This window comes from Schistocerca gregaria, chromosome 1, assembly GCF_023897955.1.
Source record: "Schistocerca gregaria isolate iqSchGreg1 chromosome 1, iqSchGreg1.2, whole genome shotgun sequence".
NCBI lineage: Eukaryota > Metazoa > Arthropoda > Insecta > Orthoptera > Acrididae > Schistocerca > Schistocerca gregaria.
The window spans coordinates 1,042,793,992-1,042,866,080 of record NC_064920.1 but is presented as its reverse complement, the minus strand read 5'-3'; the positions used below and the strand labels follow the sequence as shown (position 1 = coordinate 1,042,866,080).

The following is a 72,089-nucleotide window of genomic DNA, read 5'->3' as shown; positions in this document are numbered from 1 at the left end:
ACGCGTCTTACGACCTGACCGACCAATAGGGAGGCTTGGAAGTGGTCAAGTGGAGGTGGAACCGCGGCCAGCTGCCGGGAGCGGACACGCCTTTCGCTCTCTTCTGCTGGCAGCTTCCAAACCGATCATACGCCCTCCTCACCTGCTCTCTTGGGGTGCCTACTGCTTTCCCTTCCTGGCCAGAGTCTGGAGAAACAGTGAAGGGGAACGGCTGGGTCAACCAGTCAAAATTGATCTAATGGAGCTTCTGAACTGCGATTCTGGATTGTTTAGAAATGGCACATTCAGTATTCAGACTTTAAACGTGAAACAGACTCTAATTTCGAGCATAAATCTCTTGACTTATTTTGCGTTATGGGATACGCTTCATTAAATTAGGCAGACAATATGTGAGTTACAGTTTTGCGCTTAAGAAATTCACTATCTGGTCAAAAGTATTCGTATACCCCTATGTATTGTGGGATTAGCGACTAAAAGTCATGAGAGGTTGACACTCGCCATGGTAGCCAAGAGCGCTAACATGCTTTTTCTTTCTTTTTTTTTTTGACTCGGTTGGGTGCGCTGGCCCCAGATCGAATGCGCCCGGCGGATTAACGACGAGGGCCGGTGTGCCGGCCAGACTGGATGTGATTTTTAGGCGGTTTCCACACCCCGCTAGGTGAATACCGGTCTGTTCCCTCACCTTCTGCTTCACTTACACGCGTTGCAGACATATGAGACACGTCCGCACTATTTCACGCTTTACACCCGATGCAGACAGTTGGAGTACACTAATTCCGTCCTGGGCGGTGCAGGGTGGCAGCAGGAAGGGAATCCGGCCATCCCTAACACTAACATTGCAAAATCCGCTGTATCCACGCCGACCCTGCGATCGCTGCAGGACTGTGGCGTAAGCGAAAGAAAGAAAGAAAGTCATGAGAGGTTGACTTGCTAGTAAAAAAAAGAGGCGGTGAGTATTGCGTAGCCTGTGGAGAAAAAGTAATATGAGAATGGGCCGGTCACGAGACTTCAGTCAGTTCGATGTGGACTACTCATTACACGTCCGTCAAGTAACAAATCCATCACGGACTTTTCAGCCCTTCGAAAGCTGGCCATATCGACTGTGGAGTATGTGACCGTGAAGTGGAAAAGCGAATTAACGACGACAGCTAAACCAAGACCAGGAAGATCTCATGTGCTGACGGACTAGGGCCACCGAATATACACTCCTGGAAATGGAAAAAAGAACACATCGACACCGGTGTGTCAAACCCAACATACTTGTTCCGGACACTGCGAGGGGGCTGTACAAGCAATGATCACACGCACGGCACAGCGGACACACCAGGAAGCGCGGTGTTGGCCGTCGAATGGCGCTAGCTGCGTAGCATTTGTGCACCGCCGCCGTCAGTGTCAGCCAGTTTGCCGTGGCATACGGAGCTCCATCGCAGTCTTTAACACTGGTAGCATGCCGCGACAGCGTGGACGTGAACCGTATGTGCAGTTGACGGACTTTGAGCGAGGGCGTATAGTGGGCATGCGGGAGGCCGGGTGGACGTACCGCCGAATTGCTCAACACGTGGGGCGTGAGGTCTCCACAGTACATCGATGTTGTCGCCAGTGGTCGGCGGAAGGTGTACGTGCCCGTCGACCTGGGACCGGACCGCAGCGACGCACGGATGCACGCCAAGACCGTAGGATCCTACGCAGTGCCGTAGGGGACCGCACCGCCACTTCCCAGCAAATTAGGGACACTGTTGCTCCTGGGGTATCGGCGAGGACCATTCGCAACCGTCTCCATGAAGCTGGGCTACGGTCCCGCACACCGTTAGGCCGTCTTCCGCTCACGCCCCAACATGGTGCAGCCCGTCTCCAGTGGTGTCGCGATAGGCGTGAATGGGGGGACGAATGGAGACGTGTCGTCTTCAACGATGAGAGTCGCTTCTGCCTTGGTGCCAATGATGGTCGTATGCGTGTTTGGCGCCGTGCAGGTGAGCGCCACAATCAGGACTGCATACGACCGAGGCACACAGGGCCAACACCCGGCATCATGGTGTGGGGAGCGATCTCCTACACTGGCCGTACACCTCTGGTGATCGTCGAGGGGACACTGAATAGTGCACGGTACATACAAACCGTCATCGAACACATCGTTCTACCATTCCTAGACCGGCAAGGGAACTTGCTGTTCCAACAGGACAATGCACGTCCGCATGTATCCCGTGCCACCCAACGTGCTCTAGAAGGTGTAAGTCAACTACCCTGGCCAGCAAGATCTCTGTCCCCCATTGAGCATGTTTGGGACTGGATGAAGCGTCGTCTCACGCGGTCTGCACGTCCAGCACGAACGCTGGTCCAACTGAGGCGCCAGGTGGAAATGGCATGGCAAGCCGTTCCACAGGACTACATCCAGCATCTCTACGATCGTCTCCATGGGAGAATAGCAGCCTGTATTGCTGCGAAAGGTGGATATACACTGTACTAGTGCCGACATTGTGCATGCTCTGTTGCCTGTGTCTATGTGCCTGTGGTTCTGTCAGTGTGATCATGTGATGTATCTGACCCCAGGAATGTGTCAATAAAGTTTCCCCTTCCTGGGACAATGAATTCACGGTGTTCTTATTTCAATTTCCAGGAGTGTATCTGAGGGTGGCTGAAAAAAATGGAATGAAATCCGTGGAAGTAATCACTCGTGAGTTCTTTTAGCACAATGACTGTGCGTGTGGAGTTAAAAGGAATGGGGTACAAAGCTCTAGCAGCTCCGCACAAGAAACACATTTCTGTAGTGTTACGCGACGCTTGAGGTACAGAGAGCAAGGCCTTCGGACTGTGGCTGACGGGAAACAAATGATTTGAAGTGAAGGATCACGCTGTGCCCTATGGCAATCCGATAGTAGGGTTTTGGTTTCGAGAATGCCTGGAAAACTTTGCTCGCCATCATGCATAATGCCAACACTGAAGCACGGAGAAAGTGCTGTTAAGGTAGGGGAAGTTTTTCGTGGGTAGGATGTGGTGGCCTTGTAGCGCTTCAGGAGACGGTAAATGTCTGCTTACAGCAAAGGAACACTTCGGAGACGATAATTATCTCCATCAGGATGACCATACACCCTGTCACAAAGCACCATTTGTGGACAGGAAAATTTCTGAAATGAACTGGCTTGCACGCAGATCCGATCGAAACCCAATGGAACGCCTTTTGAGGTGAGTTAGGACGTCGAAATTGCTCAAGATCCCAATAGCCAACATCACTACCTTCTCTGGTTTCAGCTCTTGAGGAAGAAGAGAGCTCATTGGACGCTGACGCATTCCTAAAGGCCAAAGGTGGACATAGCGCACATTAATGTCCACTAATAGGTGTCCATGTAAATACTTTTATTTGTCTCGCCTACTCCGATGTTTTTTATTTCATCATATTTCTGTAAGGGGAAAACGACGAGTTCAGTAAGGGCGAGATTGTTTGTAAAGACAAGACTCGCTGGATTATTTTCCTATGTCCGTATTACCCTCATTATAATTGGAGCTGTCACTATTCGAAAAAAGTAACACCTTCATCGACTGCCGATTCGCAGACAAATTTCGTTATAAGGAGGTCATTAGTTCACTGCTACTGGGCGTCATACTATCGGTCACGGAGGAACAAAGCAGTATTGTGGAGAAAGCATAACATGGCAGCCGACAGCCAACCTCTCAGTCCGTTTTCCGTTCCCATTGTTGTGCTCCATATCCTATAAACGGTCAGCTGCTTCTGTACACCTCTCCTATACGTACAGTTTAGTCCAGTGTTAACTTTCCGCTATTAGTCTCCTTCTAGAAGTATGCACAGCTGCGTGTGGCACTGACTTGGTGTACTATTTGCTGATGGACAGCAAGGACTATTTCTAACGCGTCATTCAACATACTGCTGCACAGTGAGTCAAGAGTGCATTGCTATACAGTGATGTGAACAATATAATTTCTAAGGCAACCATTTTATGACCGAGATATCTACGATCATTCAGCTGTAGAATTTCTCCTAAAGCATTGATGCTTCTTGCTTACTAGGACATAAGTGCACTATTTACATGCCAACAAATACACACCTGGAAATTGAAATAAGAACACCGTGAATTCATTGTCCCAGGAAGGGGAAACTTTATTGACACATTCTTGTTGTCAGATACATCACAAATGCTGTGCAGCTAGCGCCATTCAACGGCCAACACCGCGGTTCCTGGTGTGTCCGCTGTGCCGTGCGTGTGATCATTGCTTGTACAGCCCTCTCGCAGTGTCCGGAGCAAGTATGGTGGGTCTGACACACCGGTGTCAATGTGTTCTTTTTTCCATTTCCAGGAGTGTATGTCCACTAAGAGTGACTAAAGGTGGACATTAGACGTCTGCATTAACACACCCTCATCGTAGTCCCGCTAGGAATGTATAAATCAAGTGTGAGGTTTACAGTGGTGTTTAACTTTATAAGAATTTCGGATGTTGAATTTTTGCTGAAAAATGAAAGTGAAGTTACTACAGAACAGATTTTTTCCATGAGCCAAACCAAGGTACATCGACGAATTCTTGCGCTACCGAACTCCACTCGAAAGGAAGGAACAGTAGTTTTACTGTACCGAGAGCACAGAGGTCAGTAGAAACGGATCACTGCTCCTTCTTCTCACTGCTTCCACTGATATCCAGATAAGAGATCCGAATTTGCCGCGTGAAAACAATCGAAAATGTATAAATATAAACGATTCAGTTTTATCTGCAGTGGCCATTTCAATCTGTTACAGCCTTGAGAGTTGCGGCAGGAGGCTCAGTGGTTAGCACACTGGACCCCCATTCTGGAGGACGACGGTTCAAACCCACGTCCGGCCATCCTGATTTAGCTTTTTCGTGATTTCGACAAATCGCTTCAGGTAAATGCCGGGATGGTTCCTTTGAAATGGCTTTCTTCTCCATCCTTCTCTAATGTGACGGGACCGATGATCACGCTGTTTGGTCCCCTCCTCCAAATCAACCAACAAGATTTCAATTTTTTATACAAACTGTAGACAGAGAAGGAAATGAGTTCAGCGTAGTACGCCGCACATACCCATTCGATTTTTAAACGAAGGAACTGCAGATTTCAGTTTAAGAATATTATAACACACTCATTTTCAAACAAAACAGTTATTTTTCGGTTAGTGTTCTGTAAACGTCTAACGCTGACAAAAAGATTCTCCTTGTAATGGTTGAAATTCATTAATTGTACCAGCTATAATCAGTAGTACCCGTAGTTACTTCTCAGAATAAGTTCAAAATGCAACGTAATTTTTCAGCAATTTTGTGACATGATGAAGAACCTGTAAGGAAAAGGACCGTGCAATTTTTATTCGCTTTCACACTTCAGCGACGTTATCACAAGTTGTTCTGTGAAGCACGGTCAACTTTGAACACGTTTCGAAACTTCAAGATCGAGTTCGAGGTACCATATGATACAGATGAAAATGAACCATTATGAAGAATGAGTGCGTAATTTGAAACACGCCAGCTTTCTTCTGACACACAATTATTTTTCAGTTTCAGACATTTGCATTACTTACAAAAGACTCAATAAATCCGGGAACGTATTCCTTGTATTTTCAACGACAGCTTCCGTCATTTCAGCATGAGTCATTTCTTTTTGTCAATACAAATTCTCTCCTCTTCCTAGATCCAAGTCTACGAGATTCCGTGCAACAAGTAACCCAACTGCTGAATTTTCGATATCTATGTCGTTGTCAACATCTAAAGTCCAAAAACGTCGGACCATATCGGTAACACAAAACAATGAAGTGCTGGTTGAGGGAAAAATGCGGTAAATTTATGTAGGGTATATCTCAGTATTTCATTGACAGTTGTACTCAGCTCTGCCACAGAGCGAACTTATTGTCGTCGAGTAAATCGACTAAATGGTTTCGGAACAGGGTATATGGAAGTTTGTGTACGATAGACAGGCTTCTAGTGCCTCCAGCTGTATGCAATAATCGGGAGAGCATGTACCCAGTGAAAGCGCTATGTACTGAAGTCGGCAGAGGACATATACTAGGGCAACTATTTATTCACAACCGATACAAAAGAGTTACATGCTTGCACCTGTTACTGTCCTTCAAAGCAGTCACCAGTGTTGTGTAGAAACCGTTACCAGCGTTGTGGAAGGCATAATATAACGTTATCAGAGCCTGTTTTGTCGATGGTGCGAATGGAGCGGTCTACTGCCTGTCGAATCTCTGGAACAGTTCTGAAGCGAATGCCACGAAGCCAAAACTGAAACGTAAATCCAACAAATGACGTCATTATAGGTCGCCGCGAAAGTCGAAAGTGCGTCAGAGCCCCAGTATTGTGAAAATTACGGTGATTCTCGCGTACGACTGCGATGATATTATCCTAACGCATTACGTTCCTCCACGGAAGACCGTCAATGCACAGTATTACTGTTCGTTTTTGGAGCATCACCTGGCACCAGCTTCGCGAAAGAAGCGGCGACAGTTCCTGCGCAGTCCACCCATCATTTTGCACGACAATGCGTGGGAGCATACAGCGCAAGCTGTGGCTGCTCTGTTCGGTCGATGGGACTGGGAAGTTACAGTACCATCCACCATACTCCCCGGATTTCAGTCCTTGTGCCTTTGCTTTGATTCCGATGATGAAGGAACCATTTCCTGGCATTCGCCTCAGAACTGTTCCAGAGATCTGACAGGCAGTAGGCCGCTCCATTCGCACCATCAACAGAACAGGCTCTGCTAACGGTATACTACGCCTTCCACATCGCTGGCAACGGGTTCTAAACAACACCGGTGACCACATCGAAGGACAGTAACAGATGCAAACATGTAACTCTTTTGTATCGGTTGTGAATAAATAGTTGCAACTATTTAAGTTCCAACCCTCGTACTACTTTTACTTCATTACCAACCAGTCATTCTCGATCCCAACTGACTCATCCGATGATTAGAACACGACGAAATTTAAAAAAAGGAAAACCCTACAAGAAGCCCAACCGATTGCGTTAAAATTGTACATTTGACAGGATAATGAGGAGCTGTTTCTCCAGCCGACACAGAGAGGAACAATCTTGGCCACGGTCGAAAAACGAGTCGAAGTTGCAGGTAAAAAGAGTGTGAATATTTCAAAACTACCGATCCAGCATAACAAATTAGAGACCACCAAACAATTAAATACTCACGTTATGTGTTGCGAAAGCAATTTTTTCGAATGGAGTTGATTAATGAGAATAGTAATATCCTACATCAGTATGCGGATATCAGCGGAGGCTCGTTTGCACGTTAACTTTTACGGCAAATAATAAATTTTCCGTTACTGGCCGATGGTAAACACCTGAGAAATTCACGCTCGGCGATTATGTAATATAAGAAATTGTCAGGAGTGGCTGCGGGCAGTAAATTGAAGGTTACGCGTTGACGTCCCGACGCTTTTGCATCGTTGTAATATGCGTGCTACGCAGTTGTACCTAAGTATGACGATTTAATATGAAAAGATGCATTGAAACAGGAAGCTTCATCGATGCGCAGCTTGCAGCCATGTAGAATATATTCTTACAGCGCTGTAAGCGAAACAGGCCGGCATGCACAAACAATGTTCGATGGAAGTCCAAAACCGTCGAAGTTGAACAGAAGTATGTTTTTATTTAAATGTCTACCAGTTTCGGAGCTTAATGCATTATGAAGCCACCTACGTAAGTCCCACCATAACACGACAGAGTGTACACACTCGCCACATTGCTTGCGATAGTGGCAAGTACAAGGTGCTATTTCCATACGACAGTCCAGTGCCGAATGCAGAACGGAAAATATTTTAGCTATATTCATCATTTTGATTTGCAGCTCCTTAGTTGGCCGTGTTCACAGTTAAAATTGTTAGATGTGAGGTCCGCCAGTTAAGCAAAATACCGTTTTTTCTCAGTACCCAAACATGTTTCGGCACCACTGTGCCATCATCAGTGGCTTTTCGTTTTTATTTATTCTGTAATGTGAAGATTTTTGTCAAATCATTATACAATTATATGCATCTTTAGTTCAAACACTAGATCGTTTCCTTTTGTAAATACCTTTACATTTGGTGTGCATGAATTTTCTGGATCACTTGTGTGTTAATTACTACAGGTAGCTTGTCATCTGCAAACAAACGATGTTGATGGGAAAGTTTTTTGCTGGGAGTAACCTATCCTGTAGAATGTAATTTAGTTTGTTGCTATGCTTTCGCGCCTATATTCGTTTCTCCTTACGTTTTCATGTGGCAAGCACTTACATTCTCTTCATCGTGCTGAGGTGTCGTGATTCACACGTAACTATAACAAGTATTTTCACCAAATGACCTAGTAAAACACTCTTCACCTCACCAAAACAGTGTGATTGTGGTTTGTTGTGTGTCCCAGCCCAGGCAGTGTTCATTTGTTCACCAGAGAGTTCGGCGCAAAATTTGAATTTTGTTTGCATTTTGTCTGAGTGTGTGTGTGTGTGTGTGTGTGTGTGTGTGTGTGTGTGTGTGTGTGTGTGCGTGTATGTGTGTGTATTCTGTGCACATCTAAGCTCTGTGTTTTGCCTTTTATATGGCATTCCTTTTGTGTGTAAATGGTGCGTCTTTGCAGATTTTAGTGTATCTATTTTTCGTGTCTGTTGACTTAATCTGTTTGTGCTCATTTCATCTGTTAAGATCCTTTAATGTGTTAAATAGTGTGCCCTTGCAGTGTAGTTTACTCGTTTAAGGCCTGTTTTCCTTCTGCTATTGCAGGTCTTAAACTCCCAGCAAAATCTTTCCCATCAACATAGTTTGTTTGCAGATGACAAGCTATCTGTAGTAATTAACACACAAGTGATCCAGAAAAATCATGCACACCAAATGTAAAGGTATTTACAAAAAGAAACGATCTAGTGTTTGAACTATAGATGCACATAATTTTATAACCATTTGACAAAAATGTTCACATTACAGAATAAATAAAAACGAAAAGCCACTGATGATGGCACAGTTGTGCCGAAACATGTTTGGGTACCGAAAAAAAAACGGTGTTTTGAATAACTGCCGGACCTCACATTCAACTATTTTAGCTGTCGTAGAAATTAAAGCGCAGACGAGCCTGTTTTGCTCCACAAGACTCTCGTATGCAAGTAGTACCTTGCACTAAGCTACTCATACAAGCTATGCGGTGAGGGTACACGCATTGTGAAGTTATGGAAGACTTATGTGGATAGCTTGATAATGAACCAAAGTCGGACCCAGGTCACCACTTACATTTTACTAAATCATAGTAAATTGCATCCTATTGCCATACAGCATTCTGGAAGTAAGTAAACGAAGTTCGCTCTGTCACTGACATTAAAATGAGATAAAAATGGCACAAACGAGTACGTTAACATGTTGCTGAGGCTTCACGAATACCGAAAGGATGACACGACCTTTTCGTGACCTTCTCTAATGAATCGTGTTTATGACACCGAGCTCACAATCAAAGACGACAGTGCATCGCTGAAACTTGTCGCCCCGTGGCACCAGCGGCTTTATATCTCGTCTAAAGGTCTTTCACAGGGCGCACTGAGTCGTGCAGTCAGAAAAAGGGGCACTCGTTTAAGCACCTCAATTAAATGAACATCCCGCCACCAGTACATCCATCTCAGTGCAGACAATTGTGTAAATCAAATTACATCCAAGGCTAAAACTTGAAACATTACTTAGCTCCATTTCTAAAACTGACAGAAATTGTGTTCTCTTTAAAAGAACTATAGCTCGTAGTTTTAACTCTCTGATAAATTATACTAAATAAACTATGTTCATTTTTTCGGAGAATGATACACGAAAGATCCACCATGTGTGGTGGCAGCGAAGCGTCAGCAAGGTTGGAGCCCCTAAGCGAGGGCTGGGATTATTGGCGACCACCTGTTCAGTGTGGAGTAAAAGACGAACAGAACATTTCCACTTGTCTGGTGTGTGTTCTCATGTGCGATTTCAACCTTTGCAGCGTATACTATCAAAGATCACTTATTAGCAAAGTATGTGAACCTCCCTTGGAATGCAATTCCTGCCAAATGTCCAGAGAGCTTCTTTGTTCCTTATGTTCCGAGGAGTTGTTTCCTACGTTTTGTCAGCATTTAGCAAAATAGATTTATTACATGACAAACAAAAGTGAAGCTCCCAGAAGGGAAGAAGGAAATGAAACTTCACTGGTTGAGAGGATATATGATATTGATTAGTGATTACAAATTTACAAAAAGATTGGGCCGTATGAGACGACTTTGCATGCCTCTGGTCTGGATGTATGTGCTGATTCTGTTGAGATAGGTGTTATAAAGCCTCGTATCCTCTCCTGAGGCAAGCTGGCCCAGAACTGTTGTAATTGGTCCCTGATGTAATGGATGATACTACTGGGTGGAGTCGACGTTCCAGATTATCCCGAAAATGTCGTGTCGAGGACAAACGTGGGATCCTGCTAAAAACATGACGAATGGGATCTCCTTCCACGTTGCTGCTCTACTTCGTGGTCACGGCACCACTTCAAAAACGACCTTTTGTGTTGTCATGTTAACGGGATGGTAGGAGCTGGGGATGGTAGGCGCTGGGGACAGTAGGCGCTGGGGACGGTAGGCACAGGAGACAGTAGATGCAGGGGATGGTAGGCGCAGGGTACAGTAGGCACAGGGGACGGTAGGTCCCTAGTAAAACTGATACTAATTTCCAACTAACAGTGTGGGATGACAAAGGACGTTGCAGGGAGTCCATTGATTGTTCTCTGATGACAGGTCCATATTGCACTTGCTTTGGGTTTCTTCATCAATCGTCATATTTGTTTTAAAGTTCAAGTTGTGTCATTGTGCTTGAGTTCAGCTGATTGTCAAGGCCATTTGTTGCTCAATTCTATTGTCTGGGTTCAATGTCACACTTATTCACAAATGTTAACTATGCTGATGTGGTATTTGCGTACGAGTTTTGAAATCGAGACGCTACTGGTAGTTTTCTAAACGCAGAATACCAGATTTAACACCGTTAACTCGCATTTTCGGTAATTCATGTGTGTGTGGTGAGTCAGCGGGCACGTTTCATCCGAACGTGCAGATGAACTGCGTGTGGATGAAGTAAAAGACGTTATTCAGTAGGTAAAGAGTAGTCTCTCAGCAACCATATGCAGAATTCCTAGACGTATCAGTGGTTCCACACAAAAAGACAGTTATGTCAGACATTACGTATGCACGACCTCCAGCGTTTTCAATTACAGTAAAGTCATCATCTCAATTACTTCGAGAAGAAGACAATGGTAAACGACAGAAATCTTTTCATTGGTCGATTTCAAATTATCGATTAACCTCTTAATGTTTACTGATGAAAATAGATAGTTTTCGGAGGAGACACAACTTCAAGAATGGTTATCCGTAAATGTGAGGTGTAGTATGATAGACAGTTATGGAAAATCAGTTGATTGGGCCTGTTGTGTTACAGCATCTTCTTACAAGACCATGCCATCGAGACTAGAAAACGAATTTAAAGTACTATCGGAAGACGTTCCTTTGAGTAGAAGGAAGGATATACTCTTCCAGGAAGCCGGAATCTGTGCACATTTTAGTCGTCACGTGGCACATCATCAAAACCAAACATGCCCACCAAAAACAAATTGGCAGAAATGATCATGTTTCATAGTCACCAAAGTACCCAGACCTTAATAATTTAGATTTTTGCCCCGTAGGGTAGGACAAAAGACGAATGGATCTCTCGGACTGCAATACTGACCTGAAACACAAAAAAAGAAAGAAAGGAAACACCAAAACGATCTCGGAACAGTAATGCTGTCAAGAAAATTTGCAAGTGCTTTGAAGTTTGGAGTGGAAATTGGGAAAATAATTCACTTTTGCGTGTAGAAAATGTATGAGATGTCTACATAGTTGGACCCAAAAGCCAATTACATTTAGATTGGGAGTGTGAGAAATTGCGGAGAAATTGCGAAATATTACGACAGGATGACTCGTTGTCTCGAGTTGTGGCCTTACAATCCCTGGCAGACCAGTGTGATTCATAGTTTACCAAATTTTCGCAAATTATTTCACATACTACAAAACTCGCTTCTACGGCGCGACAACTGAATGATCACTGATCTCTCCCACTGTACTATAATGATGTCGATATCAATAGGGTGTTAAATACTGAAACTACCCATTATCATTACCATTTGTGTTGAGACTTACTAGCGGCAGCAAAATCATCGTATTTAATTGGCCCAGTGGAAACTAACCAAGACATCTGTCTTGGAGGGACGGCTGAAAAGATACAGGTGGTAAACCTATCAGATAGCCTGTAAATACACCATAAAGATAACTCGCAAAGTCACTTTCCGACAGATTAGACCTGTGCAATGGTCCAAAGTGAAGCTGCTTTGGACTTTCCATAATTTGTTACTTATCCACTCAGTTAACCAGAAGTGCCTCATGCATAGTTCCAGAACTTCAACTATAGGTGCAGCTGAATATCTTAGATTAGATTACATTAGTTTTTCGTTCCATAAGTCCGTGCTGAGGAGATCCTGATGGATGAGGAACATGTCAATATTTTTTTAAGCTGAAATAAAAATACTAATAGTATGAATATATACAATACATCATTTGTTTCTATTAAAAAATTCGTCAATGAAGTAGAAGGAGTTGGCCACTAGTAAGTCTTTAAGGCTCCTTTTAAACTGATCTTTATTTATAACTAAATATTTTATTGTTGTTGATAATTCTTCCGGGTTATATGGCCGTGGTCCATGGAATTTTTCTATTCCTAACGTTTCGTCCAATACCACGTTGGACATCCTCAGAGGTATGGCTGGTCCTGCTGAGTCCTGCCAGCCATACCTCTGAGGATGTCCAACGTGGTATTGGACGAAACGTTAGGAATAGAAAAATTCCATGGACCACTGCCATATAACCCGGACGAATTATCAACAACAGTATCATTCGGTCGTGAAAGCCTTCATTGTATGATTAAATTTTTTTATGTTTGCTGGTAAACTGTTGAAGATAAGTGTTCGTTAATAGTGGACCCCTTTTTGAACTATAGTAAGTGCTTTTAAGTCCTTGTTCAGATCATTTTTGTTCCTGGTATTGAATGCATGAACTGATAAGTGTTCGTTAGTAGTGGACCCCTTTTTGAACTATAGTAAGTCCTTTTAAGTCCTTGTTCAGATCATTTTTGTTCCTGGTATTGAATGCATGAACTGAGCTGTTTGTTGGAGAAAGAGATACATTATTTAGGACGAATTTCATTAAGGAGTAAATATACTGAGAGGCAGTAGTTAGTATACCCAGTTCTTTGAAGAGGTTTCACAAGGCCGTCAGTAGATTTACTCCATAAATGATACGTATTACGCCGGCCGTAGTGGCCGAGCGGTTGTAGGTGCTACAGTCTGGAACTGCGCGACAGCTACGGTCGCAGTATCGAATCCTGCCTCGGGCATGGATGTGTGGGATGTCCTAAGGTTAGGTTTAAGTGGTTCTAAGTTCTAGGGGACTGATGACCTGAGAAGTTAAATCCCGTAGTGCTCAGAACCATTTTTTTATACGTATTACACGATTTTGGACTCTGAAAACCTTTGTTTGACTTGAAGAGTTACCCCAAAATATTATACCATATGACATTATGGAATGAAAGTAGGCAAACTATACAAGCTTTTTCATTTTTTTGTCGCCTATGTCAACTCGAATTGTTAAGGCGTTTTTGCAGTTCTGAGGTGTGCTCCTCCCAATCTCAGTTGCACGGCAAGGTAACGTATTCAGGCTGCTGTTGATCACAAACTCTTATTTGCTACTAACTTTAATTACTGCGGACGCTCCATGACCAAGGTTTAATTCCGCGATTCTCGAAGGCTGTAATGATGGTGAAGACGATATAGAGGTGGAAGCAGGGCAGCGAGGTCTGCGGCGCCTATGAACTGCTGTCCTGTAGCAGTCGCCTGGGCGCCATGACGTGGCGGGCGCGGCACGGCGTCGCTATAAAACACGGCGTGGCGGACGGTATGACCCGCGCTTGCACAACGCAGGCAGGCAGGCCGGCCGCACTCTCCGTCCGTCACCGAGCAGGGATGGCGGCCGCCTTGGGCGCCCTCTCTTGTCTGTCGGCGCTGTGTCTGGCCGCCGCCGCTCCAGCAGGTCAGTGGCTGCTCGATTAATGGCGCTGGAAACATTTCCACCCGGCTCTCCCATCTCACTCAGGAGGAGGTCATCTTTTACACAGGGTGTTAGCGGTATAAGTGCTGATAAATTTGTTGGAGACTGAGGACAGTGTACATCAGTATTCAGTACATTTGCAGACTAATAATTGTAGCCGTTAGGAGTGACATGTTTTTGGGTTGGTTAATACCTATACGTACATGTGACAAGAACAATAGTTTTTTTTCCGGGGCAGCAGCTCAAGTGTTGAGTTGTGGACGCAGAATAGTTGATCTATACTGACTGGTATGATCCACTCAGCGGTTAAGTTACAACGGTGCAGGAAACATTGCGTACTAAATTATATGACCTGTTTGCAGGACGACTGTCATATACAGAGAAAAACAACCAACACATTGACGTGGGTACATATTAAGGTACCAATGATCAAAATATATCTACATGGACCCGTGACACCCTGCGTATTTGAAACTGTCAGATTAAATCTATTTATATTTTTACCCCATAAGATGATTACCATGGGACTATATGTTATCCACATAATTACTACTATTATAACAAAAATTAAACTAAACAACAGCATATAATTGTGTTAATAGTAATGACTAATAGAAAGATAGTCACTGCGGCTTTTCGTAGATGATGTTGTTGTTCATGTGTAAGTCACAGAGGTAGAAAAACTGTAGCGAAATGCAGGAGTACCTCCCAGGGATCGATACGCGGTGCAAAGATTGACAGTTGACCTTCAACATAAACACCTGCTACGTATTCTGCAGAAATAGACGGAAAGACGCATTATTGTTTCTTTACAGGGCTGCCGAACAATTACTGGACGCAATTACGTCCATTAAATATCTGAGAGCGATTTAAAGTGGAACGACCACTTAAAATTAATCGGATGTCAGACTGAAATTCATTGAAAGATTCCTTAGAGGGTATTGTTCATCTGCGAAGGAGGTAGCTTACAAAACACTAGTTTGACCAATACTTCAGTGGTAGTCGGTCAATTTGGGATGCTTACAAGATAGCACTGATTGCAAAAAAAGAAAAGTGCGTTTCGTCACATGTTCGTTTAGTAAAAATGGTTCAAATGGACCTGAGAACTATGAGACTTAACATCTGAGGTCATTCATCAGTCCCATAGAACTTTGAACTACTTAAACCTAACTATCCTAAGGACATCGCACAGATCCATGCCCGAGGCAGGATTCAAATCTGCGACAGCAGCGGTCGCGTGGTTCCAGACTGAAGCGCCTAGAACCGCTCGGCCACACCAGCCGGCAGCGAATTGTATCGCGATGTCGTTTACTATTAAAATTCCAAGAGTATAGTTTCCTGATATATTCCTGAGATATTACTTTCTTCTGCTTATACATCGCGAGAATACCATGAAGGTACAATTCAAGATATTAAGGAACACCCAGAAGTTTCCTAGCCATCGTTCTTCCCATGCAACGTTCGCAATCAAGACTAAAGAGAGGAATGGACTGCGGTACACAACAGATGCCTTGCGTAGACATAGAAGAAGGCAACAAATAATAATAATAATAATAATAATAATAATAATAATAATAATAATAATAATAATCAGTAATAATAATGGAAACAGTATGAAGCAGATTCAGGCAACAAGTAGCTGTATCTTAGAGACCAGAGATAATGGTTGTAATAAGTAAGGCCTATTTGGATAGTTGACTGTGGCAGCAATGAATCCCTGAGGGGAGGAAAATATACGGGCAGATTAACAGGATACAAAGTACCTTTTCAAGTAAGTGACAATTTAGGAGAGTTTCCGGCATGTACATTATGTATGTTATTAAGGACTGGAAATGCTTAGCAGTACGAGGATTATATTGTGCATATACTCGGAAAGACGAAATGATCGTGCCTTTTTTCGATATACAATATGTCCAAGTTAAATTAGACAGTACTGATATTTCAATACAGCGGAAGAAGGATTTCAAGCAGTGGTAGTACGTCAACGGCCACGGTATGGTTAAGGCGGAGTCGTCAAAATAAAACTAGACTAGACAATATTTGTTAGTTTGATACAAAATAAACATTTCATCTCCAGGTAATGAGTCTTTCGTGTGTTTTGATGCTGTCCTCCAATTTTTCCCAACTTCTCCTATCCTTTTAATTTCTACGTAAGCATTACACCATGCTTCTTCTATAATCTATTTTTCATGTCCAAATGGAGAGAACTGATGCTTGGTGTCGATACAGCGCTGTACATGATTTGTCAAACGGTTTCATTGTCCGATGACTGCTCTCTCCTCTTCTCACGGAAAATCTCATGAAATTGTGACAGTGTCGCACGAACACTGTCTTGTTACCCTATCTCACTCAAAACTCCGTCTGCCGCTTAATAGCAAGTATTCTACCGTTTCATTTGTGCCATTCTTAACCCGTAACTTTTTTCATCTGTCAATACATGACTTCTTTAAATGCTTTCGTAATAGAATTCGAGGTCATTAGAAGAGGCATGCTTGGAGATAACATATGCCGCTGTTTATAGAAGTCTTTCGCAAAAAAAGGTACGCAGCGCTGTTCCACATCCACTGCTACTAAATTAGAAGATAACCAGCAGTAACTGTTTTGTGCAGGCAGACATCCCTTTCTTACCCAGAAGTAGTCTTGGAGAGCTACTTTCAAATCACATATCATCACTGTACTACAGAGTACATAAACACCGGTTTCCCTGTGATTGTTAGAGGAATTGAGGGGACCAGCTTACGGGATAATACTTTTGTTTTAGTGAACGACAGAGGGGATTCCATAATTTTCGATAGCACACACCACCTTCAGTGCACTTCATGGTTTCGGCGGCAGTACAAGCACATCTGCTTTATGATGTGCAACGATACCTGGATGTTTACTTCGAATGGAGTACAATCAATAACAAAAGATAAATAAATGGGAAGACGGAATTAATAGATTTATAGAAAAATAGCAATTAGATAGTGAAGAGAAGAAACAGAAGGGTAATGACAAAAAAAGTGCTATTTGCTTCGTGTGTACATTTCTTTCACCGTAAGCATAAATCTGATGCAAACAAACACAAACGCTCTGATTGGTCAGCAGCCGTATCTCTCGTACCCTGGTGTTGTTCCGCTCTTTGAAGGGGATCCAACTTGCGTGTTAGATTTTGTTATGTCAGTATAAATGAAACTTTAACACATTCTGATGTCTTAACAGCCATCAAAGATTTCTTAATCATACTTTAGCGACGTAATTTTTATTTCAAAGGTCGTGTACAGCCACAATCCCTGTCAGCGCTTCTTGTGCTCCGATTGTCTTGCTGTTCATACGTACAGTGAAAAATAGATGACACGCCTTTCTGCTTCATAGTGAAACACGAGCGCGGAACACCCTTAATAGCTAGAAACTAGTTGTTCTTAATGTTTTTCACAAGATTGTAGAGAAAAATCAGCTTTAAAGGTTTTCGAAAAACGCCATATGTTAAGTATAAGAGAGGGCTAATTAATTAATGGGTGGCGTAATGTGTAGAGTCATGTGTGCCGTCGGGCAGCTATTCGAAAACCGTTGTGATTAACAATTTTTTTTGTTCGATATGAATACCTAATTCATTCAAATACGAAATTCATCAAACGTGTGTGAATTAACTCATACTTAACCATCATTCTTTAAGAGAAATGCACGTCTTCTAGTTTTTAATTCCATACAGCACACAGAATTCTGGTTTTCATTGTAAATACAAATTTTAAGTAGAGACATTTTATAAAAGATTGTTAAAGGTTTTTGAAGTTAAAAAACAATACACAAGCAAATTTTTTGGACAATAATTAAAAATCAAATACTCTTTCTTTCAATATGCCCATTGCTTTTTAGGACAGATGTCGTCTCACAGAGTGATAAGCGTCGTAGAAATGATGCAAAACAATAATTTTCACGGCCTTGAGCACTCTATACAAATGTGACAAGACATTTAAGCTTCCAAACGTACTTGAACCAATGCACGAAGCTTTGTGCCACGTCACTGCCGAACGATGATGAAATGCAGAACAGTACTCATAAAAGAGGAGGAGGAAATAGGGATTTTTTTGGTGGCTTGGGATTCTGTTGCTGTTCACCTCATTAATATGGTCCCAAAAGGATGAATTGAACAAAACTTTGAAACTGGTTACGGAAATGAAGAAGTGTGAGAATAAATTGGAAATACAAGCCATTCACAAAGTCTAGGGTCTTACCAGAAAATATCTACTAAATTTTGAAACAGATGACAAATTGGGCTGAGTCTTTCAAAATAGCAAAGCTTGCTAATGGCAGCGTTGCCACCTCAGTTTCTATCTTGTAACTACGCAACACTTGAAATGTGCATAAGTCAGCTATAAAGCCCCTAGAGAAACGAAAAACATTACAACGACTAAATAAAGATGAATGTCAGTATATGATGGCGTAACAGTTCCCATAAAGCAATCTTAAATACCTGGAGCTGAGAAAAACACTTTGCAGTAAGTAAAGAATAAGTAAAATATGCCCTGTAAACATTGCACTTCTGCAACACTCGCTGGTGCCCCACGCCTGTCTCTTGTCTTAAAGACGCATCCACGTCAGGGAAACATATGAGTTATATGCGAAAATAAGTCTAATGAGTGAACAGAATTGCGAAAAAGGTTGACTATGCCCTGAAAACACAGGGAATGTGGAGGGGGCGCCGGCACTTAACATCTTCGCACGGGGCGTCGAAATCTCTGGAACTGGGACTACGCGAAATAACACATCTTTTGCTTGCTCGTCATATAAAGAAGTAAAAATGTTGGTTGTGAGGAATCACGTAACAGGATGAGCTGCTGGAGCGGAAATATTTTGTTTCTTCGATCATATTGGCAACTACATACGCCAAAGTGTATTGTGTAGTGGTGACTGTTTTGACAGCAAGCATACGACAATGTCAAGTTTTTATCGATGTTTATTAAATACGAAGAAGAGTGCCAGCACAAACACTCTACCTACAGAAAAGTGCAAAGGAAGTTTCTGACAAGGTATGCGCAGGCGTACTCTTGGAGTTTTATAAATTTCCGTAACATGTGACAATATTACTATTAACATGAAATTTCTACAGGATTCTCACTTTATCGTGCTAGTTCGGAAATTTCCCTTTCTGTTCTAGAGATAACTCATCTACAAAGATCCAAGGCTTTTTTGAAGCTTTCTTGTATCTTCGTTAATTACTATTTTGGAAAAAAATTTCAGAAATATACCAAACTTATTAAGATATATTCATTTCAGAGGTAGCATTACACTCAGTGTAAGCTTCACCACAGTCAACATTTTTTAACCTTTCTCAAAAATTTCTCACTGTGTTTTTGATGAACCATTATCATTATTTTCTTTAAATGACTGTAGACTGTAAATGTTGCTAAATCATGTTATGTGAGTATATCGGTACAATACCTATCAGAGTACTGCTACAGAAGCTACTCGAGTAGGAAAATGTACAACTTAAATTGAACTGTAATTGGCTAGTAACATGTCTAGATAACTTTGCTTACCAGATCTGTTTAAAAATTATATCAACATCATGAAAATCTTCTTTCTGTTTGACAGACATCAAAACATAATATTAAATTTTTCATGGCAGTTCCTCACTTATCCGGTGGGAACCTGTATACTGTAAAAACGACAAGCATTAAATTGTCCAATATTAACCCACAAACACGTGCCTCTGTATCCTGATCTATCGCAGAATTTACTTATTTCTGTAAGTCTGAATCAGTATTAACTGCTTCTGAAAACAACTCTTCCAAATCAATTACCAATAAATTGACTCTATTTTATCTCCATTAATATTTTGATGCAGCAAGCAGGCCACCGTTTCCCTCAAGTCTTCTTCGATGAATTGGAAGTCCCTGTCAATTTCATTTCCAGTAATATTGTCATCACACTTTCCACCTCCGCGTCTGAGTGCGTGCTCCACGCATGTGACTGCAATCCAGAGGACCAGGGTTCAATTCCCAGTCGCTTAAGGGAGGAGAGTCAATATTTGACTGTGTTCTTACTTGGTCTCCCACGCCGTGCGTGTGTGTGTGTGTGTGTGTGTGTGTGTGTGTGTGTGTGTCTGTCTGTCTGTGTGTATTTTTATGTGTGTGTGTATTGTACGTTTTGTTCATCTCTTTGTGTTGTCTTTTCATCCAACAACTGACATGCGCAGGCTGGCGAGGTGGATAATAAAAGCGTCACTACGGCCACGGACTGTGGAACCTTGGTGCTAACGCACCCGAGAGCATGTGAACAACCGCAGCAGTCCATAGGTCCGAGGAAAGTAACCACCGCGTAAATCAGGATCTTGGAAACCTACTGAGGCGACAAAAAACTGCATGAAAAATGCTGTTCACTGGTAGTGAAGTTACATCTACGTCTGACACCCATTGACGGTCAGACTGATTACTGTGCAACAAACTGGTCGACACGAACGTATAATATCTGGGGAAGGAATTACAGTCATTATTTGACGGTCGTGCTAGAACCCGACTAATACTCCCTAGATCCTGGACAACATGAACTTTTTGTGGAAAAAAGGCCAACTCGTAATTACCGTAACTGATGCGAAATTGCAGGCTAACTTACATGAAAACAGAAAGCGAAACGGAACTGGAATATTTATGTCGGCAGTCCCGTGGCATCTTAAAGGTACAAAAACGTGCAACATCTCTTTTCTGGACCTCGTACTACAAATAGAATAAAACTCTGCTCTAGCGCACCTGTATACCTATAAATTTTATCACGGTATTGGAACTAATCCTATCAAGTATGTGTCCATTATTCGTTGCATGTGCCTAACAACTAAATTTGTGTGCTATATAACAGTATTCTCAAATGCAACTTTCGTACACGAACACGCAATTGGGGCATATGTAAACGATTAGAGTTATGGTTCTCTGTGACAGGTAGAACGGCCACCAGAATGTATTAGCGGTATTGTTATTAGTGTCGACTTCAGGCCTGGTAGCTTACGTAAGGGGCAGGGAGATGCTGCGTAATCATGAGAGACAACGTTTTCAGTATCTGACAGAGTTTGAAAGGAGCGCCATTCTGGGTCTCCATTTGGCTGGTTTTTCGAATCATGCAAGGCCCAGTTTTTTTGTGGCAACTGTATGTGACAGTGACCTTATGTTGAAGTCCATCATAACGTTAGGCCATGTATACTCTTCGTCAGGGATCCAAGTTGACTAAGTGTCATCACCAAGAGGGAAGATTGCCGTGTCGTGCACCAAACGCCTCCATACCTTTGTCTGCAATCCGAGAATAGGTAATGGACTCCAGATAACAGCATGTGTCATCCCGCACCATTGGTCGCAGAATGGCAGCAGCCGGACAAGGAAATTACCTTCGCAATCTTAGTCTGGCGTTAACACGACAACAAAAACTGCTGTGGTTGGACTGGTCTCGCAACCGAGAAGTATGGACTGCTGACGAGTGGCGTGAGATTGAGTACAGCCAAGAATCGCAGTTCTTCACTCAGCGATAAATGGCACATCATAGGTAGGTATCATAATAACAAAAAAATTGGGGAAATCAGAGCCCCGATTTAAATTTTCGTTATTCCTGCGCGGTGTTCGAGAGTGCAACGGTAAAGAAACAGCTTTAAGATAGTTCAGTGAAAGACTTAATTCTGAATTGCAGAGTAATCATGTAGATGTAGCTGTTGATGCTGTGTTGCTGTTATGCTCGCTGTGCACGTGCTGTTGGCTGTTCGTCTGTCTCAAATGTTGAGCTCAGGCCGGCCGCGGTGGTCTAGCGGTTCTGGGCGCCCAGTCCGGAACCGCGCGACTGCTACGGTCGCAGGTTCGAATCCTGCCTCGGGTATGGATGTGTGTGATGTCCTTAGTTTAGTTAGGTTTAAGCAGTTCTAAGTTCTAGGGGACTGATGACCACAGCTGTTAAGTCCCATAGTGCTTAGAGACATTTTTTTGACCTCAGCCGGCGTCGCTACATTGCTTCTCTATCTTACACTACGTGATCAAAAGTGTCCAGACACCTGACTGAAAATGACATAAAAGTTCGTGGTGCCCTCCATTGGTAAGGCTGGAATTCAATATGGTGTTGTCCCACCCTTAGGCTTGATGACAGCTTCCTCTCTTGCAGGCATACTTTCAGTTAGGTGCTGGAAGGTTTCTTGGGAAATGTCAGCCCATTCTTCACGGAGTGCTGCACTGACGAGGGATATCGATATCGGTCGCTGAGGCCCGGCACCAAGTCAGCGTTTCCCCAACATCCCAAAGGTGTTGTGTAGGTTTCAGGTCAGGACTCTGGGCAGGCCAGTCCATTACATGGATGTTATTGTCGTGCAACCAGACCGCCACAGGACGTGCATTATGAACAGGTGTTCGATCGTGTTGAAAGATGCAATCGCCATCCCCGAATTGCTCTTCAACAGTGGAAAGCAAGAAGATGCTTAAAACATCAGTGTAGGCCTGTGTTGCGATAGTGCCACGCAAAACAACAAAGGGTGCCAGCCCCCTGCATGAAAAACACGACCACACCATAACACCACCCCCTCCGAATTTTACTGTTAGGACTACACACGCTTGCAGACGACGCTCACGGGGCATTCGCCATACCCACGCCCTGCCATCGGATCGCCACATTGTGTACCGTGATTCGTCACTCCACACAACGTTTTTCCACTGTTCAATCGTCCAATGTTTACGCTCCACACACCAAGCGAGGCGTCGTTTGGCTTTTACCAAGCGTGATGTGTGGCTTATGAGCAGCCACTCGATCGTGAAATCCAAGCTTTCTCATCTCACGCCTGTCATAGTACTTGCAGTGGACCCTGAGGCAGTTTGGAGTTACTGTTTGATGGTCTGGATAGAGGTCTGACTACACATTACGACCCTCTTCAACTGTCGGCGGTCTCTGTCAGTCAACCGCCGAGGTTGGCCGGTATACTTTTGCGCTGTACGTGTCCCTTCACGTTTCCACTTCACTATCACAACGGATACAGTGAACCTAGCGATGTCTCGCGTACAGACGTACGACACAAGTGATACCCAATAACCCGAGCACGTTCGAAGTCCGTGAGTTCCGCAGAGCGCCCCATTCTGCTCTCTCACGACCTCTAACGCTACCGAGGTCGCTGACATGGAGTACCTGGCAGTAGGTGGCGGCACGATGCACCCAATATGAAGAAAGTATGTTTTGGGGGTGTCCGGATACTTTTGATCACATAGTGTATCTTCTGTCGCAACCTCCTGTTGTTCAGTAGACGGGGGTTGACTGATATAGTGACGCGCTCCACAAGTGTTTCTTTAAACAGTGTCGCCAGTTTTGTCCAGAGTTCGCTGTATTGTGTCGCAACACAGGCAACTCTTGACATCGAGACTTCTGTGCCGATTCAGTTGCTGAATATATGGAAAATTAAGACCATCCAAGACGAGTGTCAGCTATTTAAAAATATTGTATTTTCCCTCTAGAAGCTCTGCCACTCTGTTTACTGAAACGGCAGGACAATGGCATCTTTGCTTCAATTACAGATCTTGTTAAAAATCTTCTCTTACATTCCGCGTTTCTTTTGTTTGTCTAATGTCATACTTTTTACAATGTCATCCGAACGTCCTTATTTTTGAACGGAGAGTACAGGACTCATGAAGTTTGTTCTTCAATGACATTCCAGACGATTTTCTGCTCCTCTTACCCTTAAGAGCAGGAATGGGCTGAAACCTGTCATCTTTCCGCTAGTGTCAGACATTGCACAGGGACGACTATTTTGTTTGAAATTATTTAGAGAAAGCTTCTGTTGCTTAGTGTACATTTGACGATGGAACTCAGAGTTTAAGGTGGGCCCCAATGAGAGCAACTGTACTGGTCCCTTCTCAGAATCTATTCTGAGTGTGACGCTAGCGATCCTTAAAGACTATTATGTCGAATATTATATCTAATGACAGTGTTTGTACATAAATAGAAGATAAGGGTATCGATTACTCCTCTGTGTAGACGAGAGAGCCAACAGTTTGTGATGCCCGTTGTTGAAGAGAGTGATGAATACATTAACTGCGATCTCTTTGTAATCATTTCAAACTGCACATTCGACAATAAGGAATCTAGAGCAACTTTTTTACAAAATTGTGTAGAAGAGATAAATGCAGTGACGTGCTATAATAGCAGCTGAATCTACGAAAACGGCAAGAGATAACATTCGTAAGCGTCTACCAGTTCACAGTGAGAAACCATGATATGATTATGGATATTTTGATGACGACAGTTGAGAAACAGTTTCACTCCCAACTGAGTTCTGTAATCCATCGTATTTAGAGCATGTAACACGGATAAGATTAGTTTCCTTCTCTCATTCATCGCCATTAAATTTGTGCATTGCATACCCATTCAAAAAGTACAGGTTTTAATGAGTTGAAGATACTTTTGGAGGTACTCATTTTCGGTAAGTGAAATATAGTGCCACACTATCATCATTCGCGATCACTTTAGTTCTTTACAGACACCTTAATGCATTACACAAAACCATACATAACCGTTTCAATTTTATTTCAGCAGGATATGTTTTCAGTGCAGTTCCTTGTTTCTTTCAATTGCTGATAATTACCCGTAGAGACTGTGTCTTCTTCTTTTCAGCCAGCCTTGGAGCACTTCTTTTCTCAGATAGTTATGTCTATCTATCAGCGGCAATTTCCTATTTTTCATGGATTTCACTCATCGTCATGAGTTTAATTTTTATATCATAAAGTTAATTCTACTAAAAAACTAAACAAGTTAGCTTCTGACCCAATTAGTTACAACAGAACAATTTTAGTTCATTTTACGAAGTGTTCTATTGAACCATTTTTATCAGTTGCGTGGGACAAAAGTATATTATATGACGCAATGTCGAAAATGGATCAGCTGAGACAAAAAAGCTTACCGACAATCAACCTTCCCACGCACTATTCGTGAGTGGAACAGAGTTGGAGGGATCAGATAGAGGTACCGAAAGTACTCTTCGCCACACACCATTAGGTGGCTTGCGGAGTATGATGTAGATGTAGATGAAAGTAAAACTATATTCTGGAATGGTCCTGTTACTTGTTAGCTAGGTCCTTACGTTCAGGGCAGCCTCTTCTTGAGTTGCTCGTTTAATTTTTCCGCCCTTTAATAGGAAATGAATGAGCAAGCCAATGATGATAACTCTCAGAAGAAAATACGTAAGATCAATGTGTCAGATTTTAGTCATTCAGTTCTCTGATTTTAACACATAAGGAGGGATCAAAAAGTTTCCGTCTGAGGGTGTTGCTGTGGCGTATACGCAACGTGGCGCAACATCTATGCGAGTACATAAGCACCGACATGCGATCACAGGATTAGTGTGGCACTGCGGATGCGTGAACTATGGTGATGTTGTTATCCAATGCATCCTAAAAGGATCAACGTGCTGTTATTCTTTCCTTGGCTACTGAAGCGCAAACACCGGTGTACATCTAACTGAGAATGAAAAAAAGTGTGTCGAAAAGCACTGTTGTGGAAAGGTGCGCCAAATTCCGTGCCGGGTGCTGCAGCTTCATCATAACGCACGTCACCAAATCGCAAATATCGTAACGCAGAAGTTATGAGAGACGTTGGGGCACCCACTCTGTGGTCCTGAAGTCTCCCACGCGATTGTCACATCTTCTGTCCCTTAAAAATGCCTCGAAGGGTCGGCGTTTCCTGCAAGACGAAGATATACAGCAGGCAGTTGGGGATTTCTTCATGTCGCAGAACACAGTGTTTTACCAAATGTTACCAGTAACGTGGTGCGTCGGTGAGACGATTGCCTCAATGCTGACGCTGATTTTGGCTAATTCGTGTAGCGATTCTGGTATGCGCGGCCTTAGAACGAAAACTTTTTGATAGCCCCTTATACGAGGGTTGCCCAGAAAATAATGCACCGCAGTTTTTTCTGGGACAATTCTTTATTAAACATAATGAGAATTACACACACGAAAGGATGGTGTTTCATCTACACACCCTATTTTTCCACGTAATCCCCACCCCGTTCTGTGACCTTCCTCCAGCGCGAAACAAGGGCGTGTATGCCCTGTAGGTACCAGTCCTTGTCCCGGCGGCGGAGCCAGTACTTCACCTCACCGTCCTGAAAATGTCTTCCACGAATGGCATCCTTTAATGAATGACAACAGCAGCTCGCTGCAACGTGTCAGGTGTGACAGCCGTGGACGGTCTCCTCGACCACTGCAAATCGTTGAGCTTCGTCGAACCGCCTTCTGATGACCCCACCCTCCGTGCCCAGCGTCTAACTGTACTTCTGTAGACAGCAGGTGGTCCATAGACTTTGCACAAGCGTTTGCGAATATTCCCCACAGTTTCTTTCTCTGCTGTGAGAAAGTGAATGACCGCACGTTGCTTGTAACGTACATCACCTACAGTCGCCATTTTGAAAGTATCCTGCAGCTACGCTATCTGTCGGAAACCTGGCGCACTCACTCATCATCATCATCATCATTATCATTGTTAGTGTTCTCCCAAAAGGCAGGTTTTCACATGGTAGTTCTCCAGCGCTGTCCGGTCTTCTGCCACCCTCTTCAGGACCGCATAACTTACTCTTCCCTTTATGTCGTCTGTCATCTTGTATCTCCTCCTTCCTCTCAGCCCTCCCATGAACCTGTTATTCCAAAGCATCTGCTAGCAAGCACTCCCTTCTCAATGTATGTCCCAACCAGTTCTTTTTCCTTTCTCTTATAACCTTCAGCAGGCATCTTCTCACACCAATCCTTTCCAATACTGTTTCATTACTCACTTTCCTATGCAACTTATACTCTCCATTACTCTCCACATTCAGATCTCAAATGCTTCTAACCATTTTTAATTCTCCTACCTCAGCTTCCATGTTTCTGCCCCATATAGTGCCACACTCTAGATAAAACATTTGCAAAGCCTTTTCCTTATACCTTTATCTAATTTGCCACATAACAATCTCCTCTTTCTGTTGAATACCTCCTTCGCTAAGGCAGTCCGAGTTATCACCTACTGGTGACATCCCAAGTCTTCAGTTATTGTGCTTCCAAGATATGTAAATGCACTTACTTCGCTAATGGTAACTTGTCCTATTTTAATATCGGACAGTCTGCGTCTTGTTCTGAGACAACACTCTTTGATTTTTCTGTGTTTATTTGCATCCCATATTCCTCACAAGCTTTATTCAGATCTTTCAGCATGTTATTCACTGTCCACACACTTTCTGCCACTGACACCATGTCATCAGCAGACCTTATACATTCTATTCTCTTTCCACCAACAAGTATTACTCTTTTCCCATCTATGCCTTTTGCAATAATCTCTTCAAGGTGTGCATTAAACAACAGTGGGGAAAGGCAACAACCTTGTCTAACACCTCGTCCAATGCTGCTTCCGTTTGACATTTCATTTCCATTCTTTATCTTTACTTTGTGGTGTAATTGTAGATTCTGTATCAGTCGTCTCTCCAATCTACTCCTTCCTCTTCAAAATATCGTTCAGCTTGTTCCATTGAACTCTGTCAAAGCCTTTACTAAATCTATAAAAACAGCGAAGATTGCTTTACCATTTTCCATACGTCTTTGCCCTATAGTTCTTAACAGGCCAATAGCATCTCTTGTTCCTTTTCCTCTTCTAAGTCCGACTTGCTCCTCTGCGATCCCTCTATCAAGCTTGCCATATAGTCTTCTATACAACACTCTCAGCAACACTTTAGCTGCATAAGAAATTACACTGATGGTCCTATGCTCTTCATGTTTTTTAGTGTTTCTCTTTTCTCTGGTGCAAGGAAGTCCTCAGGCAATTCCCATTCGTCATATATCTCATTGCAGAGATTGATTTCTTTTCTTGTCTTGTTTCCCAAACTCTCCAATAGTTCTGCTGGCAAATCATCAATTCCTCATGCCTTTCTAGTCTTCATCTTCTTCAGCGCCTTTTCTACTTCTGCTTCTAAGATGATGAATCCCTTTCCAACTTCCGCCACATATTGCTCCCCATCAACCTTAATTTCGCTTTGTATTTCATCTCCCTTATACAGACATTCAGTATATTCATGCCCTCGGTTCAAAACCTCCTGTGGTTCTTCTGCTGGAGTACCATCCGCTTTTTCTATTTCCATGTTATTCCTTTTTCTTTTACATTCAAAAACTATCTCACTAGCTAGTCTATATATCATTTCATACTTTCCCTCTTTCTCCATTTTCTCTATTTCGTCAGATTTCCGTTTCATCCATTTTCCCTTGCTTCTTCAGTTTCTCTTCTTAATTCATTATTCATTTTCTTGTACCTCCTTTCGCCTTCTTCACTTTCTACATTTTTTCCACTTTCGCCACTCTTCCATCTTTTTCAACATGTTTTCTGTTATCTATTCTTTCCTGGTACTTTGACATACTGTAATTCCTAATACTTCTTTGGGAGAGTCCATGAGTCCGTCCCTCATTTTTATCCATTTGTCGTTAACGCTTTCATCAACACTACCTCTTTCCCATTTTTCCATAAATCTGTTTTCCAAATCTGATGCCTTTCTTACCTCTTTGAGTCTTTCTTTCTTTAGTCTTTCTTTTGCTTTACCTCTCCACACTTTTTTCGCTCGCTCAAGAGACTTCGGATAATACATACGTAACGTTTCGAATCCGTAGCGTTGAAAAAAATGCGGAGCAGTACTTTCTGGGCAACCCTCGTAGACGTAATTCTTTGTCTGGACATTGTATGAGCAGTTTTTATTACTCTGTATAAGAGAACGAATTCTTAACTAGTAGTGTAATATTACTTTTGGCTTCAGCCTTGTTTTAGTCCTTACGGAGGAGAAACGCATTGGTCACGGAAGACAGAGGCCCACCCCTCGAACGTACTGTGAATAGAGAGGCAGGCCGTTCTCACTGCGGCAACGCCACGGGAAGTTGCACTTAGACAATAAGACCGTGGTTACGTGTGCTACGTAAGCGGTCGGAGGTGAGTTGGACAGCAACATTATTCTCCAGGTGTCGGCTGCCCGGTGGCGAAGAGAAAAGAAGCCAAGATTTAGCGACGCCTTTTCACTTTAATAATGTATGCTTCTCACACGCTCTGACTTGAAGGCGTCTAGAGAGGAAGGGCTGAGGGAATAATTATTCTCAGATTAATCAGGGGAGAGAGAAGCACTCTTGGTAGTTCCAGTAAAAGTTTAACAGTAGAAAATTTTCTAGAAGGATCCAAATTCCTTGAACAGCAGGCGCCAGGGCGTTTTGTTGCACAGACACATACTATCTCTCTCGCTGCTATCCTACTTCCCTCTCTAGTCATCGTTCACAGGAAAATTCCACTCGATCTCATTAGCAGGGCATGACAGAACGACGGCTTCTGTCTGCCCCATAGACCAGTCTCCGAAAATTTAACCTAGACGGAATATGAACTGAAAACAGAATTTTGCTTGACGGAGCAATTGTAATCAGAACTGTGCATGTGCAGGAAGAGAGAGGAAGGTTGATGCAGCCGGCTGACGACGATGTACAGGAGATCGAGCTGTCAGGACTTCCGAGTGGGCATCCATGGCTGGTGTCAAATGATAGAACAGGAAATTAAGTCTAAAAAATAGAGCATATTTCGGTGTACAGAATACAAGGATCTAAAGACACCGGATATATTCCAGTCTAGGTGGACGAAAAACTCAACAGTGGGCAATGGAAGGAGAGGCGGTCCATGTTGGCGGCCGGCCATAGGGCGCAGAGCCAGATGCTCTGCCTCCCAAGAAAGACTCCTGTTATGTTCGAGGTCTGGGTCACAAGAGAGGGAAGCAACTGTGTTCTCCACTGCAGAAACCTCCAGTGTCAGCACACGTGACCTGTGTCCTAGGCATGCTATTGGCTAAAGCCGATGGCGTGAATTCGCTGGCAGTTTCAACGGAGGCCTCAAGGCGTTTCTTCTCAGCGGCTTTAACTGGACAGAAGTGCCACAGTTCTGAAAGGCAGCCAACTTGTGTCACGTAGGAACAGCGTGAGTTGCTCTGGGAAGAAACTTCTAAAGAATTTACTGGGGCCTTTGAAATAATTTTTCTAACCAGTTCCCTAAATACCCCTTGACTGGCTGCTAACCTGTACAGAATGTCATTGGCTAGTAAACTAACTTACGCACTTTCTTTCGCAGAACCTAAATGGATCTCAGAGAAGGAAATATCAACTTCATTCAGTTTTCAGATTCTGGAACAGAAGGTCTCTTTTTTTGGATGTTGGGGGGAGACGCGGAACTCAGATATTACCAGCATTGCGACCACTGCCGTTGGACTAAGAGAAAGTCAGGTGCTGATGGATGACAGTTCTGATTTCGGTGCAGCAACTTTTTTGTGGTAAGCACAGCTCTGTGAGTTGTGTGTTGGCTTGTTTCATTCTGAAACGGGAGTTTTGATCCAGACAGACTTCGGTAATCTCATTAAGGTCCTGAAACTTTGTTCACGAACCTATTATGAATCAGCAACTCATGTCCCCAAGTTATTTTTCAAGAACTGCTAATACAGATGCCGAATGCGTGGTTTTGGTTCCCTTCAGATGCATGATTAACATTCATGTAGCCATAATATGATGATCCATGCAATTATTTTTGGTTCTATCGAATTATACGAGTCTTAAGACCCTGTTACTAGAGAGGACTTCCTATTCTCTTGATTTACCCACTTTCCCTGTGGCCCATGCACATTGGATTTTTATGTGTTGGATTAGCAATATGACAAGGAGATTAATAATCGTTTGAATTCGTTTTATTCGTTTATCAATGCAATATAAACTGTTTTGTCATTTAAAGCGCCATGAGAAATATTAAAGTATCGGAATTAATATGAATTAATCATTGATATGAATTAATCATTTCCTTTCTGTATATAATGTGTCTCCTCCCCTCATGACTTAACAGAGTTTAACAGCGTGGATCAGTTTCACTCCTTTCAAGTCACAACGTTGTAATGCATACATGCAACCTGTCGGGAGAGTTACTTAGACATCTTTTGAGTCCCTCCCATCAAGCTTAATATGCAATTCATTTAGCTTACCGTGCGAGGATTAATTAACATGTTTTAATGCATCAAAATACTACTTATTCACAGAGATATAAATGCACTAAACATATAATTCATATTCTGTTTTGTAGAGACACTACTTAACTGACATCCAACTTCAGACTAAAAGAAAAAACTTGTCGTTTAAAAACAGTTGACTGCCGTTGATGCTAATTAATTACTTCCATTTCTCGCTTACGTTCTGGATCTTCGTTATTACAGTGATAACGTTCCCACTTTACCACACCTGTTACTACAGTAGCATTACACTTCCAAATCTCTAGGCAAATTAAAGATGCAGTTTAGTTTTTTGGTAAACTTTGAAGCTACTTCTTTTGCAGAAAATGCCGCTGATGTTACAGGTACCAACGCAGGTGTGACATCGGTTACCCCATCTCAGAGTGAGCAGGGTAGTCATCCCACCAGTGAAAACGTCATACCACTGCTCAGCCAGTTCACTGGTCAAGACCCCTTGGAAGGTAAGCAAACGGTGGTTTGTTAGTACTTCTGTGAGCTAGTATACTGTATTCAGTAATTTTATGTTTGCTTCCGTTACGGTGCCACAATATGTGTTTGTAAAACGCCACCACAGTTACTACTAAGAAGCATTTTAATTTCCATTGATAGTACTAAGATTTAATCGAGTACTAACAATTTACACCATAAAGAGAGAGAGGCAAGCTGAAGTGGACCAGTGACACGTCATACCAGTCCACAAGCAAAGGAAAAGCAAAGCTTTGTGTTAGTGAGTACTAGGGTGAAAGTCAGTTGTAACAAAATAAGTTAGTGTGGGTAGCACACATTCAGGAGCAGACTCTATTGATTTATGACAACCTCCCCCTCAACTTAACCTATTTTCTATTAGTTGATTTATGACTCTTTGGGGGTTGATTTATGGTCCCTTTAGGGATAATCCACCCTTCAGAGAAACCAACAACCTCTTCCCCTCCCCCTCGACCTACCCTGCTCTCTGAAAACCTCCACCTTCCACCTTGCCAATACAAGCACACTTTCAGGCCTCCATTATTCGAATAGCCACCTTCCACTCTATCAATTTGATTGACTAATTAATTAAAGTGATAAATTAATTAACCCCTCCCACTTTGGGAAATCCCCCAGCCACCAATCCCCTGGCCTCAATCCCCCTTTCTTCCCAAACCTGGAAATTGGCAGTAATAAGACTCATTTGATTGGCTATTTGGAGGGAAATCGATTGCACTGCATGCGCAAGTCAGTGTTAGAAATTTTGTTTATTTAAACAGCTTATTAGGTACAATGCGGTTTATGGAATATAGTTCATTTATTTAAAGAATTTGTTCGGAACTCGATTGCAGTTTATGGATTAAGGCTTAAACAATTTCTGGTAGGCGAAGAAAACGTGGAATATGTTCTTTTAAACATTTTATGGGATACAAGGCTGCTTTGGAATATAGTTTACCATTTTATTTAAAGAAATACTTGGTAAATTGACTGCAGTGTTTGGGATACTGCATATTTAAACAATTTTTGGGTGACATTACAGTGTGGAATATTTAAACAATTGTGACACTTTTTTTCCAATCATGCAAGGAATACTGTCACGAAATCGACGTCAATATAATTCACCTCACGTAATCGCACTCAAAAATCTTTTACACTGATCGTAGGGCATTGCGTGTCCATGCCCTGACCACTTCGCCAGGCTGCGCCATGCTCTGGTGTCGAGGAGACTGCGGTATCCATGCTCAGACCCCACATCACCAGTCCGCTCGTGTGGCCTGCAGACCAGAAGTCGTGCTAGTTTGCGAGCAAAGCGTTAGGTGGCAGAAAATCTTTGATATCGACACTAGAAAAATTCCTGTCGAAACACAGCTCATCCCCCCCCCGTTCACGCTGCGTGCACCATGAGTCACAGTGAGAACAAACCATAAACAAATCAGGATTTACCTGGGAAACCCCAAAGCCTTCCCGTGTGTGATATCAGTGCATGCAAGAACTCCTTCCAAAGCAAATTCCTGACTGGGAATCGATGTGGAAATACTGCTGAAGTCAATAAACTAGTGACTGATTAATGAAATCGATACACTTAGCGCATGGCTAGCTTTTCCTTCCATGCTACTGGTGAATACTGTAACAGGTACATTTGGCGGGATTTGATACCGGCAACTGCCCGGTTCCCAAAACTTACTAGACTTTACTTGCCTCCTATTGGTGGATACTGGCAAGTTAGTTCATTTGGTAGGAAGTCCATTACATTACATTTCAAATTGTGCTACACATTAAACAATTGCGTGGGGGGCTGGACAGATACATGCCCACAATACTACTACTGGAAAAAATAAAGTGTTCAAACTTCGCTATTGCGTTTTTAAAACACTATATAATCCCTTAGTTGGTTCTTTCTACTACATTAGGAAGGAGGAGCAAGGGTCTACCACATGGTTGGATAGAGACAATATCAAGTACCACTGCAGGACAGAATCCAGTGCGATGCATTGAGAAGCACGAAACACGACACACTTAAACAATTATCCAGTCCGTAGTATTAGTTGTTGTCATGGCTAAATGTAGGAGTTCACTGATACACTTGCACGTCCCTCACGCTCATTCAAAATGTCCACACACAGCGACCCAGGCCAGAGAGTTGTGCAGCACTGGTTGCACTGTGGATCCACATCTCAGCGATGGTGCCTGGTTCTATCTCGATAACATGTCGATAACAGAGGTTCCGTAGTATATCCAGATGATGAAGGTACACTTCTTCCTCATTGGCTGTCCGTGACACTTGCAGGCGTAACGAAAGGTATGTGCTGGGAGCGAACTCTCTTGGTGCTTTACGTGTCCCCTGCACTGTGTTCCAGTGTGTGTGAAAGCTCTCTGCAGGTCGCGCTGCAAACAACAGAGTCGGCATGTCGGGTAGTCGCAGGGGTTGAGGCTTGAACCAATCCTAGGGCTGTGCACTGACTTGTTGTGTCGGCGCTTGATGGCATTTGCGACATATCAGACCCCATACGGCAAGACTACAGCGTTGTTTTAGACAGTCTCTTTACATCCTATAGCTGTTTCTCAGCCTCTGCCCCGCCGACCTTGCACCTTTGTCGATATGACCGTTCCAGTTTAAGTCATAATCGTGCAGAAGTCTAAGAGCGCTATTTCTACCACATTCTGCATCACGTGGAGATAGAGGGTGAGCTAATACGACAAGACCATGTTTTGACCATTCCGTGGAAACAGGAACATGTTGTCTTAGCTCTGCCAACTGGGTACAATGTGTAAGGCCAGCACCCAGCACCAAACGAAGCTTTCTCCTTCAACACATTTGGGAACTGTAAGAAGCACGAGAATATTGCTACTACATTGTGGAGCGTTTCCGAGATACATAAAAGTATTGCTATTTGGAAGAGATCTGCATCTTTCATGGTGCGTTCACATCTATCACCTAAACATACTCTCCCTCCTCATTATTTTGTACCATCCAACAGAGGAAACCTACAAACTTCGTTAACGTTATGCAGTGGAAAACTCAATAAGGTATTACCACATCACTCTCTTCTGATACATCAAAAACAAATGCCGTCTGCATGCTAACATCGAGGATATGTTATGATCCTATTAAACAGACACTACTGGCCATTAAAATTGCTACACCACGAAGATGACGTGCTACAGAGGCGAAATTTAACCGACAGGAAGACGATGCTGTGATATGCAAATGAATAGCTTTTCAGAGCATTCACACAATGTTCGCGCCGGTGGCGACACCTATAACATGCTGACCTGAGGAAAGTTTCCAACCGATTTCTCATACACAAACAGCAGTTGACCGGCGTTTCCTGATGAAACGTTGTTGTGATGCCTCGTGTAAGCAGGAGAAATGCACGTTTCCGACTTTGATAAAGGTCACATTGTAGCGTATCGCGATAGCGGTTTATCGTATCGCGACATTGCTATTCACGTAGGTCGAGATCCAAAAACTGTTAGCAGAATATGAAATCGGTGGGTTCAGGAGGGTCATTCGGAACGCATAGCTGGATCCCAACGGCCTCGTATCATTAGCAGTCGAGATGACAGGCATCTTATCCGCATGGCTGTAACGGATCGTGCAGCCACGTCTCGATCCCTGAATCAACAGATAGGGACGTTTAAAAGATAACAACCATCTGCATGAACAATTCTACGACGTTTGCAACAGCATGGACTATCACCTCGGAGATCATGGCTGCGGTTACCCTTCACGCTGCATCACAGGAGCGCCTGCGATGGTGTACTCAACGACGAACCTGGGTGCACGAATGCCAAAGCATTAGTTTTGCGGATAAATCCAGGTTCTGTTTACAGCGTCATGGTGGTCACATCCGTGTTTGGCGACATCGCGGTAAACTCACATAGGAAGCGTATCACTCGGCGTGATGGCATGGGGTGCCATTGGTTAGACGTCTCGGTCACCTCTTCTTCGCATTGACGGCACTTCGAGCAGTGGACGTTACATTTCAAATGTGTTACGATCCGTGTCTCTACCCTTCATTCGATCCCTGCGAAGCTCTACATTTCAGCAGGATAATGCACGACCGCGTGTTTCAAGTTCTGTACGGGCCTTTCTGGATACAGAAAATGTTCGACTGCTGCCCTGGCCAGAACATTCTCCAGGTCTCTCACCAATTGAAAACGTCTGGTCAATGGTGACCGAGCAACTGGCTCGTCACAGTACGCCAGTCACTACTCTTGATGAACTGTGGTATCGTGCTGAAGCTGCATGGGCAGCTGTACCTGTACACGCCATCCAAGCTCTGTTTCACTCAAAGGTGTATCAAAGCCGCTATTACGGACAGAGGTGGTTGTTCTGGGTACTGATTTCTCAGGATCTTTGCACCCAATTTGCGTGAAAATGTAATCACATGTAAGTTCTAGTATAATATATTTGTCCAATGAATACCGTTTTATCATATGCATTTCTTCTTTGTGTAGCCATTTTAATGGCCAGTAGTGTATTTCTATTGCTCCTCTCGAGCAGGTGACCAGTGATCGAAGTCGCTTGCACAGACCGATGTTAAGTCTCATCGTTTGTGCTGTAGCAGGACCATATATCACAGACCATCAGTCACAAGAGAGACTCCCTACGTTGTTCTCTCGTAAGCAGTTTATACATTCTTCTTCAGCTGTAACACAATGAGCAGTGTATGACTATAGCTTTTTGCACCACCATACATTTTGTTTTTCCACCACACCTTCGAAATCTGTGTCAGGTGCTAAACTGACATTAACATTTTCCATCCATTTGCTCTCACAGATATCGTATGGTGTAAAATATCTGCTACCAAAACACATGGCAGTGGTGTTTCGTATTGACAAAACTGTGGAGGACATATGGAAACTGGAAGTGATTGTGGCATTGTGGAGCATTTCCAAGCCGCCGTCTGAAGGTGATGACCTCTGCATTTAATCTCATCTTTCACACTGACAGGATAGAAAATGTCTAGGTGTTCCATTTCAAAGATAGCAAGAGCATTGATTCCTCATGTTTCAGTTATGTACATGATCGCTGTTTCAGTGCTGGCCATCCCCAGAAGGTTTTCCTCCCATCAAGACTCTCTCGATAATCAACTGTATACCATTGGGACGGATGGGATGGAAAAGACACCATCAGTATGGGACGATGCACTGTGATAAGCACGACAGCTGATTTAATTTGCCAGTAGCTACTAGGAAGGTACTATACCCACTACATTCCACATTTCATTAAGGAACAGAGCCAGCTGAGACAGTAACTGCTGTCCAGCGAAGATTGTTCTACGCAAATCTTACTCACGGTACCCATCCAAGTGCACAAGATCTCTCCAGCTGCGCACATGTTGAGGAGGGTAGCATCCCTTATCGATGTGTAGGAGATATGAGAGTGTTGTAGTGATATAACAGACAGATAAGAGAAAACGTGAGGTTTATGTATGCTGGAGCTCTAGATGGACAGGGTTTGAAGCCTTTTAGTACGTCAACTGTGTTATCAATTCTAAAGTATTGTACCAGTGTCTGAGGTCAGTACCAAGAAAGTATTTGTGAGAGTAATGATCGTAAAACATAAACACATGCACTACTAAGGCTACACAACTGCACATTAAACACACTATAAAGTTAAATGCATGTGGTTTCTGAAATACTAGTCACATGAAGTGAAACGTTCTTGATACTTTAATGCAGGACACACATGTCCAACAACTGACATACATTTACCCTGCAAGTTTTACATCCTACTCACTACTGTGACAAATTTTAAAATGATAAAACTGCTTCCTCCTACACCAAAGAAAAACATAGATTCTTCATGTTACATGCACAATATAGCTTTCTGGAGGTGTATAGAACCCATGATTCACATTCGATTATTGTTCAAAAATTATACTGGGCTCATATAAGTCATATGAAATGATCATCAGCAATAGAATATACATTTTACAAGAAAAGAGACAAACACAAAGCAGATGTGCTTGAAATGTCAACTGTCAAGCAAACACGTACACACGGTTTGCATTACCTCGCAAACCTCTGTCACAAACTTAGAATCGCCGCAGTTAAGAAAAAGTAGGCTTGATTTACGTCCAGGCTGTGGCAGAGAAATGGATACTGCACATACACCTTCGTTCATCTAGAGAAGGGTGTTGAAACAGGTCTTCCATCGATGGACATGATTCATCAGACATGCATTGGAAGTCCTTTGCTGAGTGTGGTATGGACAGGTTTGCTGTTAACGATTGCAGGTAGATAGAAGTCTAAGTCACACACAGAACATGCAATTGTATACGAGTCAGATGCAAGTTATACCACACAACGTATATACCCCAAGAGAACAATGGGAAAAAACAGGATGGAAAAAGATGACTCGTTTGGAGTTATGAGAGTGCCACAAATATGACTCACCAGTGGCTGTAATCATTAAAGGGCATCTCCATAGGATCCAACGCAAGTATGCAGTTGAGTGGAAAGACTTTCTACCAGGCAGTGGAGCACTATAGATCTGAAAAGTTGGTGTATTGATCACAGGATTTCATACATTTCTTACGATTTCAATCTAGCGTTGAATTTTTTAAGTGATTCCTCACATAGCACACCATCTACTGTATGTGATCATTTTCAGTCAACCATCATCCTACCTCGTCTACAACACTGTGCATATATTTCAGAACCTCTGTTACACAGTCTACATATCATCGAGATAGAATGTAATACAAATAATGTTTGTTACAGTGGGAAATATCTAGCAGCACGATAATGGAGTTGCAAATATCGGCTTAATACCATTTTCCTTAGTCGAATCGTTTTCTAAATTCGGTGAGAAGGGTGATTTTATTACGAGCATACACCGCTGGCGTAGTGCACCCACATTTCCGGACTGTTACTACACACCCCGCAATCACCATCTATAGTCATTGTCGTGGTATTTGTGTAGAACACCACTTAATTCGGAAGCAATAACATAGCTCGATTCGTAAAGTAAGTTTTTAACATGGATATCGTTAGTGATACTTGTGTATCTGTAGAACCAAGTACGCATTTGTATGCAGGGTGAGAGTAACATAGTCACTGCCATCGTGTCTTTAGTAGCCGGTCGCTTATCAAGCGATTATGTCTCTCTTCCCAAGACGCTCTGGTACCACTCACAAGAAAAACAAATGGATCATGTCCATCGATCACCGAGTTTTGAAAAATATTGTTTGGTGTCACCAGCATTCAGTTACTGGCAAAGTATAATACTTAGTAGGGAATGTTTGATAGATTCGCTGTGATCAGCAGGTTTATACAGTATGTGTTTGGATGTAAAATTACTGTGGTTTGGGTTTGGAGACGTGCAAAGAAAATGATTGTGTCCGATTGTAAGGGAGCTATGGATTTGACGTGGAAAACTGTGATTTCACCGCATCGATAGCTAAGGGGGATGAAAGATTTTACGTGAAAAATTATGTACAGGTATAAAAATAGTATAGATAATGATATTTGCAGAGCTACAGTCGTCAAGAGGAGGTATTTACGATACCTCGCTCACTATCGAATGACACCATATTAGCGCTACGATAGTAATATTTAATTGTAATTACACTGAAAAATATGTGGCTGGTTTAATAGATCGATTCTGCCTGGTGTGTGGCTACGTGGCATAGGTAGCCTGTGACCAGAATTAACTGACATTTCCAGCTGAAGGCGGGAGGGCGTCCTGAAATGGTCAGGTGGGGTACAACCATGTCACCCTCTGATCGGTGAACAGCGAATTAGTATTCAGTGTGCATTGGATTGTCACGGCGATCACGTGTGTTGTGACTAATCTAGCACTGCACAAGTCTCTTGACGGGCACAGCGTGTAGACATCAGGACATGAGCGCATGGGATGTACAAGTGTTTCAGCAATCTCTGATATGTATTCACGACAACTGCTACTACAGATTGGATCATGGTTTAAGTGCGTTGTGCTCTCTGCTTCTCAATACATTGCGGTAGACTCTATCATGCAGTGCCGACCGGAGTGACCGAGCGGTTCTAGGCGACACAGTCTGGAATCATGCGACCGCTACGGTCGCAGGTTCGAATCCTGCCTTGAGCATGCATGTGTGTGATGTGCTTAGGTTAGTTACGTTTAAGTAGCTCCAAGTTCTAGAGGACTGATGACCTCATATGTTCAAATGGCTCTGAGCACTATGGGACTCTACTTCTCAGGTAATCAGTCCCCTAGAATTTAGAACTACTTAAAGCTAACCAACCTAAGGACATCACAGACATCCATGCCCGAGGCAGGATTCGAACCTGCGACCGTGGCGGTCGCGCGGTTCCAAACTGTAGCGTCTAGAACCGCACGGCCACTCAGGCCGGCGACCTCCTATGTTAAGTCCCACAGTGCTCAAAGCGATTTGAACCATTTGGAAATAGAAAAAAGTCACATGGAGCGATATGGTAGTATTGAAAATTGTTTTGAGGTTAAGAATTGAAAGCTGCTTTACTGACAGAGCAATATGGGATGGCGGATTATCGTAATGCAGAATCCAATTCAAAATGGTTCAAATGGCTCTGAGCACTATGGGACTTAACATCTGTGGTCATCAGTACCCTAGAACTTAGAACTACTTAAACCTAACTAACCTAAGGACTTCACACACATCCATGCCCGAGGCAGGATTCGAACCTGCGACCGTAGCAGTCACGCTGTTCCGGACTGAGCGCCTTAACCGCGAGACCACCGCGGCCGGCAGAATCCAATTATCAGCAATGTTGGCAAGGACACGAAGAACGCTTTTACGAAGTCTTTCAAAAATTTCTTTGTTGTAATATTGGTTACCTGTTTGTCCATGAGGCACGCACTGTTTATGAACAATTCCCTTGGAATCGTAGAAGCACACAAGCATGAATTTCACTTTTGACTTGGACATGCGAGCTTTTTTTGGGCTGGATGACCCCTTTGAGCACCATTGCGAACTTTGGCGTTTTGTCCCTGGATCGTCTCCAAAACCCTTCTGAAGCTTATCGTAAGTTGTCGCGTTTTCACCCAATGTAACGCAAAATGAAATGGCATACCACTGCGCAATATTATGCGGTTCTATTTCGGTGACGAGAGACATAAACAAGTGCTAACTTATTTTAGCACAACTCATGACTGACTACTTCCATCGATGTGCCACTTGGACTAGAATCGGCTTTTACACAAAGGTCAAAGGTATTGTGCCTACGCAAGGCTGCAGGGTTGCCACGTCTTGCAAAGAAAATCACTCTCAAAACTTTATTATCGCACCTTGTAGTTCATCCATCTGAATCTTGCAGTGTTTTTTTCCTTAAGGTGCAGAAAACGAATGCCACAAAATATTCGCACAACTGTGGAGCAGGAATTTCAATTTGTAGCAGGACTACAGGCATGGTATACTAAAATAAAATTAAGCTTTATGGTCTCGAGATGATAATTAAAACTTTCTGGCTAAACCCGTGCAATGTCACTAGTGGAGTGGATGGGAACGCCTCAGATGGCCCCCGGAGCAGAGCCTTCTGTGTTGACAGCAGAGTGGACGGACGCGGCAGGCAGCCCCCGGCAGAAGCGCACCTTCTTCTGCAAGAAGTGCGGCTACGGCGGCGGCTACGGCGGCCACGGCGGCTACCGGCAGGCGTACGCCGTCGTGGTGCCGGTGCGGCTGCTGGTGGTGCAGCCGCGCCCCGTCTACTACCGCCACCGACCGCGCGGCGGCTACTGCGACCCGTGCAGCCGCAGGGGCCACTACGGCGGCGGCGGCGGCGGCGGCTCCTACGCCGAGTCCTTCAGCTACAGCCGCTCCTACAGCTAGTAAGCTCAGCGTCCACGTACTCTATACATGTGGCTATACAGACTGGTCATAAACAAGCTGAAAAGCTTGTAAGGATGCTGCAGCCCCAGCAGGATTCAAGTTAGCCAATCAGGCCTATGAGCGCGCAAATCAAGCGCTGCGCCAGCTATAGTTGGTGTCACTTGTCCTCACAGCGCTTATTACAGCGCACGATACTGCTCACCCTTTGGCTCGGGTTCGATCCTTCCTGCCATCCCCTGTCCATTTTTGTGTAATTCTCTTCTTCGCTTTTAGGAAACCAAGCGATTACCACGTTTGGCGACAAAATCTCTGGCGGGTTGCTTGAAATTGCACGCGAAGCGGCCTGATACGATAATTTCAGTGCCAATTATATACGAATTTTTTAACAATTATTTCTCGCCACAACCCATCGTGCAACATCCTTATAAGCCTTTCAGATTTTTCCTGAGCACCTTTTATTGTCCGTACGGTGAAAGAAGAGACCTGACAGTTAAACTGGGCTTGGCAGAGCAGCTTCGCGCTTCTACCTTAACCAATTGTGTACCACGTTTCTGTATATATCGCTGTGACAAAGACTGTGTTGCTGCAGCCGTATAGACGACTGTTGTTTTGAGTCACATAGCTTCGGTACCGCGAATGGCCTTTTGCGTTTCGCAGTTGAAACTTCGCAACAGCGCTGCCTGATGTCAATTCTCGTCCTTCGCTGGGGACTGATGACCACAGATGTTAAATCCCATAGTGCTCAGAGCCATTTGATCGTCTTCCTTCGCTGTAGAAAGCTCAGTTTTTACCTTCATCTTAATCGCTGTCACTCAGATGCATGGTGGCCCTGATCATACCCAGAAATTGAAGTTCTGCATCTACTTCTGTTACTCGAAAGTCATACGATGGATGGTACGTACTGTATCAATGCTATATCTATTTTTAATAATTTTATTGTGAAACCAGCAACCAATTTTAGTGTCCATATCTACAAGAAGTGGCTTAGTCAATACAAACAATCAGTAAATGAGTAAAGCATAAGCATATTTATTTACAGTATTTACAAATTGTTAAAATCACACACAGATCAGCCAGAAAATTACGACCACCTGCCTACTATCGATATGTATCTGTCGATGCGATAGCAGACACACCTGGCGAGGAATAACTACTAATCAGACCCACGGACGATGCATGCTAACAGGGAGCTTACTGGCCGTGCGTAGAATGGGAAAGTCGCACAATCTGAGTTTGAACGCAGATTGTGATAGCCCGGAGGCTCGGCAAAAGCAGTTCCGAGACTTCACGACTTGTCGGGTGCTCGAGGGTTTCTCTGTTGAGTGTCTTCAACGCGTGGCGAAACCAATGTGGAACCACGTCCACATGTCATGGGGTTGGGCTGTCACTCTGCATTACAGATGTCGGACTTCGTAGGCTGGGCAGACAGATAAAACAGGAGAGGTGGTCAACTGTGGCGGAACTAAATTCAGACCTTGATGCTGGGCAGAGTACAAGTATTTCTGAACATAAAGTGCACCGGGCGCTCCTGACGACGGGCCGAGCAGTAAGTCAGGACGTCTGCTGCAGAAACTTGGGCTAAGACCAGTGTTCCGGTCCGCCCCCAAGATACGAGATATGTTGCGCCCTGTTAAAGACGACATTGCTCTTCGCGTGTCCGGTGTGTATGGTGTACCTTGTAAATGTGGCAGCATGTATATTGGACAAACAATTCGCAAGATTGCAGAGCGTTGTACTGATCACAAGCGCCATATAAAACAATGGAAGCTTGGCAAGTCGGCCATAGCGGAGCATTGCCTAGAAAACGGACATAAAATACAGTTCGAAAATACAAAAGTGTTGGCTCATGCGTCTAGATATTGCAATTCCGTTATAAAAGAAACGGCCGAGATTCGTTTAAACAACAACACTTTCAACAGAGACCAGGGATACACACGCAGCAGGGCATGGGGACGGGCGTTGGACATCGAAAGAAAGCAGAGACAGATGCGCGACACGGGAGCGGCAGTTTCAAACGTGGCGCCTGCCCCTGGCGCCACCTGACGTCACCGGCGCTGACACGGGCAATAGCTCCGGTAGCTGCCCGGGTCGACTTACGCGAGCGCGCCACATTGGATCGATCTGATTGGCTGCTGGTGATGTCACCATGCCTACATAAGCCAGAAACCGTGGCATCCCCGGCAGTCAGTGAACTCCTGACGACGATGGCGGGGATGGCCATCGAAAGCTCGAGGGTTTTATTCAGATTGACGCGGCTGGACAACCGAGAACGTTTTGTTCATGTATGTCGTCGCAAAAGACTCCGAGGACACAGGTGGTCATAATGTTCTGGCTGCTCACTGTGCACACCTCTGTATCCTGTGAGCTCACTTCAGTAAAGTCTCTGTTCCATTAGATAACTAAACTATCTTTGATAAAATAAAATGCATCATTTGTTAACAGTCTCTATCACTTTATCAATAGCATCATGCTAATACAACAGTCTAACACATATAGTAACGACACTCGTACTCATTTCTTTTACGCAGTGGGACGCCAGTGACCCAAATGGACAGAAAGCTACAATTCTGAATAGGATATCGCATGCGCGCGAATACTATCGTTTAATTTGATTTGTAACATACTTTTTATAATCCAGAATGTATGTACCGCTGTAAGTAGGCGAAGATTTTTGTGAGGTAAGTGATTTGTGAAACGTATAGGTTAATGTTAGTCAGGGCCATTCTTTCGTAGGGATTTTTGGAAGTCAGATTGCGTTGCGCCAAAAATATTGTGTTTCAGTTTAAGCACAGTCGTGTATAATTGTTCTAAGGGGACGTTTCATATGTATCCTGGCAGGGTCGACATATGAAACGTCCCCTTAGAACAATTATACACGACTGTACTTAAACTGAAACACAATATTTTTGGCGCAACGCAATCTGACTTCCAAAAATCCCTACGAAAGAATGGCCATGACTAACATTTACCTATACGTTTCACAAATCATTTACCTCACAAAAATCTTCGTTACTCAAGCTACTGCAATACAGCGAGCGCCACTACTGCCAGCTAAATAAAAGATTCAAACTACTGAAGGCACTAACTACTGATAAGCAGAGTCAGCAAATGAAAGATTTTAATAGAGAACAAAAAATGTATTTACATTAGTAGTCATAATATATATATATATATATATATATATATATATATATATATATATATATATATCAGTTCATGACATCAATTCTTACATATTTCAAAACTCCGCCATCTCTCTCCCCACGTCCACCACTGCTCGCGGCTCACCTCCAACTGCGAAACGCTACGCGCTGTTAGCATCCAGCTGCCGCTGCCCAACACTACAATGGCAGACAGCAATGCAAACTAGCCACAGACTGCGCACAGCACAGCCAGTAATTTTTCATACAGAGCGCTATGTGACGTTACCAATAAGAAAACCTAAACAGCCTACTTACACTGCTATAAAATCAATATCAACTAAAAAATTACACCACATTTTCTTCAGATAGTTTCCTAAGGCCCCTGGGAGGTATGAAATGGTACATTACAGGGCAGTTTATTTACAGTTATTGTGTAACTTACAGGTATTTACTGAAGACTGTCGTTTTCTTTGAAGAACAACAGAATAATTCCTATACAACAGAAGACTTGACCTTTTGCAGAAAGACATTTTATATCTACTCAACAACGTGAAGTAACACTACATTTCCAATAAAATCAATCATGCTGGAATATTGCATGGATTGCAGTACTTACATTATTTAATGTACCAAATAAGGCAGCACACCTATAGTAGAGGAAAATCACACAGACGTGATAACAAAACTTCAAAAGTAATAAAAATGTTTCCCAAGACAGAAGAAACCAATTTGACAATTGGAGCTGCACCTGAGCCACAAACGGCAAGAATCCTCAACGAATTCGCTTTTGAAGCAAAAGTAATTACATTTATAGAAATATTCCTTTATTATACAGTTGAATGAAGAGTAAGACAGTGCGAATCATCAGACTCCATACTAAACTATTGCGTGTGAAGGAAAGTGCCTGTCGTAATAGGAACGGACAATAGAAATATATGCTTCTCATGCATGAAATATGTGTTTATATTATCTTGCTTTCAGAGGTATAAGCTGTAATTATGCGCATTTTCGAAACTACTAGTGCATTCATGAGTTCTAGCTTATGTCACTGAATTAGTAACAGTCGTTGGTTTTTACATTCATATCACGATCATTCCTGTCATTCATGTCTATTGATAATGTGTACGAAGGTAATACAAACAAACATTACGTCTGGCTTTGGCGCCGCTAGGTGCGCTAACGTCGTCCTGAACGTCAGAGGGTAACCGTTTTCACTAAAGTGAGTGTCGTGACTTTACGTGTTAGACTGCGCTAATACGTTCTTATTGCCTCACTGTAAGTCTTCCGAGATCTGGATCTCGGTATGTGCGGTCTTAAAGAGATACGAGTACAAATACATTTGGAAGTAATGAGTAGAAGCGAAGATGGCTTCTTCTGGTAGGGTACGTAGTGGTGTCCATATGAAGACGGCGAACCGTCGTCGACGGAAATGTTTTAGAGTATGGATCTGCGGTGGATGACGATACCGTCGACACTGCACCAACCTCTGTTAATAACGCTCTCTCTTAAAAATAAATAGCACCGTTACCGGTTCAGAGTCGTAAAGTTCATCTTCAGAAGACTGTTCATGCTTAAAAGTACACTTAGCTTGCTTTGTACATATGGTTTTTCATTGTGGAGGAATTTATTTGGTCTGGTGTTAACCTACAGCAAACCACGATGAAAGAAAATGGGGTACTTTGCTGTAATTTGACCTAACTGTCACCTGAGGGAGAACTGAGTGAATTCTGCATTAATTACATCGAAAATCCCTGTTGACTTTGAAGAAATTCACTTTTCTTGAATACCATCCAAGATTTAACAGTTTTGCGGACACTGAAAGTGCAGACAGTGTTCAAGTAACAAGAAACAACCGAGACCAGAGCACCCCGGCCACTGGTACAACGCGGACATATACCACATGGACGGCTGGCAACACAGACCAAACGGCGAAATATCAAGACCAGAGAGCAAAACCACTTCAGATACGGAGACGGGACAACTATTCGCGACCAGACCAACGATGAATAGATAAACGATCACGGGCGTTGTCAGAACACGACCGTGGTCTGAGTCTCTGCGCTGCCGGGTTTACAGGATCACTGTGAACGCCGACTGGCTGGCACGGCCTGCGTGACCGGCGCATTACGCTGTCGCCGCGACAGCAGCGCTCACAGGCTATAGTGGCGCCACCTAGCTGTTGTCGTCTACGTCCATGCCTTCTGACGGGCTGTCAGAATCGTCGGATCGTGATATCAGAACTGTTGAGCACCCAGCAAACACCACACGGGTTTATGTACAAAGTTGGCGATTTCCGAGGACAAACCGGTGACGGTCTGAGAAGCTACAACAAACACACACACACACACACACACACACACACACACGCACGCACACACGCACATACACTACTGGCCATTAAAATTGCTACACCGAGAAGTAATGCAGATGATAAACGGGTATTCATTGGACAAATATATTATACTAGAACTGACATGTGATTACATTTTCACGCAATTTGGGTGCATAGATCCTGGGAAATCAGTACCCAGAACAACCACCTCTGGCCGTAATAACGGCCTTGATACGCCTGGGCATTGAGTCAAACAGAGCTTGGATGGCGTGTACAGGTACAGCTGCCCATGCAGCTTCAACACGATACCACAGTTCATCAAGAGTAGTGACTGGCGTATTGTGACGAGACAGTTGCTCGGCTACCATTGACCAGACGTTTTTAATTGCTGAGAGATCTGGAGAATGTGCTGGCCAGGGCAGCAGTCGAACATTTTCTGTATCCAGAAAGGCCCGTACAGAACTTGAAACACGCGGTCGTGCATTATCCTGCTGAAATGTAGGGTTTCGCAGGGATCCAAAGAAGGGTAGAGCCAATGGTCGTAACACATCTGAAATGTAACGTCCACTGTTCAAAGTGTCGTCAATGCGAATAAGAGGTGACCGAGACGTGTAACCTATGGCACCACCTATCATCAAGCCGGGTGATACGCCAGTATGGCGTTGACGAATGCACACTTCCAATGTGCGTTCACCGCGATGTCGCCAAACACGGTTGTGACCATCATGATGCTGTAAACAGAACCTGGATTAGTCCGAAAAAATGACGTTTTGCCATTCGTGCACCCACGTTCGTCGTTGACTACACTATCGCAGGCGCTCCTGTCTGTGATGCAGCGTCAAGGGTAACCGCTGCCATGGTCTCCGAGCTGATAGTCCATGCTACTGCAAACGTCGTCGAACTGTTCGTGCAGATGGTTGTTGTCTTACAAAGGCCCCCATCTGTTGACTCAGGGTTCGAGATGCGGCCGCACTATCCGTTACAATAGTCCGGAACCGCCCGACCGCTACGGTCGCGCGTTCGAGTCCTGCCTCGGGCATGGATGTGTGTGATGTCCTTAGGTTAGTTAGGTTTCAGTAGTTTTAAGTTCTAGGGGACTTATGACCTCAGATGTTAAGTCCCATAGTGCTCAGAGCCATTTGAACCATTTAAACCACTATCAGTTCCAGCCATGCGGATAAGATGCCTGTCATCTCGACGGCTGGTGATGCGAGTCCGTTAGGATCCAACCCGGCGTTCTGTATTACCCTCCTGAACCCACCGATTCCATATTCTGCTAACAGTCTTTGGATCTCGACCAACGCGAGCAGCCATGTCGCGATACGATAAACCGCAATCGAGATTGGCAACAATCCGACCTTTACCAAAGTCGGAAACGTGATGATACGCATCATGGTAGGCATCACAACAACGTTTCACCAGGAAAGGCCGGTCAACTGTTGTTTGTGTTTGAGAAATCGGTTGGAAACTTTCCTCATGTCAGCCCGTTGTAGATGTCGCCACCGGCGCCAACCTTGTGCGAATGCTCTGAATAGCTGATCATTGGCCTATCACAGCATCTTCTTGCTGTCGGTTAAATTTCGCGTCTATAGCACGTCATTTTCGTGGTGTAGCAATTTTAATGGTCATTAGTGTATATATATGAGGGCTGTTCAATAAACAATGCCCCAAATTTTTACAAAAGCCATTAATACACACAGACAAACGTCCTAGTTAGTGCTTCACATTTGACTTTGTTCTGTGCGCCGGTAAGTTTCGAACCGTTCTGGCAGCGTCAAAATGGCGTCTGCATTCGACTCACGTTACAAGCAACCTGCTGTTATTGAATTCTTGTGTGCAGAAAAAGAAACCGTGGCGAACATCCATAAAAGTGCAGTGTATGAAGGTGCTGCAGTGATAGGAGTACAGTTGGGCGATGGGGAAAGAAAGTTGCAGCCTCAGGAAATGCACAAACAGAGCTCCAAGACCAGCCACACCCGGGACGTCCTGTCACAGCTACTGCTCCAGATATGCTGAATCGTGCGGATGCCATTGTTCGTGCCGAACGACGCAACACAACTCTACAATTGGCTCTACAGTTGTCAGTCACCATTGTGAATGCGTGTGCAATAATCGAGACTCTCGGATATTCAAAGAGGTATTCACGGTGTTTTCACAAACGCTCACAGCAGACGAGACGATTCAAAGAAAGACCATTTCACCTGAATTGTTGGAGCGTTTTGAACAGACGGAAAGACCTTTGTCACGGATCGTTATAGGGGGCGAAAGCTGGGTGCACCACTTTGCCCGGGAACAAAAAGGCAGTGCATGGAGTGGCATCATCCTCATTCACCACAAAAGAAGACATTCAAGAAACCCCCTCTGCTTGAAGAGTCATGGTGACAGTCTTCTGGGACTGTGATGGCGTCATTCTCGTGGATGTGATGCCAAGAGGGTCAAACATCAATTCAGAGGCATATCTGAAGACTCTGAATTAACTTAAGAATCGTTTCCGATGTGTTAGATCGGACAAGAATCCAGCAGAAATCTTGCTTCAACACGATAATGCACGCCCACACGCAAGTCTGAGAACCCGGGAACACATAGCCAAATGGGGTTGGACATCATTGCCTCAACCACCTTACAGTCCAGACCTGGCACCATCGGACTTGAGCCACTTAAAGATTCTCTACGGGGAACACACTTTGAAGATGAAGAGAGTGTCAGACATGCAGTGAAAACATGGCTGCGCCTACAGGACAAGAGCTTCTAGGCAGCAGGGAATACAAGTTCTTCCACAACGTTGGCTTACGGCCGTAGAACTTGATGAAGACTACGTAGAAAAATAGGTCATGGACAAGACATATTGATGTATACTATCACCAAATTCTGACGCTTAACAGTAAATATGTTCTGAGAAAAAAAAGTTGGACATTACTTATTGAACGAACCTCGTATATTTGGTGTCAGTGCTTTCGGACTCTATCTTGATCCAGCAACCACTATTAATTAAGACACAAAAGAATTACAGGCACTGGCAGCGAGCGGGCACTTGATTAAATTAATGGGAAACTTTGAAAATTTGTGCCAGACTGGGATTTGAGCCCGGCTCTTCTTCTTGCACTGACTACTGTACCACTGTGGCCATCGCAACTGCAAGAACTACCATAGCACGCCTTCTGTCACACCAAAAATCTCAACTTACCCACACACTGCTAATGTAGTGGCCCTTGCCCATTATTCCCTTTACTCGCGGAATACACCGACTCCCGTAAGAGCTCGAGCACGATGTGCGTCTGCACTTAAGAGACCATTGGCCGTTCTCACCTTCATTATACACACGTGGTGTCAATTCTTTCGAACATGTCTGGAAGAAAAGACACCGAGAGCAACAATCGGCGAGAAGTGTAACGTACCTATTGGCGCTGCTAGTTGCCAGAGGGTTCCTGAACTACTCACGTGGGGATACTGGGGCGCAAATATTGAATAATTCCTCATTTCTCACTGAAAAACAGTCTGTTTGACATTGTCATTTCTTCACAAATGTGTTCTCTGCTATTAAAAAGGAAGTATCAAACGTTAGGAAAATGCTAAAACGTCCCACGCTTGCTACTCGATGATTATATGGTTATACGAGGGCTATTCGAAAAGTAAGGAACGATAGGTAGCGAAGTGGAAACCACAACGAAAATCAAAACTGTTTTATTAGCAACAGTTGTTTACAACTTCCAGCTATTTACGTCCCTAGTCGCCGATCCAACATAGACGCTTGTCGTAGCGTTGTACCAACTTTCCAATGCCCTCGTTATAGAAGGCAGCCACCAGTGCTTTCCGCCAATTCTCTAAGTTGGCCTATATCTCGCTGTCTGTGCCAAAATGTTGTCTTCATAGCCAGCGATTCACGTGAGTAGAGATGAATCTCAGACGGAGACAATTACTGGCTGTATTCTGGGTAATCAAACACTTCCAATTGAAAACGATGCAGAAACATCCTCATTGCCCCTGCAGAATGTGGCTGAGAACTGTCTTGAAGAAGAAAACTCACGACAGTTATGTCATGTTGGCTGCATGGCTTCAGATGAAATTTCTCACCAGGCCCTCATACTTGGCGGAAGATACTGTTGTTCTAGGTATCTTTATGTGCTCCCTATGTGCTCGGAACAAAAACGAACGACGTAACACGATCTGTAGGCATACTAGGGACACTGCGCAACACACCTGTGCATAATTTTATCGGATTTTCACTGTGGTTTCCATTTCGCGACCGATCGTTCCTTACTTTTCGAATACCCCTCCTATTATTACTATTATTCACTTATGGGTCCAATAGGACCACGCGAGGTACATCCATCAATGTTGATGGTTGACCTTCCTTTGTGTCCAAATTTGTTTTATCCTTTCAGGATGAAGTCTCTTTCTTTCATCAGACCATGGTGTTCCAGTTCGTTTTCTAATTTTCCTCTGACCAACTTTCCAATAAAATATCTTTTGTCTGAATGTTTTCCTATCTGTAACGTCTGCCTGAGTTGTACCGGCTACTTGTACCTCCTTAATCACAGCGATCCGCTCAGTTTCTGTCTTACTTCTGTTTTCGTAGATTTCTACTATGTTCATGCCCTCTACTGACAGAATTGGTTGTCAGACAAATGGAAAAATGTTATGTTAGCAAGTTAGTAGTACGTCAGGCCTACATGAGAGCACAGCGTGTTTTGAGATTATTTTTTTCGGAACACAGTAAAATAATATGTTGCATTCCATATGGAAGCGTGCTGAGGTTTATACATTTACAACTTGTGAATTTAAATCAGCCATACGATTGTTGTGTCATAGCAGAACATACTGCAATAATCCTTGGCAATTTACCCTGTATAGTTTTTATCTATTCTACATTAGGGCATGGAGTGAACGGTTGAACAAGCATGGGCATAACTTGTAATGACTTGGTTGTGCCACCATTGCCTCGATTGCCTCGTCTCAATATTTTTCGTAATTGTTGCCAAATGTACGATCACAATTTCCATTATACTAGGGCTATTCGGAAAGTAAGTTCCGACTGATGGTGAAATGGAAACCATTGTGATAATCAGAAATATTTTATCTGCAGCAGCGTTGTACCAACTTTCCAAGACCCTCGTTTATAAAACGCAGCCGCCTGTGCTCCCCACCAATTCTCTGCGCTCATCTATAGCTCGTTGTCTGTGCGAAAATGTTGTCTTCACAGCCAGTAGTTAATGTGAGCAGAGATAAAACACAGAGGGAGCCAATTACGGGCTGTAGTGACGGTGATCAAACACTTCTCATCGGAAACGCTGCAGGAGTATTTTCATTGTCCCTGCATACTTCGACCGAGAATTGTCACGAAGTAGGAACCGTATGACAGTTCTGTAATGTGGGCTGCATAACATCAGGCGAAGTCTCTCACCAGGACCTCACACATGGCGGGCGACACTACTTTCTATGCATCTTTATGTGCTCACCATGCGCTCAGAGCTGTAAAGAGCAAAGTGATGCAACCAACAGGCATACTAGAGACACTGTCGAACACATGTGTGCAAAGCTTTATTAGATTTTCACAGTGGTTTCCATTTCTTGACCGATCGGAACTTATATTCTCCAACGATGTTTTACATTTGATAATGATGACAGTTCGTTGTAACCGTTAATTTAACTCGTTTTTTTAAAAAGAAATTTTATGTGCTGTTATTAAGGCTTCACTATTGTAGTGTCAAATAAACATGTAACAGATTTTTCTAGCTTCCTTCATTAAAGTGCACATCACTTCATTTCCATGGTATATTTTTCTTAGCCCTTCAAGAAAATTCGTAAGATGCACCGACCCTCCTCTTTCAAATTCCAGACTGCGAAATTTTGGCGTCTCACGGGACTATTCAAAAATTATCGTGTGGCACTCCAAATATAACAAAATTCCTGCCCTATCTTATTTATCTCTTGTTCTACAACTGTAGTTCATTCCTCTAAGGCTGCTATCAGTTCTGGTGTTTCCCTGTTTTCCTACAAGTTCTTTCACACTAACTTTCATCAGCTTAACGTGCTCAGGTCATCTACGACACCTGAAATCTTTCTCTTCAGTCTGTTTCGTCTCTTCCTTTCCAGAACTGATTTTCCTTAATTCTTGTCTTACATTTCTTATTTCCGCCTGCAATCCAACTTGCACTTTTTCGATACTCCCTCCAGTCTAATCTGACCCGTTACACATTTTATGTTCGAGTTTGCTTTGATTCGTTCTCGTTTCAGTTTCTGCTTTGCTTTGACATTTTTTCTATTATAGCTTCTAGCTCGCTCTGGCTTGCTTTCACCTCAGCTTATAGTATGCTCAAACCTGTTTCTATTTTTAATCTTTTATTGCAGCTTCTAGCTTATTTTGGCCTGCTTTCATCTCTGCCACCATATTAAATAAATGACATAATATAAAATTTGTGTTCATTTCCCCTGTCGGATCTGCTTCTACAGTTGTGTTTGTTATAGATTATTAGGTTTGACTATTAGATGTTCCACGTACCCCATTTTTCCTGAACACAACTACCCGTAATTATTCCTTCTATTGTTTCTTCTACCGGTGAGATCTTGCTCTCTGTTAATTTAGATGGTAATACAAAACTATATTCCAATTACTGCTTCAAATCTGAATACTACTGAAATGGCCTGGAACAGTTAGCTGTTACTGTTGTGAAATAACAGCTTGCTGTACCGTGTTCACCAAATATAGTATAGATAAGTTTCTCTCCTCTACTAATCCTTTTCCCTTCGCTAAAAAAACTGCTACCTTCTCTTTGTAAGCTCTTGTATCTGCACAATTAAACTCTTATACATCCGCTCAGAGCTTACTCTAATGTTGACGAAATTCTATTATTCTTCTATATATAGAAATACGATGAAGTGTAACATGTATAATGTAAACAGCTCTCTGTTAAAACAATGCCTCTGTTTTCAACACTAGAATTTATACACACATACACACTCGTTTATTCAAAACCCACCACAAATACATTAGTCTAATCAGATGTAGAGATCAAAATTAATTAGATGATATAATGTAATGTGGCTATTAGTACAAATTAAAATTAAAACAGAGGTATCTGTAATTAAAGGTGTGGGAACAACACTGATAACTTGGATGGACTCTGTATGACAAAGTTAAATACCAAAACTTTTGATATCTACTTTCCGACATCACTGCCCCAGCATGCACTTTCAAAAATTCCCATGAGTGTCAAGAGTTTAACTACGCCTACGTACTGTTCTTACATAGTTTTGGTCTGATAGAAACTTTACACTTTGTGTACCGAAACAAACAAGTCAAAATGTCAGATTGTTGCTGTGATCTTATCACAAGGTCTCTCGTTACAACATTTAATTTATTTTATTTAACTATTTCATTTTTCTTCTAAATGTATTGCTAAGCTTTGATAATTTGACTGAGGCAGCTGCCAGTGTGAATATCTGCAGAAGTTGGGATCGTAATAGCGAAGTTCATTTTCCTTTTACATGTTCAGTCGTTATTCTCTTTTCTTGACCAATAAAGTGTTTTTTCTGTGCTTCTTACCTGGATGACGTCACCCAGTTGCAGCAAGAAGCTGCGTGAACCTCGGGTCCTCTGCCGTAATAGCTGAATACCACAATCCTCTACATATGGCGGCCCTTAGTAACCATTTACAAAAACTTCCCCTGAAATTTATGTGGCTGAAGTCTTTCTCCAAATCGTCGTCAGATGAAATATAAAAGTTTTAAATATCACATGGAAACTGATGGACTGGATATGGCTTGTTGTTTTTAGCACGACACAGTACTGAATTGGTAACAGTACACGCAAGAATAAATTTATTTACCGCACATTTATTAAGAAGCACTCTACATTGTTCCCTTACAACAGACAATTTGACAAATTATCTTTTCGAATGTTCACTTGACATTGCATTAACCTTATAGACAGTTGTCGAATAGCCGCACTCCGTTCACGTTTTAGTTCCTTTTCCAGCCAGGTTATTAATGCTTGATTGTAATCCTTTCTCCCATCCTTTGCAGCCCTACATCTTGCTGCAGTGTCCACCAGTTACTAAACTCGGCGAATTTTAAAACAAATGCTGTCCATCATTAACGTTTCCAAAGTTTCTTTGGCCCTTCTCTTCTGACTCGTAAAATCTTCTCCAGTAAATACTTCTGTCCTTTCATTTTCCAGTCCAATCTTTTGCCTTTGGGTTGTACTTCCACAGTCTCTGAATAGTTCCACATAACTGATGGTTCAAAGTGAAGCTTACCGACCCTTAGTAGCACGACAGCATTACACATTGCATGACAAAACTCTTCTCCATACAGCCGAATATTTCAGGTTAGCTTCACTTTCTACCCTTACTTAAACTACTTCCTATAAAACGTATCTCCACGAGTCACAGTTAGAATATACTTCAATTATTTGCTTTTTAATGATATACGTTAACTATTCAGTTACTAGAATACTTCTATTACTCACACTGCCCTGCACTGTCGTATTTCTCCTTGCTTAAAATCATAGATCACACTTTTACTCCAAGCTGAAAAAAGTACATGGAAATTAATTCAATGTAATTATTTACATTAACTGGATTTTCATAACAAAAACAACAAGTATTTCTGCATTACAAAATACATTTATAAATAATTTATGTTTTATGATCGAATATAGGCCAACCAATGCGAAAAGTATTAGCACTTGAAACAAAAAACAATAAGTTAATCAAAGAATAACCTCTAATCAGAAGATGTAATTACACGTTACTAGACTTCCGTTTCATAAAAACATTACAATGGCTTTCATTCCAAGTAAGAGAAGATTTCTCCTTACAGTCATCCACTGAGTGCCTCAGAGAGAAACGCTAGGAGATTTTCATGTACGTATGAGTAAATAAATCTTTCGCAGTCATTGTTGTTTTGCTTCCTGGAGAAGACAAAAGGAAGACTACAACAGATCCGCGCTTAGAATACAACACTTCAGGTAGTTCCAAATTGGGCTATGGCTCTTCGAGAGAAACGTTTCGATTATTCTAACTATGACGAATTGCATTAGGTGTCAGAAGTAACAACTTGTTAACAGTAACAACAATAAATAACAAAGTTCTAGCACATGCGGAGGCTTCCCAACTTTGGTTCTTCCTGCGTTATCATTCTATATTAGAACAATAAATGTGGATATTATAGCAACAAGCAAAGTTTTTTCCACAATTTAAAGTAAAATGGCTTTCCGATTGCCGATGTACATGCAGACAACATCGTAGCTTCATTGAAATAACGTCAGACTGCTTCTTTCGACTTGTACTCGTTTATATGTTTTGTGTAATGTTGTAAACTAACAAATATCTTCTTGTGTTTCAGCGGTTAATGGAAATGAGCCAGCAACATCATTGTCAACTGACGCTAATACGCTCATTGTTGCCGCACACTTTTTCCATTGTTACTTCGTTCATATCCCGGCCGTAGTGCAACTGTCGAGACTTCCACTGGGCAAGACAGGAACTGTGCACGGTTTGCTGAGAAAACGGACTGAAGTGTGTATCTGAAAGACAGGTGGAAAAGTATCAAACACGTCAGAATTTAATTTTTAATACATGAGTTCTATGAAATTATGTTGAAAACAGTGCGAGGAACTTTCTATATAAATTATGTATTGATTATGCTTCCTTACATTAACACAGATAATGCTTCTGTTGGTAACTGTGTAATTAAAGGATCCCAGCAGATATTGCAACCTTCTAACAGACCTTTGCCTGCAGTTTCCCTGTCATGCCCCTCATAACTATGATGCGAAAGAAGATCGATTACTTAACAACGAACCGAACTAGTTTTATTTGCATGTCAAGACATTCTTAGAAATCACTGGCAATACCAAAAACATCAATGAACAGCAGAGTATATTCAAACAATGATTCTAAAATATTTTTAATTAACGAAGTATGTGCCTACTCTTTTTCTTTATGTGAAATGTTCATTGTCTGTCAAATTATCACCGGAAGGATCCGTGTATTTCTTAATGTAGAGGCAGATGCTAAACGCAGATTTTGTTGCCTCATAATAAGCTCGAAAACAGTCGACATGCAATCTATTCAGAGACGTTGTTTGACTTAACTGATTACTCAGACTGCACTGTATTAGTTACGACAGTTATTATTAGATTTCATATCATCAGCTGTGCCTGTAGACTCAAATAGATTTGACGAGGGAACACGATGTCCCGAAATCGATAACGTGCAATAAAATAAGTAAATCAGTAAAGCGCGGTCTGAGGAATCAATTAAGTCAGACAATATAAAATTACTGCGACGTGTCCCTCGAAACCACCAGGAACTATGGAAAGGCTTAAACTTTATTCAGAGAGTGCAAGGGTTAATATTGCGTTTTCCGTACCCCTGGGCATACTTCGTGGTTTGAATTAACTGTTAAAATAGTCGAGGGCTAACAGAGGCCAATGGGTATGTAATGTTTTGAAGATGGCAGACACTTTGTTGATGCACCGTTTCCATGCTATGATTATGGTATAATAATATGTATGTTTATTAGTAGCCGCATGCACCACACCTAATGTACTTATAAGTTTTTCACTCCTTTCACTCTTTTCACTGCTCTTCTATTTTGGTTGTTGCTGTTATGCTGTAGTTGCATATGTCAACGACTGTAGGTCGAATAAGATCCGTAGTGTATAACAGAGTATTTATTCCAGCTCTGCGCTCCCAGCGTAAGCAGCTGTGTCCTTCATTAAAATCAGGTTAAGTTCAGATAATGTTTCAAGATGTTATTACATGAAGCCAAGGCACAGTGGAGCGCCATTATGCCTGGCTGGTGCTCTCTGATATAATCATGACCAAAGATTTCAAGGTAGGTCGAGAGACTGAACGATGCAACTGCTTAGTGTCGCAAACTACCAGATTTTGTTCTGGTTTTATTCTACATGCACCGAGTTTATTTAGTAGAACTATGTGATAAGCGCCATCAAAATCCATAGAAAGATCCGAGACTATGCCTGCGAGAGACTCATCCTTGGCAGAAGCGTTAAGTACCCCTTCTGTGCTGTGCTGTGGCTGATTCTATTCATCTACGGCTCCGCAACCCAAACGATATTTCATGTACAAGATTCTATTTATTTAAAAAATTCATAGAACATAGAATGGTACTTCATCTTTAACTATTAACTTTTTATTTTGTAGGTTTTTCTACAGTTTTCTGCCTCCATGCTCTGTTCTTGGTAATAACATCATTGTACTTATCACATAATTATTTACATGTGTGATAGCTGTTTTTGGGAATTTTTGTCGCAAATTGCTCATTTACAAAGTTTTCTATGTAGTGTGGAACATTTATTATTTTACACCCTGACCTTATCTGTAAGTTTTTTTGCTTGTAATTGTCTCTTCCTGTTTCCTGTTGCATGATATCCCTGAATTCATTGCTTCTATACTTGTATTTTACACTATTTTCTCGCTGAATGACATTTTTGCAGCAGTCATCTGCAGGTAAGAAACAGAGAGATACAGGGAGAGAGAAATGTTATACTGCTTCAGTTAACTTCCTTATTAGATTATCAACACGCTTTCCGTTTTCGAAAGAGAATGTATTTTTTAAAGGCCACGAAACCAACAATTTACAGAAAAAAATTTGCCGTTTTTACCACGAACTGCAGGAGGCAAATGGAAGTACGCAATGAAAGGTGGATAGGTAGTTGTAGATAAAAATGCACAAAAATTGTTGGATTTTTTAGAGAAAACTGACATATATAAATATGAAATACACTCTTTGATTTATTGGCACCGTTGTTAATACAACAACACTCAGAATATAGTTATTTTGCGTCATTAATTCATTAGAGAAGCAGAAATGAAAAGTAAAGGAGCCCAGTGTGCAATTTCTACTGAGCTGCAGAAGATCTTATAACTTGGCAGTTCTCGTATATGGAAAGTCCTTACCTTAAGACTGGCTGATATTGCTAAATGTCTGCTAAACATTGTACGGACATCTAAACTGTGACGCAATTAATAATCTTTTGTTCTTGGATTGTTTACACATCCCAATTATGGCCTTAGTCTCCCTCTTACATCGCATAAAAAGCGTTAGAGCTTACATAATTGACATATATACTTTGCACCTTGTGTCTGATACTATACGAGCTTCAGTTACAGCTTTATGGTGTAAAAATTGAAATGATACGGAATAGAAGAGCGGGAAGAAACAGTAGAGAAAATTTATCAGTGACTAAGAATTTTAGTAACAAATTATGTAGACTGAAATTAGTGCCGTTGTAGCATTGCAACAGCGAAAATCACACACATCGGCATTTTCATTGGTAAAGTACTGTTTCAGTTTATAAATAAGAGAAATTTGTAACTACACTGAAAGGTGAGCACAATACAGCACTGGCGTGTCAGGTCCTGCTCTATGAAGTACGCTGAAATCTTATTACCATTAGAAACACCGGTACATAGGGTAAAAATATTACACCAGTAGGGGAACAAGATGTTGCTAATAATAATGGCTAATACTTAAATTAAGAAGTTCATAAGAATAAAAAATGTGGAAGTTGACGGTATCACACCAATGGCTTTAATAGTAATAGGTTTGTGGTGAGTTTACTTGACTGATACAGAAACGTAAGTAAAATGAATGTAGGAACATTACTGCAAATCTTATACATCCCTGTCTAAAATGGATGGGACATTCTTTTCAAGTGTAGAAGACGAGGAAGGAGCAAGGAGTGAAACTACTAATTCAAGTGCTCCACCACGAATCCTCTAAAGTTTAGTCGACGTGATTGAGATATATAAGGAGTGATCAAAAATTTTCCGACTGAGCGAGTTTCTGCAGGGTACGTGCAACGCAACGCTACTTCGATGTGGGTATATTAGCACCAAACAAGTATCTCCAACCTAGTGCTTCGGTGGAATGATTGCGTCAATGCTCAAAGTCATTTTACCCGATCTTCATACCGATTCTGCTTCGTCTTCAAACGGAAACTTTTTGATCGCCGCTTATGTTATCAGGACATTAATTTTTCTTCTGTGAAGCTATCTAGAATACAGAATAATGAGCCATTCGATCGGAGGCATCCTTTTCATTCAGTTTCCCATTGATAAAAACTCTGATTCATCAAGGAATGGAGACCACAATACTGCCGAACTGTTAGAAAGACAATCTGATCTAGTTGCTCCGCAGTTAGATACAGCTCATTGGGAATGGACCGAACAACAAAAAAACATTTCAGGTATGCTCATGAATTGGGTCAATCTGGATGGACAGGATAGTATCCTCTTAACTGCACAGCAGTATTCAAGCTTGTATGAAATGCTAAGGAGAAATAGCTTGCTTGTAGTATATGTCCCTGTAGCATTGCTGGAGATGAATGAACAGGACACCAGATTTGGAAGAAATCACTGAATCGTTCACCTTTGCGAAGTTCCGTTCCAATTGGCGTAAATACTTGTTTTCCCATATGAGAATACCATCATCATCACGAACTGCACCCCTGAAAGGCGGCTGTATATACAGTAATAAACTCCTCTAAACAGTTTAAAACTCTGCAGGCGTAGTTGTTTGCTCTTAATTATCTGTCAGACGTTATCCACCAATTCAAAAAGATGTACTTTTGCTACAGATACACCTGAAGGTGGAAAGTCTTCATATCTGAGCCATGCATGTGTTCATCTTCGATTTGTTCTGTAAAGTTGGTAAGGAACGTAACACCAGTTCCGTTGATCGTTACGCAGATAAATACTTTGTGAATAAGAGACGTTGATGCTGCTGCGTCCACAAAAAGAAAGGTCTGCCAGTGTCCTCTGGGGTCGCCAACTGCAAGCGGAAACAAAATTTTCTGCGATGTTATTACGAAATGGTATTCTGCCTGTCTTTCCTGTGAAAGGACGGAAATATGACCGACGTGAAAAGCTTCTGCCCCGTATTGCAACTGTTGAATCATTGTCCATATTGCTTCGCATCGAACATATGGAATGTATTTGAAAGATAGTCCATGTTTTATGGCACCGATATCTTTTTTATGTATGCTGGTCCCTTTTACTAATCACCAAGAGAAAGTAAGTTCACAGTTAGTCCAAATTACCAGTGCTGATTTGTGACTAGTTAGTAATTATGTGTCGTGAACTTTTATAAAAATTTGCATAGCGCTTGAACGACAATTCAGTTCGCTCTTGATCCTCGTTTTTCTTTTCCATACTATTTCCATGTTGTGTTCACCTCAGTGTTTCCCAGACACTCGTAACTCAAGTAATTTTGAACAGATTGTGCTTAAGTATCAGGTGATCGTGTATTTGCGAGTCTTCAGTCATTGCCACGTACGTTAAGAATGTAAACGTGTGTTAGGTGGTCATATTCTTTCTCATTAATTCTTTTAGTATACAATAACCGAACAAAGGTTCTCATACCGAGTATACGTTTTCCCAGTTCCCTTCGATAGTCCGCAAGTATACGATCATCATCAGTGATTTTTCATCCATCTTGCAAGGTACGTTGCCAGCATGACAAGACCACTAGTTGCAGAGCAGACAGTTTTTCCATTGTACAAAACAGTTGTTAGGGTTACAGAGACAGGTTTAGCCTTTAGCGGATCAAGTTTCAGAGCATAATTTATTCATCAAGACTTTTAAGGAAGTTCAGAGCACGTATAATTTCGTAGACAATTTCCTTATTGCAGTTCATAATTTCCAGAGAATTATCAGACACAGTTTTTCTTTTGTACAGCCGGCTGTGTAATGTGACAGTCACGGTTAAGGGTCTAGCCTTTGTAATATTTCTGTCTCTGTACAGTTTGAAAAAGGTGTTATCTGATGCACCTTGTAGGACTTAAACACTGACTTGAAAAAACCGCAATATAAAAAATTTATTAGTATGGAGCAGTGGTTCCCAACAGGTGGTACGCTGACCCCAGGGTCCGCGAGCTGTGCCAGAAGGGTCCACAAGATGCTATTAAAATGAAAAATATATTAAATATATTTCGTATGATAACAGATTTTTTGTTTTGGCCGCTTTCTGCATGAGAAGAACTTTAGCGAACGCTATCTTCTGTGTCTAGCGTCTGCCTAGAGTGTAAAGAGATCGGCAGTTAGCATGAGCAACTTCTTATTCGTACGGGAGTAAGATGACTTTCTCTAGGCAGGATCTTGTCAAGATTTTTTGTACTTAGAGACGAGGTTCATGTCTTCCTTCATGACACAAAGCACGCGGATTTTCTCATTACCTTCTCTTGGCTTTGCTCAGTTACGTACTTATCTGATGTGTTTGAACACTTGAATGTGTTAAACTTGAGTTTACAAGGCAAAAATGTAGACATGTTCAAAGTTGAGGATAAGATTAGTGCTATGGTTGAAAAGTGTCAGATCTGAGTGTCAAGGATAGAAAACGAGTAACTAACTTTTAACAATTCTTGGAGTCATCAGAGGAGAGTTTGCCTGACCAGATCAAGATCAATGTAGCCGAGCATCTACGCAGCCTATCCATCACTTTTAGAGAGTATGGATTGGAAATCCCTTGAGCTATGGAGAAATAGACAAAATCCAAGGCCTTATTGAAGAAGAGCAAGATCAACTTGTATATCTTTCCAGCCGTGGTACAATGATAAACATTTTCACCAATGATAAAATTACAGACTTCTGGGCATCATCAAGCAAGGACTACAAGAAACTTGGAGATACGACAATGAAAAATGTCCTTCCATTTGCAACCACTAATAGGTGTGAGCAAACATTTTCTTCCGTGTCTTTCACGAAAAAGAAGTATAGGAATCAGCTCGACATGCGGTCGGATTTCAGAATGAAAGTTTCAAAAGTTTGGAACCAAATATTACAGAAATAATGGACTGAAAGGTCAGATTGAACTCATCCTATTACGAACTGAAAATTAAAATTAACTGTATGCTGATGGAGTACTCTGTTGTAACTGTATTATTTCAAATAAATAATACCTTGTATGAAATTAGTGTTTGAAACTTCCTGGCAGATTAAACTATATGCCCGACCGAGACTCGAATTCGGGACCTTTGCCTTTCGCGGGGAAGTGCTCTACCATCTGAGCCACCGAACCACGACTCACACACGGTACACTCAGCTTTACTTCTGCCAGTAACTCGTCTCCTACCTTCCAAACTTTACAGAAGCTCTCCTGCGAACCTTGCAGAACTAGCACTCCTGAAAGATAGGATACTGCGGAGACATGGCTTAGCCACACCCTGGGGGATGTTTCCAGAATGAGATTTTCACTCTGCAGCGGAGTGTGCGCTGATATATAGCGTTTTCTTATTTTTCACACATGTCTACTCAATGCTACCTCAAGTGTAGTACACTTGATACACCAATACGTTCAGTTTGCAATTTTTTCCTGTCATTTTCAGTTCAAACTCAATTTTTATTTTTGTAAGAAGTTTGTTATACCAAACAACCAGATTTGAAGACAAAAATTTTGAGAAATAATCAAAAATTTAACAAGAACAATGATGGCTAAATTGAAAAAGTTTTAAGCTCAATATTTTTCCAATAATGAATACGTCAATGTTTTTTCTAAGTACCAGATATAGAAAACGTATAAAACACTCTTAATTTGGCTTTTTAGGTACTTGATACTGCCATATGAATAGGTACCAACCATGCTCGAAGAGGGGGTCCTCGAGAAACTTTTGTTGGGAACCCCTGGTGTAGAGTAACGAAATTTCGCGAATTTAAGTGACTAACATTGCAGAATCATAGATTAATGTAAGTGCGAGATAAGCCATTGCAAAAGTGAAATGCTGGTACATTAATAACAAGTGTAACCACCAGAATGTTGAATACAAGCACGGAAAAGTGTGTGCATTGTGTTTTACCGGTGATAGATGTCAGTCTGTAGGACGGAGCTCCATGCCTGTAGCACAAGGTCGCCCAATATGGCGACAGTTAAAGCTGATTGTGGATGACGCTGGAGTTCTCGTCCAATGACGTTACATATACAGATTTGGCGATCCAGCAGGACAAGGAGACATGTTGATACTCTATAGCGCACGTTGGGTTACAACAATGGTGTGTGGGCTGGGTGGCATCGTGTTGGAAAATACCCTCTGGAATGCTCGTCATGGATGGCGCCACAACAGGTCGATGTACACATCTGCAGTCGGGGCGGGTAGGATAACCACGACAGTGCTCCTGCTGTCATACGAAGTAGCACCCTGGTCCATAACTCACGGTGTAGCTCCAGCGTGTCTAGGACGCAGACAGGTTGGTTCCAGGCCCTCAGCTGGCCGCCTTCTAACAAACATACGGCGATCTCTGGCACCGAGGTGGAAAACCCAATAACCTCTGCCCAGACCTCCAATGAGCTTTCTCTTGACGTCACCGAAGTCACCAATGGCGGTGGTTTGGGGTTGGTGGAATGCACGCTACAGGGAGAACGGCTAAGAGCTATCCTTGAAGTAACAGATTTTTATTAGTTTTCTTTGTGAATGTGTTGCCAACGACTGCTCAAACTGCTGCTGCAGATGCAGTACGGCGTAAGAGCCATATGCTGAACACGAAGTGTTCCCTGTCGGCATGCCGTGTGGCCGTCCAGGGCCCGGTCTTCTTGCGACCGTACATTCTCGTGATCGCTGCTGCTAGCAATCATGTACAGTGGGTACATTCCTGCGGACTCTTTCTGTAAAGTTGTAGAACCTTCTTGTAGCCTCATTACACGACTTCTTTCAGACATCAACTAACCACGTCCAATCTTAAAGGTAACTAACGTTCACGACCATTACAGCGTATATTTAAAGCAAATCTGACTTGTATCCTCGTAGTGGCGCTGCAGGCCACTCTTAAGCGACTGGTGTGAGAACTGAACAGACTTCAAGTTTCATATGTAGAACACGCCAATCAACTTCCTTTCAAGTCGCATAAGGCCTTCTTCGTGTTTCAATTTTTTTGCGTCAGTGTACAATGATAGCAGGTTAAAACGATGGTTTGGTTGGTTGGCTGATTTGGAAAAGGGGCCCAAACAGAGTGGTCATCGGTCCCATCGTAGTAGCGAAGGGTGGGGAAAAAATTCGGCCGTGCTCTTTCAAAACTGATGGTTTCCCAATAACTTTAAATTCCATCATTCTTCATCTTACAACCATCGAATGATAATTGTTGAATGATATGCTGATAAATCACTCGGCTTCTTATTACTCGCCGGCCGCTGTGGCCGAGCGGTTCTAGGCGCTTCAGTCCATAAACGCGCTGCTGCAGGGTTCGAATCCTGCCTCGGGCATGGCTGCGTGTGATGTCCTTAGGTTACTGAGGTTTAAGTACTTCTACGTCTAGGGGACTGATGACCTCAGATGTTAAGTCCCATAGTGCTGAGAGCCATCTGAACTTTTTTTTTACGCCTTTGATCAGATACACCACATGCAATGCGTTCGTGTACTAAGTGATTATCATTGAAACTGTCACCAACTCTGAACTATTTAAACAAAATGATAAGATTATAATTTTAACGTCAAAAACCTGTATTCGGAGTTTGAATGGGAATTATTTCTGAAGTGCACCTAGCTGCCTGAGCATTATCTTTGGTTTAGAGATAACGCAGCGCAGCCAATGCACAAAAATGAATTCTGTTACTGTTTCACTGATTTATACTTTAAAACTTCTTTTCCATCGTATTATTCTGATGTAATGAAGTTGTTTGGCGTTTTCCAAATTTAACTATTTATTCCACATCAAAAGGAATACTTCGACTTTACAAATGCTCTGGTTGTAAGAATTCATACGGGAATTACTTTGGGATACTGGACCACTAGTGATTTGTCCATCATAATTCCTACACCGGTTTGCGTGTTGTTGAGGCACAGAAGAAATCTGGTAATTCCACTAATTCTGTAGTATTTCCAAGCAATGCTTCCTACTCAAAAGAATAAATCAAATATCGTAGCAAACCCTAAACGATTTCACCACTTTTACACCTACCAAAGGAACAGAGTTTTTTTTTCATTTCAAATGTTGCATTCTGACCTGCATTCAACTATTCCACTATTATCTCATACAATACTTTGTAAATTATACTCAACCATACATGTCAACATCTGAGAATCAAAGTATACTCCTTCTCCTACCTTATCACGTACTACCATAAAAGTCATGCTCGATGAGATGGTTCACACTTAACTCTGACTAAAAAAATCGTTTTCTCACTAAAACAATTCTTGCTCAAAGGAGCTCTATTTTGATACTTGACGTTCTTTGTAATAATAACGGCCTTCAAATTTAGCCATCCCGAGCGATGTCACTGGCGTCCGGCAGCATCTGTGGTCCATGTTATCGTCGCGAAAGCTCTCTCAAACGAAGTACTATACATACCGCAACATAGCATTGTACTCTCAATTGATACACTGTAGAAGATACATATTTGTTTTTTTACACAACTATTCGCAAAAAAACTATACATAATGATAGGCTCGACGTTCTGGTAAGTGTAAAAGGGCAAAATATACCCAAGGAGTTTCGAAGACTAAAGTGGTACCTCACAAGATGACAGTATCGTTTTTCATAATTTTCTTAACGGCCACTCTTTTAGATAACTTTAATTGTATATGCATATAGATAACTTTCGCCTGTTCTCTGTCGGGTAACGCAGAACATCAGTCCAGATCTTTTTCCATACGCAGAGCCTGTACAACTTTTGTGACCCTGCGCCCCTAGTAATCTCAGTGGCCTGGTAAGAGAAATAGGGAGTATTGCTTTTGTGTGTACGTGGAAAGTGTAAGTAAAAAGGTGGGGGAGGGTGGAGGTGAATCACAAAGCGAGAAATGTTTCCTAATGGAAAACCTATCAGTTGTTTTGATGAGAGTTTTACAGCAGTGTGGGCTTTCTACCTATTCTTTCAAGCTCAATGGCACTGAGCACTATGCGACTTAACTTCTGAAGTCATCAGTAGCCTAGAACGTAGAACTAATTAACCCTAACTAACCTAAGGACATCACACACATCCATGCCCGAGGCAGGATTCGAACCTGCGACCGTAGCGGTCTCTCGGCTCCAGACTGTAGCGCCTAGAACCGCACGGTTTCAATCTCAGATCACTGACGGCAGCGCCTTCACTCCCCCTTTCACAGCCCGAGCTGGTAGCTGTGGTAGTGATGGTTTTATTTGAAACGAATCGCCAATGGTTGATTTTTGATACCAAATCCATTTAAAGCTCTAAGGCGTACGTGGCTTCACGTTGATCAAATACGCTGATATCTATGTCCTAATCACACTGTTCGCGGCTCTTATTACTCATGTGGCTAGTAAAGGATCTGACGACACCATTGTCATGTGGCACAGTGGCATGACTGCTGTTCCTTGAAGAAGCCTCCGATGCAGTTGATCGCCATTAAGCGCATTATGTTAGCATAGGTGTATAAGAAGACAGAAACACATGTAATTTGCAGTAGGTAAGTAGCGATTTGGATTTAAAATGAACAAGGTGAAGATAAAATAGAAGAGAATCCAAACACTTAAAAATACGCAAATATGCCTGAATCACACACACACGCCAATGGAGAACAAATATACTGAGTGCTGAAATTAAATGGTATGATATTAATAGCTGATTAATACGTAAATGCAAAGCAGCGTTGTCGTTACTGTGACAGTCTCAGTTTCTCCTCTGTACCACGACAAAACTCCGCATGTTGTAGATTAGATACCTTCTGTATAAGACGTTCTTGCGAAAACGTGGTACGCAAGTTGTTAAGTAAGTATTGCTATACATTTTGTTTCTGAAAGCAATTTTTTTTATTGCGGATTCCAATATAAAATATTGTACATTTTTATAGCAAGAAACATGCTGACGACGTTTTTACAAATTACTATACACTTCACAATTGGTCGTTACGTCCTTATGGAGGACAACAAAAATTGTCACAGAAGACCGTCGTCATGACGTTACCGGCTGAGGGTGCGGCCTTAAACTTTGTCTTCTAATGAGAGGTGGTGTAGATTACAAGCACTGCAGTTTTGTTACCGACTGGAATCGATAAGCCCATGTTTCATCGCCCGTGACGATGTTCGACAAAAAGTTTTCACCATCAGCCTCGTGACGCCCAATCAATTCCGTACAGATGGTCCTTCGTTCCTCTTCAATCGGCGAGGACCACCGGGGGGCACACACGTTGAGTACCCAAACTGGAGGGCGAGAGTGTCAGCACTACCAAAAGAGACGTCCAATTGAGCAGTGATATGTTGGTTTGTGATCCGCTGATCACTTAGAATGAGAGTGTCCACACGTTCAGACATTGATAGGGTCACAGATGTGTGCGGACAGGTAGCACATGGGAGATGGGACTGGTTTGCAAAACCTTGTTGCGCTGATGACAGATGCCTCACCCAACCACTCACCGTGCTTTTGTTTACTGTCAGGTCTCCGTAGATACTCTGCAAACATCTATAAATATCTGCGATGCTCTGTTTTTCCCCAGAAGAAACTCAATTACTTGAATGTATCTGTCTGTCTATAAGAAAGGAGCACAAGGAAGACCTTGCAGATTTAATAGGCGTGAATCCCGTGTGTGTCTGTGTGTGTGTGTGTGTGGGTGCAGTGACCATGTCCATTCGACTCTAATGCGTTCGGATCCTGTCCTAGTTCATATTGGTTGATGATTTTCAGACGTACGAAAAATTACAGTTACCGAGATCTCATAATAGTTGTACGTATTATAATCGTGAAGCCAATAACAAAGCGGCAGAGTGTGTTTTTTCAATACTTAATTGAATCCATTAGTAATTCGTTTTCGTTTGCCCAGAAGGTCATTTGAATGAAGAAAATTCTAAATGAAATGACCAGCAAGTCTGTAAAATGATCTGTGCTAGGCACAGTGGTCTGGGAAGTAAGATAATGACGATTCATATTTTGTGCAGTTAAGTTAAATGAAAATGAAGAGTTATCTTGTGTCTCCATAAACATATCACACGTTTTTTTCTGAGGCAAATAAATGATCTGGCTATAATTAGAAAATTTAACGTAACTTAAGTTAATGTCGACTCAGTTGCTCTATATTAAACACATTATGATCATAATCCCTTACATTAATTTTAGAAATGTATTAATCGAGAAGGAAACTTGGTTAAATGAAAGGTTCTGATATGGCCAGACAAAATAACGTATGCATAAAATTTGGATAAATATGTCACCAAACACATGTAGTAGGTATGGCTCCAACTACAACCATCCACCATTTTATTAATCATAAACAACAGTTAGTGGCAATGAGCTCTTTTCTCAGAATCTTTGTTTTTACAAAGTGATACATAAAAATGCAAATGTCAGAAGATACACCCGTGAACATCGTCGTCCACTACGTACATTTCCCCACATGTAGACAACACGCAGCCCAGTGGACTGTACCGGGTTGTCTGCTTTCAGGAGTTGAATATCTTTCTCGCTCAGGTGGAAAGGCTCCCGTAACACTGAGTCATATGGTAACAAAATAATGATTATGATTTACGTCAGTTAAGCACACTCAGAACATACTAGCTTCTATAGCAATAATTTTCTCTAATACATTTGTTCATCTGCAGCAATAAGGCTTTCTTAGCGGTGAATGATTGTTAGAATAAGATGTATCCAAACCAATATCATGGAGTCCACGCTGCACTGCATAATTAGATCAGTCTAAAACAGAAAGGAACACCTATAAAAACTCAGATAGAAACACTATTCGTGTATGGGGTGCTAAAAGGGGACTTTGATGCAATAACTGCCAACTGAAATATCCTACCTACGCTACTCATATAGTAATTAGATCAATATCCAAACTCGGAAAAAGTGAACGTTCCTTTTCTCGACGTTTTTGAAATAGAAGAAATTAATTCAGCAGTGTGAGTCGACATTCTCGTAGGGGCGTGGAGATATATAATTGACCGTTTACTGCAGGCTCGTCCACTGAACTGGTGTCTCCTTGCTACGCCCATGCCCTCGATCTGGAGCATTTGTTATTATTAATTAATGAAATGGTTAAGCGTACAGTTGAAGATTATCCTCATCAGCAATGGACAATTTATTAGTCATTCAGTTCTTACATCCAAGTAATTCCTTCGATAACATTGGCGTAATTATGCATTCGCTTCCTTCTTACAATTTTTTTCCACATCTTCACGTACCACGTAAGACAGAAATGTGTAGCTTTGCTGACAGAACTCTATTCAAACTTACATCCATCCGAAATAATACCGATCTGATACTCATATAGCCATAATTGACCACAGAATAATGGCAAAGAATAAATATCGCATGCAGCGTTTATAACGGTAAAGTTCCAAAGTTCATTAGGTATCTGCTCAGAAAGTAACTTTACACTAGTGCTTAGTCACTATGAGCGTTGGTTTTATATTAATATGTTTGATAGTAGAGCTTGGTCACAAAAGGGTACCATACAATTGAAAGGAAACCACGGATTAAGCAAGGGATCTTGAGATCATAATAGGCGTCAAAGACTACAATTTTTTGTAATTAACTAATTTCCGTGAGATCGTTATATAAGAAATTTGTGATGACGACAATACCCCCTTCAAGTCGCAGATGTCTGTGAGTGTAGGACTGACAACAGAAGCGACATACAACCGAGTTCCACACTATCTTGTACGAGGAACAAATATAATGTCATGGCTTAAAGTATCTACCATGAATTAAGATATCTAACCTGATGATGTGGCTTCTAACTGCGAAACAGTGCTTTAAATAAAAAGTTAAATAAAGTATTTACAAGACCATCCAAATGGTTATTATTCGAGATGAAACGTCCCCTTAGAAAAATGGTACAAGACTGTGCTTAAACTGACACACAATATTTTTTAGCGCAACGCAATCTGACATTCAATAATTCCTACAAAAGAATGGCGCTGACTAACATTAACCTGTACATTTCACAAATCACATACCTCACAAAAATTTTGGTTACTCAAACTACTGCTATACAGGGAGCGCCACTATTGCCAGCTAAATAAAAGATTCAAACTACGGAAGGCACTAACTACTGATAGGGATAGTTAGCAAATGAAGGATTTTAATAAAGAACAAACAATGTATTTATCTTAATATCATCAGAAGTCATAATATATATAGAAGTTCATGACATCCAGTCCTACAAATTTTCGAAACTCCGCCATTTCTCTCCCCACATCCACCACTGCTGGCGGCTCACCTCCAACTGCGCAACGCTACGCGCTGTTAACATCCAGCTGCCCAACACTACAATGGCGAGTATATTACAACAATGCCAACCAGCCACTGACTGCACACAGCATAGCCAGTGATTTTCATCAGAGCGCTATGTGGTGTTACCAATATAAAAAACCTAAACAGCCTACTTACAAAGATACCAACGTGACTGTTACAAGTAGACACACACAGAACCAACTGTGGGTACCATGGTGCTTGGCAGGTACATCCTATGATAATGACGTGTCTGTTGCACTTTTGGAGGAATTCAACAATGCCAAATATTTTAAACATGTTCTCATTGTATCACTAGGCGATACAATTCGTCTTAATTAATTTTCACAGAATGCAGTTCTAAATATAAGGATGCATGCTATCACGAAACTCGTGAGTAGAAATGCTAAGGAAAAGATTGTCCTCAAATTCCATCAACAGCGATTACAGGGGGTTATTCCTAAGTCTTTAAAGAATACATACATTACCAAAGGAAGTATTCATTCTACTCCATTGTTGGCTGACTGATACTGCAACCGGCTTTCATGGTTGTATTGGAAACAAAACAGTCAGGTTTGCTAAGTTACTTTTATTTTAAAATAGGGCCTTACGCCATTGTGGGGCATCATCAGATTATATAAAACTGTCAAATGAAATTTATTGCGACGGCTACAAGACTCTACGTCGGCTACACACATATAAAACCGTCTGGATGAAAATCCGGTCGTCAGAATAACTAACGAGACACTTGTCTAAACTACGGCATTAGAGGGGTTGCGAGATTGTTAAGCTGTAAAGTCAGAGCTTCCTTCGCTTACGAGATTTGTTTTCTGTTCATGTGTGAGGAAAGAATAATTAAATAACAGAAGTCAATGCACAGACAGGAATGATTCAGGAGGTAATAGTTCCTCACTAAGTTGGGGTCAACGTAACACCTCACATGCTTGCTGACTTCCATCGCAGGTAGGAATTACATTTGGTTTTTAATAAAAACCCAAAAGATAATTCAATGATTACCCTCAGTCTGAGATAATGTTACAACATATGAGTGCACATCCCCCCCTTCTGCAGAGAAAGACTAACATT

General features: G+C 42.3%; 1 protein-coding gene across 4 annotated transcripts; it reads left to right on the top strand.

Moving 5' to 3' along the window:
* The first annotated feature begins 13,976 nt into the window (after positions 1-13,976).
* Positions 13,977-56,521, top strand: LOC126280478 (uncharacterized). Of its 4 annotated transcripts, none has more exons than XM_049979771.1 (4): positions 13,977-14,099; positions 31,470-31,586; positions 41,110-41,389; positions 56,211-56,521. In XM_049979771.1, the coding sequence occupies exons 1-4, from the start codon at positions 14,033-14,035 to the stop codon at positions 56,215-56,217; spliced, it is 471 nt and encodes a 156-aa protein (XP_049835728.1). In that variant the 5' UTR covers positions 13,977-14,032; the 3' UTR covers positions 56,218-56,521. The 4 variants fall into 4 exon arrangements, with proteins under 4 accessions (XP_049835728.1, XP_049835729.1, XP_049835727.1 ...); XM_049979772.1 differs by having other exon boundaries at positions 13,978-14,099; positions 41,113-41,389; XM_049979770.1 differs by having other exon boundaries at positions 13,988-14,099; positions 31,449-31,586; positions 41,113-41,389.
* Positions 56,522-72,089: the final 15,568 nt, after the last annotated feature.

Excerpts from the sequence above, each read along its gene's own strand:
- LOC126280478 (XM_049979769.1), top strand. The coding sequence starts at position 14,033 with ATGGCGGCCGCCTTGGGCGCCCTCTCTTGTCTGTCGGCGCTGTGTCTG. Across the intron at positions 14,100-31,448 it reads GGCCGCCGCCGCTCCAGCAG|AAAATGCCGCTGATGTTACA; the intron begins GTCAGTGGCTGC and ends CTTCTTTTGCAG. Across the intron at positions 31,587-41,109 it reads TGGTCAAGACCCCTTGGAAG|CAGAGTGGACGGACGCGGCA; the intron begins GTAAGCAAACGG and ends CTGTGTTGACAG.